General features: G+C 33.4%; 8 protein-coding genes, 1 long non-coding RNA gene and 4 other non-coding genes across 20 annotated transcripts in view; 5 read left to right on the top strand and 8 right to left on the bottom strand.

The window, feature by feature from the left end:
• LOC133799360 (uncharacterized) overlaps positions 1-1574 on the bottom strand; it is a 2760-nt gene extending 1186 nt beyond the window's left edge. The window contains exons 1-2 of the mRNA XM_062237384.1: positions 1507-1574; positions 1-503 (exon numbers count right to left, since the gene is read on the bottom strand). The exon at positions 1-503 is cut by the window's left edge and continues 352 nt beyond it. Coding sequence (XP_062093368.1) covers positions 1-503 — 503 coding nt within the window. The 5' untranslated portion in view covers positions 1507-1574. The remainder of the gene's footprint in view (positions 504-1506) is intronic.
• Positions 1575-4092: 2518 nt separating this feature from the next.
• On the bottom strand, positions 4093-5675 carry LOC133801841 (uncharacterized). The gene is made up of 3 exons (XR_009877016.1): positions 5587-5675; positions 5442-5503; positions 4093-4144 (listed from the first exon to the last, which is right to left on the bottom strand). It is a non-coding gene; the product is annotated as an uncharacterized LOC133801841 (long non-coding RNA).
• LOC133801840 (disease resistance protein RPM1-like) lies at positions 5513-9271 on the top strand. Its single transcript, XM_062240075.1, has 2 exons — positions 5513-8369; positions 8991-9271. The coding sequence occupies exon 1, from the start codon at positions 5588-5590 to the stop codon at positions 8363-8365; it is 2778 nt and encodes a 925-aa protein (XP_062096059.1). The 5' UTR covers positions 5513-5587; the 3' UTR covers positions 8366-8369; positions 8991-9271.
• Positions 9272-13502: 4231 nt separating this feature from the next.
• LOC133800533 (disease resistance protein RPM1-like) lies at positions 13503-15271 on the top strand. The gene is made up of 2 exons (XM_062238527.1): positions 13503-14704; positions 14823-15271. The coding sequence occupies exons 1-2, from the start codon at positions 13729-13731 to the stop codon at positions 15098-15100; spliced, it is 1254 nt and encodes a 417-aa protein (XP_062094511.1). The 5' UTR covers positions 13503-13728; the 3' UTR covers positions 15101-15271.
• Positions 15272-19767: 4496 nt separating this feature from the next.
• Positions 19768-21867, top strand: LOC133800810 (eukaryotic translation initiation factor 6-2-like). Its single transcript, XM_062238875.1, has 7 exons — positions 19768-19923; positions 20008-20104; positions 20204-20289; positions 20395-20439; positions 20540-20670; positions 21107-21217; positions 21335-21867. Exons 1-7 carry the CDS (start codon positions 19914-19916, stop codon positions 21590-21592), a joined length of 738 nt encoding a protein of 245 aa, XP_062094859.1. The 5' UTR covers positions 19768-19913; the 3' UTR covers positions 21593-21867.
• A 1007-nt stretch (positions 21868-22874) lies between these two features.
• Positions 22875-26464, bottom strand: LOC133800809 (inositol polyphosphate multikinase alpha-like). 2 transcript variants are annotated; one of them, XM_062238873.1, is made up of 2 exons: positions 26322-26464; positions 22875-24218 (listed from the first exon to the last, which is right to left on the bottom strand). In XM_062238873.1, the coding sequence occupies exon 2, from the start codon at positions 24213-24215 to the stop codon at positions 23298-23300; it is 918 nt and encodes a 305-aa protein (XP_062094857.1). In that variant the 5' UTR covers positions 24216-24218; positions 26322-26464; the 3' UTR covers positions 22875-23297. The 2 variants fall into 2 exon arrangements, with proteins under 2 accessions (XP_062094857.1, XP_062094858.1); XM_062238874.1 differs by having other exon boundaries at positions 22875-25553; positions 26322-26440.
• Positions 25135-25219, bottom strand: LOC133803054 (small nucleolar RNA Z159/U59). Its single transcript, XR_009877785.1, has one exon. It is a non-coding gene; the product is annotated as a small nucleolar RNA Z159/U59 (small nucleolar RNA).
• Positions 25447-25531, bottom strand: LOC133803051 (small nucleolar RNA Z159/U59). Its single transcript, XR_009877782.1, has one exon. It is a non-coding gene; the product is annotated as a small nucleolar RNA Z159/U59 (small nucleolar RNA).
• On the bottom strand, positions 25869-25953 carry LOC133803049 (small nucleolar RNA Z159/U59). Its single transcript, XR_009877780.1, has one exon. It is a non-coding gene; the product is annotated as a small nucleolar RNA Z159/U59 (small nucleolar RNA).
• A 175-nt stretch (positions 26465-26639) lies between the features above and the next one.
• Positions 26640-28713, top strand: LOC133800811 (V-type proton ATPase subunit e1). 3 transcript variants are annotated; one of them, XM_062238876.1, is made up of 4 exons: positions 26640-26802; positions 26922-27082; positions 27744-27791; positions 28347-28713. In XM_062238876.1, the coding sequence occupies exons 2-4, from the start codon at positions 26985-26987 to the stop codon at positions 28411-28413; spliced, it is 213 nt and encodes a 70-aa protein (XP_062094860.1). In that variant the 5' UTR covers positions 26640-26802; positions 26922-26984; the 3' UTR covers positions 28414-28713. The 3 variants fall into 3 exon arrangements, with proteins under 3 accessions (XP_062094860.1, XP_062094861.1, XP_062094862.1); XM_062238877.1 differs by having other exon boundaries at positions 26648-26802; positions 26904-27082; XM_062238878.1 differs by having other exon boundaries at positions 26653-26802; positions 26962-27082.
• A 7513-nt stretch (positions 28714-36226) lies between these two features.
• On the bottom strand, positions 36227-43091 carry LOC133802501 (disease resistance protein RPM1-like). Of its 5 annotated transcripts, none has more exons than XR_009877367.1 (5): positions 40229-43091; positions 39297-39465; positions 37963-39066; positions 37258-37509; positions 36227-37133 (listed from the first exon to the last, which is right to left on the bottom strand). XR_009877367.1 is itself a non-coding variant. In XM_062240816.1 (2 exons), exon 1 carries the CDS (start codon positions 43008-43010, stop codon positions 40233-40235), a length of 2778 nt encoding a protein of 925 aa, XP_062096800.1. In that variant the 5' UTR covers positions 43011-43091; the 3' UTR covers positions 37629-39465; positions 40229-40232. The 5 variants fall into 5 exon arrangements, 1 of the variants encoding a protein (XP_062096800.1); XR_009877368.1 differs by having other exon boundaries at positions 37963-39063; XR_009877370.1 differs by lacking the exon at positions 37963-39066.
• A 20945-nt stretch (positions 43092-64036) lies between these two features.
• Positions 64037-64124, top strand: LOC133803058 (small nucleolar RNA R11/Z151). Its single transcript, XR_009877789.1, has one exon. It is a non-coding gene; the product is annotated as a small nucleolar RNA R11/Z151 (small nucleolar RNA).
• A 6825-nt stretch (positions 64125-70949) lies between these two features.
• LOC133799359 (disease resistance protein RPM1-like) overlaps positions 70950-71293 on the bottom strand; it is a 3115-nt gene continuing 2771 nt past the window's right edge. The window contains exon 1 of the mRNA XM_062237383.1: positions 70950-71293. This exon is cut by the window's right edge and continues 2771 nt beyond it. Coding sequence (XP_062093367.1) covers positions 70950-71293 — 344 coding nt within the window.

Here is a 71293-nt window from a genome sequence, read left to right as displayed (position 1 = left end):
GGTTCACTAGGTAATAAAAGAGAGTCTACCAAAAAACATAGACCTAATTTCCATACGTCTTCTTTCACATCGCACCTTTTGAATCCATCTTCCAACTCTTCAGAAGACAAACATTCTTTATTGTTCAAGTATGTCTGGAGAAGTCTTTTACTCTTGGTCATTTCTTTATACTTTTCCTGATCCGGAGAAATTCCACAATTCAATCCAGTGATCAAACCAAATTCACTAATTCCAAACCTTGTATTCTGACCACAAATATTAAAATTCAAGCAGTATTCGTTCTTTCCTCTACCAACAACTCTCCTAAGCAGTAACTGGTGAATAATAACTCCAGAATATTGTAGAGGCGGAGCTAAGAAGAATTGCTTGAATGGTGACTGTTTCGCTCGTTCCAACAAGTCAAATGTCGTGAACTTCGCTATTATTGTACTCATAATGCTCCCTCCCCTATACGCAGCCTTTGCTGGATAATGCCTTTCAGTAGGAAGCATGAGGAGTGACATCTGAAAAGGTAAATTAAATAAGCGCTTAATACATAACTCAGATATATTCACACTTTCTTCACATACGGTTCACACATTATTTACACATGGTTCACGCATAGCTCACCCAAATTCACACCAACCTCACATAATTCACACACAGTTCACACACAGTTCACACATATTTCCTCAAAAGTTCCCAAAATACAGTCCCATTCCTCATTCTAGTCAACCTTTTCTTGGTTATATTAAAGAAATATATGTATATATATATTCATGATTTCAGCCGAGGCCATACCATAATACATATCACTTAGAAATTATTTCAACACTTCAAAATAAGACAGTACAATTTGATATTGACAGTATGTACAAGTTTCTCATCATACTCTTGCCTCACTACAAGGAAATAAGTCTAATAATGGCTTATTATAATCAAGAAAAGGTTCAAGAATCACTTTTAATAGTGTTAGTTAGTGTAGTTTCCTTTTATAATTCACACATTATTCACCATAAGTTCAAAACATGGTTCACACACCATTCACACCAAATTCACACATAGTTCACACATCATTCTCACATTGTTCACCATAATTTCGGAACATGGTTCGCACATCGTTCACACACTATTCACACCAAATTCACACACTATTCACACTAAAATCACACATGGTTCACACCAACTTCACTTCATACATGGTTCACACCACAATCACACATGGTTCACACCAATTTCACACATTGTTCACACTGAAATTACATATGGTTCACAACAACTTCACTTCACACATGGTTCACACTAAATTTACACCACAATCACACATGGTTCACACCAATTTCACACATTGTTCACACTGAAATTACATATGGTTCACAATAACTTCACTTCACACCAAATTCACACTAAATTCACTCCTTATTTCCCAATTAAAACATGCCTCAAGTAGTTAGAAATGTAACCAAAGTACAAATTCAAAATAAACAAAGGAGTCATAATAACAACAAGGGATCCCAACAACAATACCTTGGGCTAGGGTATCGGGCTTGCAAGGGGAGTGTGGGCTCTTAGGTGTTGTAAACCTTTGGCTCCGGCGATGTGGGCTCCGGCGACGTAGGCTCGACGATATGGCTGAAATGTGGGTGGGTTCGGCGTCGAGACCAAGCGGAGGGGATGGGTTCGTGGGTTCGGGACCAAGAGTGTAAAAGGGGCTGGTGGCTGTGGAGATGATGACGTAAGTGGGAGGAGGGACGAGGTGGGTGCTGGCCGGAGTACCACCGCAGCTTCGACGAGAATAAATCTAGGTTTGGGAGGGAGGGTTTTCAATGGACGGGAAGGGGGAAGGGGAAGAAACCAGAGTTTTATTTGGGTTGTTTAACAAAAGGGGTAATTTTGTCTTAAAGGGTTAAAAATGTGAAAAACTTTAACTAAGGGTTAGAGTTATAAATATAGGGCTAAATAAGGTTAGTTTGTGGAGTTACCCGTCTCTAATGAAATTGGGGTCAATCATTGATTGACCTTGTCTCTTTTTCAAAAAAAAAAAAAAAAAAAAGAAACTACAGTAAAAGGACTTGACACATGCTGATATTTTGACCGAAAACATGTACTCCCATTAGCTGATTTTAGTCTGTATAATCCATCATATTCTGATTTTTGAGACAAATTACCCACATTCGAGGTTGTATGATTGCTTGCTCCACTATCCATAAACCATGCATCATTGTCGATTACTTCTGGTGATGCCGTAAAAGCCGAGTGATTTCCTTTGTGTTGATTTTGAGCTCCATTTGTTGCTGACCATAACTCTGACCTCTGCCCATAGCTGGGATATTTTGTGGCTATGTTTGCTGTTGGACTTGGTGGTGGTGCTACAACTTTGTTTGCTGCATTTATGGCCTGTGGTCGCTCGAGTTTGCTATCAAAACTCAGCAAAATGTCTTGTAATTCCTGCCAGGAAGTGCTAGATCTAGCTTCACCTTGAACCACTATAGTTAGATAATCAGAATCCAGTCCCGATAAAACATTAGCCACAAGTTGTGACTCAGGATAAGGGTCCCCAGCCAGTTCTAAAACATCAGCTCAGCCAGTCCCCATTACTTCCGTCGCAATCGTCTCTGTCATGGAGCTGTAAAGCCAGCCCATCAGCAGCTGGTCTGTGCCATTTATGAACTCGTCAAGTCTGTGACCTCTAATAATGGTAGATACCATTGTTTTCCAAAGTGTGTAATTCAAAGTATTAAAGAAAGGGCTGAGTAAAATGGTCGTTGACATGTGTTAAATTGGTAGCATTCTGTACTGTACTGTCTGTGCCCGGTGCTACTGGAGTATTGGCTGGAGCTGAGTTGTTGGTGGCCTGTGCTGCTGTTGTAGCAGGTGGAGGAGTGTTGGCTCTGGTACCAAGAAAGAAAAGCAGTATAATATGTAAGAGTATTTGGTAAAAACTCAGCTCAAGTCTGAAGCTGAGAAATTCAGTTCTATTTATAATTAAAATAAGTTGGTTACAGAGAATTCTAGAGCAAGCATGCTCTATACACGTAAGGCATAACAATAGGAATAATAATAATAGACTAATATAAAAAAAACCATTTCTAACAACCACTTTTCTATAAACGTGTGACTTGGATAGTGGATGAATACTCCAGCGGTTGACTAAGACTCAGCAGAGAACATCAAATCTTCACAATCATCACATTGTCTCTTTAAGTTTTCAATGTAGGAATGTTGTCTTAACATCCTGCTGTTCTAACTCCAACTCAAATTGATTCTCATAGTTCTTCATAATGACATGCTATATATTTTAGTACAAGTTCAATAAACAAGTTCAACTCAAGTTCATAATGAAGAAGGTTACTCTGTTTCATTCAAAAACTCTTTTCAGCAACTACTTTATACCCAGATGAGTTTTTTAGTTGTTTCAGCAACTACTAAGTTTCTTGTATCCTTTTCTGTTCTGCTTTTGACCTTACTATTCTCAGCATCAATTCTAGTTTGAGTGGCACATATAATGATACAAGGGCCACCATCAAAATGTTCTGTCATATCCAAAACTTTAGAATCCTTCCATGCACAGTTTACTTCAAGGCATCTATTTCAGCTTTTTCATTGCTGGCCTCAAGTCGTTCAAATTCTTCCTCAAGCTCTCTAAAATTCACTTGCCCTGCAAAATATTTATGTACTTTTAAGCAAATTAAACTACATGAACCAGTAGCATATATTACAGTTAAGAGCTCATTCACTTCAGCAACACATAACAGATAAACACCAGCTGAAGCTAATTTCTGTAGCTTATTATAGAACTTAATCATTTTAAATTGAACTAAAGCATAGAGATTTTTTTTGCCATCTTGTGCATGGAAAGATGTTTGCTATTAGGTGTGCTGCTATGCCGTTAATTTGTACTTTGTATGAAGAGCATATTATTTCCAAACATGTTGATACACAATTATATACTCCTGCTTTTTTTTAATTGAGAATTATATAATACTGTTAATAGTATCTTTAGTAGATGAATAATTGACTTCTGAAAAGACCAAGAAAATCAAACATTTCAAGGCAGTAACAGTCATGGTGAATAAACAAATTAAGATAAAATTTTGCATCATAAACTTACCTCATTGCAGTCCCATTTTTCTTCTAGTTTCTCACCCGAAATGACACATTTGAACTGGGCAAGTCATGAATTGAACATGTTAAAAACTTGGCAGAGCACAAAAGCTAGCATTGAGAACCACTGTACTGTACTTTAATGTATTGGTGTACAGCAGACTGAGTTAATGAGAGTTGATACATTTATTCAACCAACAAAGTGAATATTTCAAGTAAGAGTAAAAAGTAATGGGACAAAGTAAAAGTAAAAATGGTAAGAAAGCAAAATCAGAAAAATCTTGCTGTGTTTTGTTCTCCACAATAAACTTGCCTCAACTTGCCCTCCTTTGAAATAATACAACAAATCTGTAACCCTGAAATCTAAAAGCTCTATTTGTTGTACGTAATGTATGAGGAGGATTCATGATAGCTTAACTTATATGTAAAGGACATGACCCAATTGGCAACATGTTGGCTTTGTCTGATTGCTTAGGCAGCAAGCAAGTCCATACTGCATATTATGGAAAGAAGAGAATCCATGCATGGAATATTTTCAGTATTTGGTCAGTAAAGAAGAAAGAAAGACATGTGGTTTTCGCATACTAAAGACAAAGCTGAGATCTCAACTTCAAGAGCAGAACAAGCAAAAGATGGGCTGTCAAGATTGTAGTCTTCTAAATCAAACATCTTTGTCAAAATGGCAAGAGCATTCAAATCCCAGGAATCAGCGTTAGAAACAAATACATCTAACTAAGTATACCAACAGAAATACCCAACTTAACTAACTTCTCTTACAATACATATAACTCTGAGCTTTAACAACATTGTAAACGAGTCTCTCTCTCGCTACTTAGTTTCTTCTTCCAAACCAAACAGAAGCTTTGGCTCAGACCGTAGATGGTCTGAGCCAAGTGGTAAGAGCATGCAAGTCCCAGGAACCAGGGTCAGAAAGATTTAATAGGACAATTGGTGCTACCGAGTATAGACTCTTTTGATGAAGTAAACTCTTTTGAGTTCTGATATCCCTTTGAGTTTTATAGACTCTTTTGATGAATCTTGTTGCTGTTTCATTCTAATTGATGCAATATAGACTACTAGATTTCTTGTTTTCTTTTCTGATGGGCTTATTCTTTCTTTGGTTTTTGTAAGGATTAATTATATCTTCAAATATAATACTCCAACTCCACTAGGACGAGAATATTTTTATTTATAAAATGGAGTTGGTCATGGTCATGCAATTTACAGTTGTCTTACACAATAATACACACCATTAATTCATTCCTAAACCCAATGATATTATATATATATATTTTTATATATTAATGATGTTATATAGGACAACTCCCCTATATTTATATATTATCTCATAGACTCACCAACCGAGCTTCAGACTCCAACGTCGTCTCTCGTAGACTCAAAAGTCTTCGTTTCTTTGTGCCTATAGAAATATCAGAAAACAGGCAAGGAGATTGAGGTTCCAAAATAAAAAGCAAAACAACCGATTAATAGATCGAAACAAACCATGGCAGAGAGTGTGGTGAGTTTTCTACTGGAGAAGCTTTCGTCCTTGTTGGAAGATGAGGTGAAACTCGTGAGTAGCTTTCGAAGTGAAGTTGTTTTCGTGAAAAATGAGTTGGATCGTATGAGAGCTTTCTTGCGATCTGCTGATGCTACGGAAGATCACGATGAAGAAATCAAAATGTGGGTTAAGCAAGTTAGAGAGGTTGCCTACGATGCAGAAGACATCATTGATGATTTCTTGTATAGATTTGAGCATACCAAGCGACATGGATTCTATGGTTATTTGTGTAACATGGCTCGCGGGATCAAGAACTTGAAAGCTCGCCGTCGAATTGCCTCCCAATTGCAGAGTATCAAATGCAGAGTTACTGATATTTCTGAGGGGCGCCAGAGATATGGTTACAAACTGAGTAGTACGGAGATCGGGTCGAGTTCGGGAACTAAACCTTGCTACTATTCTGAGGTTAGAAGTGATGTACGGCTGCAGGAAGAAGATCAACTAGTGGGCATTGAGTCAGACAAGCAACATCTTTTGAGTTTTCTTGTGGAGGGTACCTCTCAACTACGAGTGGCTGCAGTGGTCGGAATGGGAGGGCTGGGCAAAACCACTCTGGTGAGTTTAGTTTATAATGATTCACAAGTAAAGAATCATTTTCATCAACTTCAAGCCTGGGTCACTGTTTCACAATCGTTCAAGCTAGATGAAGTTCTGAGACAAATTATCCAGCAATTTTTCAAAGCTATGAATCTGCCACTACCTGATGAAGTTGAGAAGTCCACAGACACCCACTTCCTAAAGACTGTCATTGTTGATGTTCTTAGTGACAAAAGATATTTGGTTGTATTGGATGACATATGGGATGTGGATGTATGGGAAGCAGTCAAAGTTGCATTTCGGAGCAACAACAATGGTAGCCGAGTAATGATCACAACTCGTATTGCAGATGTGGCCTCTTCCTCTACCAAAGATGTTGGAGGTGAGATCATAACCTTAGATCCTTTATCTTCTGAAGATTCTTGGACTCTATTTTGTGCAAAAGCCTTTCAAGGTAATGCATGTCCAGCTCATTTGGAGGAAACTTCAAGAGACATCCTTAAAAGATGTGAGGGATTGCCTCTTGCCATTGTTGCAATAGGAAGCATGCTGGCCACAAAGGACATCAACAGAGTAGATGAATGGGAGATTGTTTGTCGTTCTCTGCAGGCTGAATTACAAGGCAATACAAAACTGAAAGGCATGCAAGCCATACTTTCACTTAGTTTCAATGATTTGCCTTACCACTTGAAGCATTGCTTCATGTATCTAAGTTTATTCCCTGAGGATTACTCGATTAAACGCAATGTCTTGATTCGATTGTGGATTGCTGAAGGTTTCATAGAAGAAATTGAAGGAAGAACATTAGAAGAAGTGGCAAATGGTTGTTTCAACGAGCTTCTTAACAGAAGCTTGGCCCAAGTAAATGATAGATATGATGATGGAAGAGTTAAAAGTTGTCGAGTGCACGATATTTTAAGGGAAACTATGCTTCTAAAATCTAAAGATCAAGGCTTTGTAGCAATTACTAATAAAGAGAGCAGTAAAAGGCTTCCAAAAAGAGTTCGACGACTATCTGTGCATGCAGGAACAAATATAGATGCATTTGGGGACAACCAACTATCTCAACTGCGCTCTTTGTTCTTTTTCACCAAAGAAAAAGATATCTGGAATAAATTCATGTCTTCATTTTCTGACCAGGGGTCAAGACTTCTCATGGTGTTGGATTGTAAGTGTGCACCTACGATTACATTTCCACGGAGTATCACAAAGCTATACCATTTGCGATACCTATGTCTAAGAGATACCGCTGTAAGTTCAATTCCACCCTCTATTGCGAATCTTCGACACCTTGAAACGTTAGACCTCAAAAGGACTCTTGTACGAGAGCTACCCAGTGAGATTTTACGATTACAGTGTTTGCGACATTTATTAGTTTATGATTATTCAACAAAGCAAGGTTTTAAGGCTTTAAAAGGAATGGAATCCCTTTCATCTTTGAGAAAACTCTCCTATGTCGAGGCAAAATTGGGTGAACCTGAGCTTATGGTATCCGTAGGAAGGCTAACACAATTGACGATGTTGGGCATCCTAGAGCTTGGAGCTGAGCATGGAGATGCACTATTCTCTTCAATTCGTGAATTAAAGCTCCTTCGTTCATTAAGGTTGGATTCAAGAATAGAGGATGAACCCCTTAGTTTCCAATTTAAATCCTTCTCGTCTCTTCGATTGCTCCAGAGATTATATATATGTGGTCGTGTGGAGAAGTCACTAGAAGGACTACAAAACCTTACAAACTTGTCTAAATTATTTCTGATTGGTAGTAGGTTGCAAGTAGATCCGCTGGAGTCATTACAAGATTTGCCCAATCTAGTATCACTCTGGTTTGAAGAAAGAGCTTATGATGGGGAGTCACTATGTTTTAAAGCTGGGAGTTTCTTAATGCTCAGAGAACTCCGTATTTCAGAATTTGAGAACTTAAGAAGGGTGACTGTGGAAGACTTAGCATTGTCTCATCTTGAGTTTATGATTTTGACGAGTTGCAAATTACTAAAGGAAATACCGTCAGGAATTGAACGCCTAAGAAACCTCCAACAACTTCAATTGTTTAATATGGCTGCAGAATTGACAACAACTGTATATCGTGGAAGTCAACATGATCACTACTCAAAAGTAATGCACATTCCACGTGTTTTCATCGGCCAGTGGAGTCCTGAAAGCGGATATGTTGGTGATTGGATTTAGAGATGTAAGTTTCATTCTTCTTCTTCTGAAAACTAATGAGCTTTTTTATTTAATTATTTATTTATTTATTTTATTCTCTGGTTTGTAAATTATATTTCGAAATTCAATCACAAGAAAAATTATTTATATTAGATTATTATGATTTTTATATTCAACCTTTTGAAATTGAATATCACCTCCTATGACATAGATATTCTTGAATTTTAGCTAAAAGAGACATTGAGCATCAAAATAAATAACTGAGACCATTTTAATTTTACATAGGTGTTAAAGATGTGAGTTCGTGATGAGAAGTGGACAAGGATCAAAACAGATTAAGTTGACTTTTAATTGATGAATGTTTAATTCAACGATACTTACTAAATGTTTTTGAAGAAGTTAGGTTTGATGTGAAAAAAGTGTGAGGTGAATTTCTTCATAGACCAAAATATGATATAATTTCATGGTTGGTTTCATTATATTTTGGCTGTTATCTTGTTTTTCAAGGACTTTTCAATTCTATTGTGCTAAGAACAAAGATGACATTCTATTTGATAAAACTAGTTATCTTTTTCTTTAATTAATTGGATTCATGTTCTATTGTTGGGGCATAATCAAGTTGTTGATTGGGAGACTCACCTTACAGGATGGGCTAAAAGTTGTTTGGAATGGTGTTGAGGAGTACAAGAAGGAGGTGGATAAGATTGGAAGACACTTTTGGTATTTGAAGTTTCAAGAGATAATTCTGCTTAGTTGAGAGAGATTCTGTAATGTCAAATATCATGTGTAGACATTTGTTGTAATGAACTCTTTTGAGTTCTGATATTTCTTTGAGTGTAATGCTTTGGTTTAGTTTTGGAAGTTGCTTGACAATACCCAGATGGATTTTTCAGTTGTTTCATTTTAATTGATTGCTGACTTTCTTGATTTCTTTCTTGTTCTGCTTTTTCTTTCTGTGGTTTGTGTTAAGGTAATTTTAACTTGTTACATGCAATTCTATTCTTTTTTTTTTTTTTTTCATATATAATATATAAATTGATATTCTAAGTGAACAGATTTTTCATTACTTTGGTAAAGTGCTCTCTTCAAATTCTTCTTCAAGCTCTGTCAGATTAGCTTGCCCTTGCCCATGCAAAATATTTATGCTCTTTTAACACAACATTACATATTCATAATGACATGCGATATATATTAGTACAAGCTCAATAAACAATGACGGGAAACCAAAGAGGAAAAATTGAACAGAAATAAGAATTTGAGAAAAGGCCAACTTTATAATGACAAACCAATATTCATTTTTGATACAATATTATCTTTCACTTGTTCCATACACTGAATAATGCCATATGGTACTACAAAATAACACAAGTCGCCACAGTTTGGCATGCACATAATGATAAACCTAATTTGCTTCAAAAGGGTCCAAAGTTGAGTTGACTCACTCAACACCTTCTTCCCTCTGACTGAATCGTTAGTTGCTTCTGCCAAAGGGGAAGAAGTTTCCCTTCAAAGAAAAGCTCATCTGCAGTTATCATGGTGGTGTGCCTTACTTTGATGATGATGATTATCTGCATTGTTCATATACGGCTTATAAATATAAAAGCTGCTTAGTGGCCAGAGTTTAGGAACTTTTCCAAACCAAACATTTTATCAAAATGGCACTTTTCCAAGCCAAACATTTATCAAAGTTAGAATTATATAACAAAAGACTTAACAAAGTTAACCTTGCTTGTCATAACAGAAATATCTAACTTAACTACCTTCTCTTACAATATAGCTTTATAAACATTGCTCTCTCTCTTCTTGTCTATTATACCCATCTATATGTAGATTTGTCTAACTTGTTTATTAGTTGTAATTTAGTCTGGTTTTGCTCATTTTGATATTCATTTTAATATTTGATTAATGTTTCACATAACAGTGTTTCTTTGTTTCTCTAAGAAGTAGTCTTTTTATTCTAGCTCCTCCAAATGATCACAGAAAACATTATTGGAGAACATAAATTAAAGCAATAATCTCCATATATAGACAGAACCAAACAAGTACTGACTTGAAATCAAAAAGAAAGATTAAGAAACTTTTTTAACATGAATGAATCACCAACCAACTATCACTATAATAAAGTGATCTTAATTTGTCTTAATAAATAAGGAGTCCCAAATGCCAAGACAGAGCTCATGATCAGTTCCAAGGCATAAAACGACATCACTCAAGCTCTTTGAAGAAGGTTACTCTGTGTCGTTCCAAGATAGAAACAAATAATATGCATTCAAAAACTCTTTTCAGCAACCACTGTTGAGGCATAGGGAAGTTGTTGATTGAGCTTATAACAATTGGGAGGCACAAACCTTTTGATGCTGAGGAGGAAGAAGAAATTGTACAAGAGTTTGACATGTTCTTGAAGGAAGATCTGTCTTTGGAGTGATTTTGAGTTATCCGAATCTGTCTCCCTTGAGATAAAAGCTGCTCAAAATGGTGTTGAGGAGTGCAAGGAGGAGATAGTTCTGTTTTGTTGGCAAATATCATGTGTAGACATCTGATGTAATAAACTCTTTGTAGTTCTGATATTATTCCTTTGATTTTGTTACTTTATGAAAGTTGACTTTGACTATACCCAGATGAGTTTTTTAGTTGTTTCATTCTAATTAATTCAAAATGGACTACTAAGTTTCTTGTATCCTTTTCTGTTCTGCTTTTGACCTTACTATTCTCAGCATCAATTCTAGTTTGAGTGGCACATATAATGATACAAGGGCCACCATCAAAATGTTCTGTCATATCCGAAACTTTAGAATCCTTCCATGCACAGTTTACTTCAAGGCATCTATTTCAGCTTTTTCATTGCTGGCTATCATCGTGTCTTGGACTTTGCCTCAAGTCGTTCAAAGATGTTTCAAGTGAATAGGATTTTCATTTTTTCTCAAATTCTTCCTCAAGCTCTCTGGTAAATTCACTTGCCCTGCAAAATATTTATGCACTTTTAAGCAAATTAAACTACATGAACCAGTAGCATATATTACAGTTAAGAGCTCATTCACTTTCAGCAACACATAACAGATAACACCAGCTGAAGCTAATTTCTGTAGCTTATTATAGAACTTAATCATTTTAAATTGAACTAAAGCATAGAGATTTTTTATGCCATCTTGTGCATGGAAAGATGTTTGCTATGAAAGCTTTATTAGGTGTGCTGCTATGCCGTTAATTTGTACTTTGTATGAAGAGCATATTATTTCCAAACATGTTGATACACAATTATATACTCCTGCTTTTTTTTTTAATTGAGAATTATATACTCCTGTTAATAGTATCTTTAGTAGATGAATAATTGACTTCTGAAAAGACCAAGAAAATCAAACATTTCAAGGCAGTAACAGTCATGGTGAATAAACAAATTAAGATAAAATGTTGCATCATAAACTTACCTCATTGCAGTCCTATTTTCCTTCTAGTTTCTCACCCAAAATGACACATTTGAACTGGGCAAGTCATGAATTGAACATGTTAAAAACTTGGCAGAGCACAAAAGCTAGCATTGAGAACCACTGTACTGTACTGTAATGTATTGGTGTACAGCAGACTGAGTTAATGAGAGTTGATACATTTATTCAACCAACAAAGTGAATATTTCAAGTAAGAGTAAAAAGTAATGGGACAAAGTAAAAGTAAAAATGGTAAGAAAGCAAAATCAGAAAAATCTTGCTGTGTTTTGTTCTCCACAATAAACTTGCCTCAACTTGCCCTCCTTTGAAATAATACAACAAATCTGTAACCCTGAAATCTAAAAGCTCTATTTGTTGTACGTAATGTATGAGGAGGATTCATGATAGCTTAACTTATATGTAAAGGACATGACCCAATTGGCAACATGTTGGCTTTGTCTGATTGCTTAGGCAGCAAGCAAGTCCATACTGCATATTATGGAAAGAAGAGAATCCATGCATCGAATATTTTCAGTATTTGGTCAGTAAAGAAGAAAGAAAGACATGTGGTTTTCGCATACTAAAGACAAAGCTGAGCTACCGAGTATAGACTCTTTTGATGAAGTAAACTCTTTTGAGTTCTGATATCCCTTTGAGTTTTATAGACTCTTTTGATGAATCTTGTTGTTGTTTCATTCTAATTGATGCAATACAGACTACTAGATTTCTTGTTTTCTTTTCTGTTGGGCTTATTCTTTCTTTGGTTTTTGTAAGGTAAAATATTTGAGTTGCGCATACAATTCATGTTTGAGTTGCATACATAGTATATATTGATACAAGAGTCTCATATAATAAAAAATTGTCATATTTTACTTAAACAAAGTTAACCTTGCTTGGCATAACAGAATTACCTAACTTAACTACTTTCTCTTACAATATATATATATCTCATCTCTCTTTCTGCTTTCTTCTTCTTGTTTATACACATCTATATGCAGATTTGCCAACAGAAAATATTATTGGAGAACATAAATTAAAGCAATAATCTCCATATATAGACAGAACCAAATAAGTAGTGATTTTCAATCAAAGAGTAAGATCAAGAAACTTTTCTAACATGATTGAATCACCAACCAACCAGCACTATAATAAAGTGATCTTAATTTATAATAAAGCTATATATAGTTCTTTCTCTAGTTAAATAAATTATATCTTCAAATATAATACTCCACCTCCACTAGGACGAGAATATTTTTATTTATAAAATGGAGTTGGTAATGGTCATGTAATTTACAGTTGTCTTACACAATAATACACACCATTAATATATATATATTTATATAAAAATATAATGATGTGATCTTATAAACCACTGGACAATGAAAAAAACATAGATAGGCTGCTATGCTATGAACAACCCAAACTAACATGTACTTTATATATATGAAGAGCATCTTAATTATTTCCAAACATGTTAATATACAATTATGTACACAATTGTATATATATACTAAAGACAGAAAATCACATATTTCAATACAGTTTAGCTCTAATTAAAACGCAGAATATGCAAGAGTGTCACAGGCAGTAACAGTCATGGTCAATTATCACAAAACAAATTAAGATCAAATTTTTTTTGTATCAGAAGGGCTGATACACACATATACCTAGAACATGGTTGAGTCGAAGTCTCTCTGGTTGACTAAAAGTCTTCCTTTCATTTTGCACCTAATTCTTTCTGCTTTTCTTCTTAATTTTTGGCTTGACAGCCACTTTCTTTGACATTTATGTCTATTACAACAGTACTTTTTTATTATGGAAATGAGCTTTTCAGACTCTGACGTATCTCTGGTTGAATCGAAGTCTTCCTTTCATTCTGCCTATAGAAATATAGAGGTTATCTCAAAAAAAAAAAAAAAAAAAGAATACGAGAGAGATCACTGAGCAGGCGAAGGTTTAGTCATGGCAGAGAGTGTGGTGAGTTTTCTACTGGAGAAGTTTTCGTCCTTGTTGGAAGATGAGGCCAAGCTCTTGAGCGGGGTTCGAGATGAAGTTGTTTTCGTCAAAAATGACTTGGATCGCATAAGAGCTTTCTTGCGATCTGCTGATGCCACGGAAGATCAAGATGAAGAAATCAAAGTGTGGGTTAAGCAAGTTAGAGAGGTCGCTTACGATGCAGAAGGCATCATCGATGATTTCTTGTATGGATTTGAGCATACCAAGCGACATGGATTCTATGGCTATTTGTGTAAGATGGCTCGTGAGATCAAGAACTTGAAAGCTCGCCGTCGAATTGCCTCCCAATTGCAGAGTATCAAACTCAGAGTTACTGATATTTCTGAGGGGCGCCAGAGGTATGGTTACAAACTGAGTAGTACGGAGATCGGGTCGAGTTCTGGAACTAAACCTTGCGACTATTCTGAGGTTAGAAGTGATGCACGGTTGCTGGAAGAAGATCAACTAGTGGGCATTGAACCAAAGAAGCAAGGTCTTTTGAGTTTTCTTGTGGAGGGTACCTCTCAACTACAAGTGCGTGCAGTGCGCGGAATGGGAGGGCTGGGCAAAACCACTCTGGTGAGTACAGTTTATAAAGATTTACAAGTGAAGAATCATTTTCATCAACTCCAGGCTTGGGTCACTATTTCACAATCGTTTAAGCTAGATGAAGTTCTGAGACAGATTATCCAGCAATTTTTCAACGCTAAGAAGCTGACACTTCCTGTTAAAGTTGAGAAGTCCACAGACACACACTTCTTAAAGACAACCATTGTTGATTTTGTTAGTGACAAAAGATATTTGGTTGTATTGGATGACATATGGGATGTGGATGCTTGGGAAAAAGTCAAAGTTGCATTTCGGAACAACAACAATGGTAGCCGAGTAATGATTACAACTCGAATTGCAGATGTGGCCTCTTCCTCTACCAAAGATGTTGGAGGTGAGATCATAACCTTAGATCCTTTATCTTCTGAAGATTCTTGCACTCTATTATGATGGGGAGTCACTATGTTTTAAAGCTGGGAGTTTCTTAATGCTCAGAGATCTCTGTATTTCAGAATTGGAGAACTTAAGAAGGGTGACAGTGGAAGACAAAGCATTGTCTCATCTCGAATGTATGCTTTTGAAGGATTGCAAATTACTGAAGGAAATACCGTCAGGAATTGAACGCCTAAGAAACCTCCAACAACTTCAATTGTTTAATATGGCTGCAGAATTGACAACAACTGTATATCGTGGAAGTCAACATGATAACTACTCAAAAGTAATGCACATTCCACGTGTTTTCATCGGCCAGTGGAGTCCTGAAAGCGGAACTGTTGGTGATTGGCTTTAGAGATGTAAGTTTCATTCTTCTTCTTCTTCCGATAACTAATGAGCTTTTTTATTTATTTTATTCTCTGGTTTGTAAATTATATTTTGAAATTCTAGTCTTTTTTTCATATGTAATATATAAATTGATATTCTAAGTGAACAGATTTTTCATTACTATGGTAAAGTGCTATCTTCAAATTCTTCTTCAAGCTCTCTCAGATTAGCTTGCCCTTGCCCATGCAAAATATTTATGCTCTTTTAACACAACATTACATATTCCAGAGATACTGATGCCACTGAGAGACTTGAAAAGGGAAATATTTTTATTGATAAAAATTCAATAGTGATAGAAAGTATTTTTCATATTCAAATATTAACATCTGATCTAACTTATAGTATTCTTAGTCATGGTTGATTCTTAAAATGTATTCTCACTAGTTGATGTGGCTTGATTTTAACACCTATCAATTTCAAAGACTATTAAAGAGCATATATGTCTCTACAAGCATGGAATTTGTTAAAATTATTTTTTCAGAAGAAAAAAATATAAGAGGAGAGATACTTATGTACATTGTTCTCAAGAGTGATATATGAAGAAAGCTGAAATAAAAATAACATATATTGTCTCTTTAAGTTTTCAATGTAGGAATGCTGTTCTGACTCTAACTCAAATTGATTCTCATATTCCTTCATAATGGCTCTCAATAAGTGCCATCTAATTCAGATATTGCTAAGTCAAGCTACTAAAAAATGACTGCTATATATATTAGTAAAAGTTCAATGGAAACCAAATAGAAAAACTGAGCAGAAATAAGAATTTGAGACAAGGCCAATTTTATAATGACAAACCAATATTAATTTTTGATACAATATTATATTTCACTTGTTCCATACACTGATTAGGACTACCCCCAATAGCTGATCCTTCTGTGTAATGCCAAATGGCACTACAAAATAGCACAAGTCACCACAGTTTGGCATGGACATAGTCATAAACCTATAATTTGCTTCAAAAGGGTCCAAAGTTGAGTTTATATTTTGATGATGATGATTATCTGCATTGTTAATATATGGCTTATAAATAATATAAAAGTAAGCAGCTTAGCGGCCAGAGTTTATGAACTTAGCTGGGCTGTGAAAATGGTACTTTTCCAAACCAAATCAAACATCTTTATAAAAATGGTAAGAGCATTCAAGTCTCAGGCAGGCAGGGTCGGTCCTAGGTATAGGCGGGTCAGGCCTAGGCCCCATTTTTAAAAATGTAATTTTTTTCTATACAAAAAGGACCCTGTAATTTTACAAAAATACCATTTTATATATAAATATTGTAAAAATACCAAAAATTTCCTTAACCCCCAATGCCACGGCCGTCTCTAGTCTCAGGAACCAGCGTTAGAATCAATAAGAAAAGTGGCCACACTAACCGTATATATAACAAAAGACTTAATTAACAAAGTTAACATTGCTTGTCATAACTGAAATACCTAACTTAACTACCTTCTCTTACAATATTTATATAACTCTGAGCCTTTATAAACGTTTCTCTCTCTCTCTCTTCTTGTTTATCAATAGTAATTTGGTCTGGTTTTGCTCATTTGGATTTTCATAATGATATTTGATTAATGTTTCACTTATTACCACAGAAAACATTATTGGAGAACATAAATTGAAGCAATAATCTCCATGTATAGACAAAACCAAATAAGTAGTGACTTTCCAAGACATAAAACGACATCGCTCAAGCTCTTTAATTGAAGAAGGTTACTTTGTGTCGTTCCAAGATAGAAACCAAAAAAAATATGCATTCAAAGCCCAAATGGATCGATGTGTGCTTCAAATATACATGACATACTTTTATAATTAATGTAAAATGAGAGTGAAGAAGAATTTGGCTTTGATAAATTTTCATTATGGTGCTACATTGCTTGCTGGACTGAAATCTAACACTTTTAACTCAAAAGTCTAAAGATATTAATGCTATGGTTCATATCATATTCAACCATACATATATATATAGCACACTTTCCTTGTGGATTTCGTAAGGTTCATCCATATCCATCTTGTTAAGTGACAATATTCTTATATGTTTATTATTTGTTTTTAGGAAATTTACTCATTTGATACTATTTGTTTTTGTAAAGTATCATTCATTTGATAATATTTGTTTTTGTAAAGTATCATTCATTTGATATCATTTATTTTTGTAAAGTATCATTCTGATACATTCTATTTTCAATAATGTTCATATGGTACTTTGTATTTTGAAAACATAAATATTCAATATCTTAATTGATAAAATTTTATCAATATGACCAAACTATTAGTAGTTATATATATATATTTGTAGCTTGTATGATTAAAAGTAATTTAATTAAATTTGTAAAATTTTATTAATTAAATTTGAGTTTATGGTATCAAATATGTACAATTTTAAAATATAGAATACCAATTATATACGATTTCAAAATACAGGTAACCAAATAAGCATTATTTGTAAATACAAGGCACTAAAATGATACTTTATAAAAATACAGGATACTAAATAGTTACCTATCCATTGTTAAAATATGTACTTCAAAGATTTTGTTAATATTCATGAGAATTGAAATAACATTTGTAGTGGGCTTTGACAATTTGTATGTTAAACTCTACACCTATCAGGTATGAATAAAATATAGCCACTAAATATGGTTATTAGACATCATATAACAGAAAATGTTTTTCAAATGAAATTAGATTAATAGATATCATATAACGGAACTAAGTATTTCATTGCATGTGAATTTTTAACTTCTTTTTCAATATATTCTAACAGAAAGCTTATGTATATAAATAAATATTTTTATATATAGTAAAATTTTCATATAGGGGCTTCACTTTAAGTTTTATCGGTGGGGCTCTTCAGTGTTTTTGACTCGTAAATAGTTTTTGATGTGATTTTTTTTTATGACTGTGTATATTGTAGCTATTTAAAGTATCCTGTAAATTTTCAGAAAATTCTGAATAGTTTACAGTACCGAAAACTAAATTCAAACATGTTGCTTTCCACGCGCATAAAAGAAAATTAGTCACGCATCCAACAACATATTTGAACTTAATTTTCGGTACTGTAAACTATTCACAATTTTTTAAAAATCGTGTTGATGCTTTAAATAGCTACAATATACACGATCATAAAAGAAATCGCATCGAAAACTATTCAAAAATTGAGAATACTAACAGTATCATCGATAAGTCTTGAAATAAAGCTCATATATTAGAAATTATCGTATAGAACAATTCTCGTAGCTTCACTTTAATCTAGTGATAAAATACAATATATCAGATTTGTGTTTAGTGTGTTTGGTACAGTAACACAAACTCATGTGTGGTTGTCGTTTACTTATCTGGTTGTCGTTTTTGAACATGTTCGTACAACAAAACAAAATCATATTTAATGTTAGTGTTATTAATCTAAAAATAAATTGAATTTAAATCTTTATTCTGTTTTTTAATGGTGGCACCTTCGAGAGAGCCAAAAATCTCCACACATCATCCAAAAATATATTATTTGTCAAAAAAATTTGGGTAAAACTTACTTCTAAAAGTACTACAATGGTTAGCATTCTTCAAATATCTCATTATTGTCGTACACATCATTATTTAATATATTATTTATTTTAATTATAAATATTATCACATTATACTTTATAATTCATATATTAATATAAATAAAATATTACATTAACTCATAAAATAATATAATCATAATTAAAATAATACTAATTAAAAAAATATAATCATAACCAAACAATCAAACATAATTAAAAAAAATACTAATTAAATAAATAAAAATTAACAGTCAAAAACTTAATATAACATTTACAATAAAAAAAAATTATCTATTTATTTAAAATTTTATTTTTATTAGCATTATTTTTATTGGTGAGTACATACTCATTCATGTGCAACAATGCCAAAAAATAAGTTTGCACACTTAACTTTCCAATGCTTGGCACCCTTACCATTAATATTAAGATAATTAATTAATATAAATGTTGTTATTAATATTAGGGGTGTGCACGGTGTAGTTTGGGCGGTTTGAACACTTTTTAATACACCGCCACAAGTGCGGTGTAGTAGCTAGAACACACCATGCGGTGTGATTTCGTTGCACCAAACCGACTAAACCAAACCATTTTTTTCGGTGTGGTTTGGACGGTTTTCCACAAAGTAAGTGTGTTAAAAAATATGTGTGAGATAGAGAGGTGATAGGGAGGAGGCGCAAACGAGATGAGAGAGGAATGAGTTGTTATCGTGTATGATGTGTTAGAGAATAATATTATTCCCTAATTTAAGTGGACTACTAATTTAAGTGAGCTCTTAGTTTTAGATTGAGTTACTAAAAAATAGTATATATGTAAAGTTTAATGTTTTTTAAGATATTTGTAAGTATGCGGTGCGGTGTGGTGCAAACCAAAATTTCACACTGCCAAACCGCGCATCGCACCGCACCGTACCGCACGGTTTAGCTAAAATACAAATCATACCTAACCATTTCACTTTTGACACCGTAGTTTGCGGTGTAGTGTGGTGCAATGCGGTCGGTCGCCGCAATTTGCCGGTTTAGATGCTCACCCCTAATTAATATAATATAAAAAGAAAATAAAAAATCTCAAAAAAATATCTTTTACAAAACTTTAATAAAGATATTTTTTCCTGTTGACCAGATTGCATTGCAGAGAACTCATACCTCAATTCATGTCCAAACCGAAACACTGTTCAATCAAACCCTTTAAACCCTAACATATTCCATTAAACCTGGTCATAGCAATCGCGTGATCGAGCTTCCGAACATGGCCGTCCGTGAGTTTTTCTTCTCTTCTCTTCTCTTTATTTGTAATCAGATTCATTATAATTTAGTTTGCTAACAAAATGTTGGACTTGGAGGTCTTCAATTCGAGAACTCGTGCGATGTCGGGGTGTTCTCCAAGCTCACCAATGCCTACTGTTTGGTTGCCATAGGAGGTTCTGAGAATTTCTACAGGTATCAATCATATGCTAAAAGTTATAGATTTTGATTCTTTGTTTGTTTAGTTCATATGTCAAAATTATTAAAGTAAAAAATACGAATGATTAACAACAGCGCTTTTGAATCGGAGCTGGCTGATGTGATTCCGGTGGTGAAGACCTCCATCTCCGGCACTCGCATCATTGGTCGCCTTTGCGCTGGTTGATTCCTTAGTCCCCTTTACTGATGAATTTTTTTTCAGTAAATGTTTGTTTTTTTTTTTTTTTTGTTTGATGGTGTCTCATCATGATTTGCGTCTTTCACAGGTAACAAAAATGGGCTTTTGATGCCTCATAATACCACTGACCAAGGTATATTCATATATATATATATATGTATGCAAGATTCATAATATACACAAGAATGATTATGTTTCTGTGATTTTAATTAATCTTTGTGCTATTATTATAGAGCTTCAGCACCTGAGAAACAGTTTACCTGATCAAGTTGTTGTTCAGCGCATAGAAGAGAAACTATCTGCTCTTGGGAATTGTATAGCTTGCAATGACCATGTGGCTCTCACTCACACCGATCTTGACAAGGTATATTGCTTGCTATTATTATCTTTGTAATACTGAACTCTGTATTTTCAACTACTAGTACTGGTGCCTTTTTATCTGAAAAAAATAGCTTGTAGAGAAATATATGGTCTTTAGTGTTTGATATTGAGAGATGTTATAATGAAGCCACTTAAATTGGGAATACATTCTAAGATTCAACCTGACTAAGAATACTATAAGTTAGATCAGATGTGAACATTTGAATATGAAAATTACTTTCTATCACTATTGAATTTGTAGCAAAGATAATGTCTATATATCTGATGTTAATTTGTTTTTTCAATATAAAAGTTCCAAAAGTCTGAATTATAGTTTGTTTGTCTGTTAATAATTGTGTGCTCTGCTAGTGTATGTCTAGTTTCTATGGCTCCTCTTCAATGTACCCTTTTGGTTTTTTTTTGTGCCAAAACTTTGTCAGGAAACTGAAGAGATGATAGCAGATATTCTGGGAGTAGAAGTTTTCAGGCAGACAATTGCCGGAAATATTCTTGTTGGCAGCTACTGTGCCTTCTCCAATAGAGGTGGCTTGGTAATGAGAAAAAAAATCCTACCTTTTCCCAGGCTTAATATTTGCATTTGAGGACATTCATTACTTCTTTGTTCTTTCCATCAAAAATTAATTAAAATGATGTGTGGCCCTATGCAGGTTCACCCCCACACATCTGTTGAAGACTTGGACGAACTTTCAACACTTCTTCAGGTTCCTTTGGTTGCTGGGACGGTCAACCGGGGGAGTGAAGTGATTGCGGCTGGCATGACAGTGAACGACTGGACGGCCTTCTGTGGCACAGACACCACTGCAACTGAACTCTCTGTTATAGAGAGTGTCTTCAAATTGAGGGAGGCACAACCTAGCGCTATTGTCGATGAAATGAGGAAATCATTGATCGATACTTATGTCTGATTTTCTATTATTATTATTATTATTAGTGGCGTTAGATCGCTTGCAATGTTTGAAATATCAACGCTGTTAATATATGACAATGTCTGTAACTTTTCGAAGTATGTTTTAAAGCTCTTGTCGTTGCTCCGTTTACTTGTTATAAAGAAATTTACAAGTGCAGAATGTAATAATGTGTACATTTTATTTGGTTACAAGTTATTCAATCTTAAAAATTTTAGTATTTTAACTACTAAAATACTATCGCAGGCTAGTAGAATCTGGCGTGCTTTCTTCTCCCTTCTCTGATCTTATGTAGTCTAGCATTTCCAACTCACCTTCAAGTTCTTCCCACTGCATTGCGACAAACAGAGTTTCTTAGTTTATGAGACAATAAACAAATATAAATTATAAACAAGTAGAAAGCTATACATGCATTAATACGTACATGCATGCATGCATACATATATATTGATTGAGCTTGAACTCACCTCTTGATGAACTCGCTTCAAATTGAATTGGCATTGAGCTCTGACCCTTTTAGGAAAGAAAAATGATGCCATTAGTCCCATCATACAGCTGAGAGCCCTAGTACGTACTAATTGAGTTTCGAGCTTAGTATTAAGGCAGCTCAAGTACGTCAGGAACTATTTTCTTGTCAATCCTTCCTATGTATGGAGGAGAAGACAATGTCTATAAGGATAGCAGGATTGATAATCCAGAGTTGAGAGGGAAGAATAGGATTAAAAAATTGATGGGGATAAAGGCGTAAAGAGAGGGCGAAAGCTGAAGCATATGGTAAGCTGTCTTACATTCAGTGGCTTTCTATCAGAAAGTTGATTCTTGCGTACTTCACTGTATTCATCCTAAAATCATTGAGATTGGGAGTCATCTTTGCGCTGCCATATATGCGATCTCATGTTTGCTGTCTTGAACAATTTAAGACAGCAATAAAGGTGAGGAGTCTTACAAGAAATAGTCAGTTACTAATGCACAAAGATAAGAAGGTTGCTTATGTGATTGAAAAGGCTAAGCGTGAGCTCATAAGAAAGAAAATCATAGTATTGATATTAATGGTTTCAATGATAACAGATAACAACTTAAGCCAATATTAATAATCTATCTCTGTTTGTGATATATTTGCTGGAAAAGGAGATGAAGAATAACAAAAGGAGTTAATGATTCAGAATGTGATATCTTTGCTTGATCAACTAATTGGTACTGTTGGAGAAACTTGTGAGAAAAGAGTGTAAAATGTGGATTCAGTAAAAGATGAGAAGATGATATCATATCAGATAAGAGAAACTGATCTTGAATAATACATTTATTCAGTTAAGAGGAGCAATGAAATCAATGCAAATTTGTTACATGACTGATGTTTATATGCTATTGTCCAATCAAATACACTGTTTATTGAAATAAAGGAAATATGGGTGAAGCTAGAACTTCCAATAACTGAATCAACGAAAGGTCAAAACAGCAGTCTTCCAAGAACTGATGCACGAATCAAGAAGATGGCATATAAACCAACAAGGATGCCAACCAGCCCTTTTAAAGAGACTTTTAGAACAAGATCTATGCAAGCCGCAATAACCAACCGCCATGTAAGCTCAGCTGTTTCTGCCATTGTTTTCTACTTTAAAACACAAGCAGTAGGCTATCATAGGCATGTTATCTCACTTGGGATTCCTGTGCACTATGATTAGGGAATCTCTGCGCAAATAACATTTTACTGATGAATCTCTCTCTGTTTACGGGTGTAGTCATTCTCAGAGTTTGCTAAACACAACTTGGCTGAGTTATGTGACAAGTTAACAAGAATCTCTGATATACACTTGATCAGAGAGCAAAGTCCGCCCAAGAAGTTATGATCAATAATACCCTGACCTTCGATCACATGTGCAAAGTCAATCAGTTTAATTGTAGCACATACACTATCCCCTTTCAGAGTTGGCTCCTTCTCATACACCATCAGAATCGAACAAGAATAGAAATGAAAAATGGTTTGATCTTCAAACCATGCCTTGAGTTTTAACAATTGTGCCAAGACCCCATTGGCACCACCATAAACATTTTCTGCAAAAGCACAATCTGGTTCTGGAACTAAATCATCCGACGAATTAGATGAAACAAATTTCCTAAGAGCTATTCTAGCATCATCTGTATTAAACCCTTGAACATACTTCTTTTCTGGTTTCCAATATCCAGAGTCATCACTTTCATAAATATGAAATCCAGATATCCTAAATCCCAAGGGCAAGCTTGTACTTCTTCTATCTTTCTTGAGACATTTAATGATATAGTCTTCAGAAGCTGTTGGGAACCATGTTCTAGATCCCATTTTAATGTCCATTAAAGAAGGATTAGTACCAATAGAAACAATATCTTCCAAGACAAGGTGGGGACGGAGACCAGATCCATCAGATGCCTCTATATCTTTGGTGCCATAATAAGCAGGGAAGAATTTGCGTATATGATTTGGAATTTCAGTGTTGGAAGAGAACTTAGTATAAAACGCCACCTCTTGGGAGCCTCGGTCATCACTTTGTAGAGGCTTGTAGAAGCACCCTAAATCATCTATGAGAGGACCAATGGTTCCTTTACTAGCTCTGTGGCCAGCAACCTGATGATCCGGTATCCTAAACATGGTCTAGAGGACAAGAAGTACCACAACAATGTCAAAATAAACTCTCAAGTCTATCAAATTCAAAAAATTCAAGTAATCTCTTCCCATTTATAAATGCAATGATTAAAAACAAAAATAATACGCACCTAACATTGTAACCCCAGAATTAATAACTAAATATATACAGATTTAAGAATGAAAAGGAATTTAATTGTTAAAATGACCATATTGTCATTTTTGACATAGATATTACCTTATTGTTAAAATGACCATATTGTCATTTTTAACATAGATATTACCTTTTTTAAAGAATAACTATAGTGTTGAATATAATTTATTTGGTCTGTTTTTAATCCTTCCAAATATGGAGGGATTGAATTTTAAAGGTTTGGAGGGAGACCCTCAATCTCTCCTCTCCCTTCCTCTCTCCCTCATGCCAAACAAGTATTCTACCTCTCTCAGACCCATCTCTCCTCCCTATCAAACCTCGTGTAAATTTTAGTCTTTAAATTAAATCTTTCCATTTTCTCATGAACCAAATGTCTTTAACAACACAAAATATCAAAAAATAAAATTATGATAACATTAACAGATTAACTGGCTTGAGATAAAAATGGTATGTGGGACAACACCAAAGAGAGAAATTTTTTCTTTGTTTGAGTTTAAGAATGACACTTCTCGGGAAAAATACAAAAAAAGAATATCAAGTAAAAAACTTCACACTATCAAATTTTAAATGTTTTCAAAGAAAAAGCGGAACATTTGCTGAAGAAAGAAAGAATATCAAATAGTCACAAACATTTAATAATATTAACAAAATAAATAAAGAAACAATTTCAACAAAACCAAGAATCCTAGACCCTAGTGATGGGAGAAAAAAAAAACCAACACAGCCAGCCACCCTGCAACAGATGTATGGTTCTATAAATTACTTAGTTTAGCCTCTTCAGTTCAGGTCTCCAATATTTTTCCGCATGGAATATCTCGGAAGAACGAAAGTTATTAGTTTGATCATCCTAAGAGGCAATACAAAATTTGCAAAAGTATAAAAGCAGTAACGAAAATAAGTAAATGGAGACTTCAACCTAGCAATGGAAACACCTTCCGGACTAAGTGCCCAAAAAATAAATGAAGATTTGCTTCAATACCATTTCAGGGAAAGAAAAAAAAAATAGCAGCACCACCACGCCCTAGATGTCCAGTCGCTAACACCCTAATTTTCTAAGTGTCGTTTTACAAATAACCTAGTTTAGCCTCTTCAGTTCAGGTCTCCAATCATTTTCCGCATGGGGTATCTCGGAAGAACGAAAGTTATTAGTTTGATCATCATCAGAGGCAATACAAAAAATTATAGAACATCTGAAAGCATCAACATTTTACAAAATTTCAGTAACTTCCAATGTCAAAAATGAACACTATTTACTCAGTAAATTACAGCAAGTTCCCAAAAAAAAACCAAGTAGTTTCCTTCAATAATACTTAAGAAAGCATGAAACATGTTAAGAACATGGAAATCTTAAAAGTCAATGACAGAGGAAACTCGTCAAATCCAAATAATCAAAATCTACAGTATCAAACAGAACCCCACTGTATAAAATACTCTCAAAATTCCTAGAAAATTAAATTAATGTAACTTCCTAATCCTAGAAAAGAGGTTGTACAATATCAAACTCAGCCTCTTCAGTTCAGGTCTCCAATTTTTTTCCGCATGGAATATCTCGGAAGAACGAAAGTTATTAGTTTGATCATCATCAGAGGCACTACCGTAAAATCCCTACTACAACAACTGACTCAAATAAAAGTTAAATTTGAATGGCTTTTAATTCGAGGCCAAGAATCCAATTGCAAACAAAATCAGGTGACTAACGAAAAACACTTCAAATCAAAAGAAGGCCTAAATTTCAAGTTGCTTCTTTTATCTTTTTTCCTGGAATCCAAACATTTTACTGAAATTCAAAAAAGAATCTGCAATGAAAACCGAAGAAACATTCAGTAACGAATTATAATGTCTCTTCAGTTCAGGTCTCCGTAACATTCCTCACAATTTTTATCAGAACTCAAACAGAAAAACCCTAAAATCAAGATCCAATACATGAAGAAACGGAAATACAACACAGATTTGCATACCTTTCAATACTTCCTAGATTCAGCGTGAGATCTACAATTTGAAATTAATCGAGAGGGAAGACTACTTGGCTTTATAGTGTTAGAACGACAAAACCCTAACCTTGCGATCAAGATGCAGATTCAGATGCAGATGAAGGGGCTTTCCGCCGACTCCTGTAAATTAGATATTGGGCCCAAGAATCAGCCCTTTAGTAAGTTGTGGGCCGAACACCCTGAAAGAATTGGATCTATTCTCTTTAAATTTAATGGGCCTTTTATTGGGCCCAAATATGAATTTTCACACATTTTAACGAGTTTTACACTTTTTGTTTGTGGCGAACGAATTTTACATTTTAATTTGGGAACATTTTACATATTACAAAATAAAAATACTGAGATCTCACTTCAACAGCAAGAACTGCCTTGCACGATCTGCCACCTCTAATCCGCCACCGCCGTCGACAGCCACACCCCCGCCGACATCCCCACCCCAGCTGAAAGGGTACTCTCTCTCTCTCTCTCTGTACGAATCTGTAAATGGATCCCCAATTCTTTTTTGCTCATTTGGAATATCCAATTAGAGTGCTGAGAATTTTGTGGCAGGGATTTTTGGATTTGCAGATCGATTAATCCAGTTTTCCGCCGACTTAATTTCTTGAAGGGTTGGAATCAGATTCAGGCGTGATGGGTTTCTTGATTACAACCCTAATCTTTGCTGTGGTGGGCATAATTGCATCTCTTCTTGTCAGAATATGCTGCAGCAGAGGCCCTTCCACCAATTTGTATGTTTTCTATCCTTAATTGATGTTCTTCCTTGTAATGTGCAGATTTTTCTTCAGGATCCGATTTGAAGTTTATTTATTTTTTGTCCCCTTTAATTCAATTAGCAAATTTGTTTTAATCTGTCTCATTATAGAGTAATGTTTAGATTGTTTGTGGGTCTTATTTTTTTTAATTCTTGGCCTTATATTAGTTTGGGGAATTTCCAGATAGAATATGATTTGAGTGCGTCTTAGTATCTTTTGGAATTTTGACGATTGAGAACTTGGTCATAAGGAATGTGGTAAATATTGAAATTTAGATCTTTGAGTATGGCAAGAACTTACTTTTAAGCATCTATGATCGTTCTACGCATTGTTTTCTCTGCAATTTGGAACTGTAATTGTTAGCATATTTATTGATGAGTAAGGTGTAACCACTGCTGTGCCAAACTTAATATGATTCTCCACTGCTGATCTACAGTAAGATTCTCAAACCACCTGTTTGATGCGGATATGAACGAGAACTGAAATTTGTATTCCTTATAAATTTTTGAAAAAGTTACTAGTTATCTCCGAGATATAGTTTTTGGGTTATGTAGGTTGCAAGTTCTTTGGATTTCTTGTTCTTTTGGAACTCCTTCAACTCAGTAGATGGCTAATTTAATCGTTATTTTTTGTGCAGGCTTCACTTGACATTGGTTGTCACAGCAGTAGTATGCTGCTGGATGATGTAAGTTGTTGCCTTTTTCTTTGTTTATTTGAGTTTCTTTTATGTTTTATGCAAACTTCATTAACTTGAAAATATGCATTAGCTGCTCGGACTTTAAATTCAAATTTTTATACATGTATTCGACATGCATTGTGCATACCATCTAGCTGAGTGATTTTTTTTATCCTTGGTTTACCTTTACCAGCTGGGGGATGATACTGTACATTAAATCTCCTGATAGAAAGAGAAAAAGTAAAAAAAATTGCTGAGGTGGTGTGGTATAAAGTTAGTTCATATTTTCCATTGCCAGGCAAATTTTTTATTTCTTATTGCAAATGTTTCTGGATCGACACTTTTTGGATATATATATTTTAGTCGAAAGCATAAGATTTGTTGTAAATCTGGATATTGTATATTATTTTACTCGCATGTTATCTCATTTCCTCACACGTTCTTTTCCCAATCTAGATTTTTACCAAGTATTTGGATTTCTTTTTCTGTCTTCTGTTGGACTTGCACTCTTGACGACTCGGTTGCATAGACGATGGCTTACTTTTACTTTTTGACATCTGTTAGGTGGGCAATTGTTTACCTCGCGCAGATGAAACCGCTAATCGTTCCAATCCTCAGTGAAGCAGAGTAAGTTGAATAATGAAGTGTACACATCTCAAGATTATGTACGATCAATATGTTTCTGCATACTCTAGGTTACCCTTCATTGTTTCGAACTCCATGCGGAGTAGTGTGTACTTTTGAAAGAGAATTTGACTGCAATATATATTTAGCATTGTTTTTTATAATTGCCCTTTAAGTTGTTCATTCATTCTTTGGAACAAGTTGATCAGTGATGATGATGTTGGTCAATCTGGGTGTCTGTAACTATGTACCTTTAGTCTCGATTTAGAGTGAAATAAAAAGGCTTATCATGGAGTTTTGTGGTTTATTTATAAGTCCGGTTGACCTTCATATTAATAAAATTACGTTTATGCTTCTTTTATATTCTTCATTTTCGTGTGGAATAATGTAACTGAAACATTTTCCAGTAAAATAATAATCAGAAAATTAAAATCATGATAATACTTATGAGAATCTTGTAATACGTAACAAATAAACACCACCTGAAGCTAATTAAAGCACATAATTATCCCCTGATGTAACTGCTATGCTGCTATGATATGAATAACAGAATTACCGAACATAACTAACTACCTTCTATGTCTTTATATATCACTCTTACATTATAAACTAATCATAATCTAACTCTCTCTCTCTCTCTCTCACTCTGCTTTGTTATGCCTTTGATTTCAATTTAGTCCAAGAACTCTCCATTTCATGATTTGTAAAGCTGGTTTTTAAATATTCAATTCATTACTTTACTTGTGCTCTGCTATGGTGTTCCCAAGACTGATATTTCTTTGTTTGATATAAATATATATTAAACCGCAAAACTTACTGTTGGGTTGTATTTAAATAAACAAAATACCTTGGTTGTATCTTTTAGCTCTTGAACTCAATTTTTGTTCTATATTAAAGCATCTGAAACTTGATTTTACAAGAGAATAACTGAAAAAGATGTTTAAGTTAATTATAGTTCTATCACTAACCCAAAATTAGCAGAGTACACATGTTCTTCCTTCGTTAAATAGAGTAAAAATATTACATGTCAATCATAGCAAAGTGCAATGAGATTTGCTTAGTTTTGTCATGCCTTTGATTTCCACGTCATGAAATGAAAAGATTGGCTTCTCAATTCCTTGAAGTAAACTAATTAAGCATATATAACTAAAAGGAAAATCAGTTAATACTTCACTAAAACAATAATATCAAACAAAATAATGTCATCCATGACCAATATAATAAAGTTGAATAAACTTAAAAAGACAATCAAGGTGGAAGCTTAGGAGGAATTTTGGTAGGGAAGAGAGGATGAACAAGAGTGAAGACAAAGGGATTAACACTCATCAACCTCGTTGGATTTGGAAGTTCATAAGCCTGTTGAAATTTATCTCTTCCAATCTTGTATTTGTATGGCCCATTAATATCATTATCATTATGGTGGTGGCATAGAAACACAAACTCATCACCATCATCATCATCCTCTTCTGGATTAGGTATTAAACCAATCACATAACAATACTTTAGAACAGTTCCATCGTCCACCATTAATGTGATACTAACATCGTGCACCAAATCCCAATTCTCATCACCACTAAGCTCCCAAACTTTCAAAACAATGGTGTTGGACTCTTCAAGAGGAGGAGGAAAAGTGGTAGCCAGACGCAGTCGCCCTCGAACCACTCCAAGACGAGTCACTTTATTTCTCATTGGTATCTCATAGGGCATTTTAATGAATCGAAATTGCTTATTGAAGAGATCAAAAACAATAACTCCTCCCACAATAGTAGAAAACCCTGAAAATGTCCAGTATAAACTTCCATTTCCATTGACAACAACTGGTGCAACATCGAATTTATAAAATTCTGATGATAACTTTGGGAGTTTGATGTTTGAGACTGTCCATTTTCGAGTTTTAGAAGAAAATATGGCCACACGGGTAGGGAGATTATCTTCAGGTTGGATCGGTAACATCACCACATGATAGTGACTACACTCCAATGATGATGATTTCTTTGAGTCATCATCCAAAACTAATCCACAGGTCAAACTTTTAAATAATAATTTTTCGAAGAGACAAGGGATGGTAGGAAGATCAACTAATTGTCTTGTAACCGAATTGCATACGTAGAATCGTTGATGGCGACGAACGAGTAACAAATCTCGATTCGATGACATGATCTCGTTCGTGGGAGTCAGATGTGTGCATGTCGTGATTGATGAAAGTTGGTTGTTGATTTGGTGAAGAGCCCTCGATTTCTTGGAGAAGATGGTCCAAGAGTTGTAGACTAATAATCTTTCCTCGTAGAAAAAATCTCGATGATCATAAGAAGTAGAGTGTCTTAGGAATAGAGTATAAGGTGGTGTTGATCGATGTTGAGTGATGATGCGTTTGAGATATTCGGAGTTAGTAGTGATGAGCTTCGACCAACGCTTGCAAACCAATCCAATCTGTACTATGTATCTCGAGTCAAGTAGAGATGATGAAGATAATATTTTGATCAGTACATCATCGCTCATGGATTCCAATGGTGAAGGCTCCATCGTCATGGTCACTAATTAGGAGTAGAGACCAAAAATTGTGTCAGAATATTATGTGACATGCAATGATGACAAGGAAAGGAAGATATTTTTAGTATTTTGTTACAAAGACTTCGATTTAGAACTGTCTTCTAGTTTGTTATATATTAACATCACAACAACCAATTTTGAATAGTTCTCCTCAACAATAATATCCCAAAAAAAAATCAGGAAAGTCGGGTATTTTAATTGAAAATATTCTTTTATCAGTTTTTTTTTTTTTTAAAAAAAAAATGCAATCTCATTGATAAAATTATTATGAGGTCATACAACTGAAAAATTGATTGGTATGTAAGAATATTTATTTATTTGGTATATAAAATCAATTTGTTATCACTAAATGATCAACATTATTTGTTACCCAAATGATTGAGAGAATATCTCAATATGTAGCAGAGACTCTGATTGTAGGTCCACTCTATAAATATAGAATATCGTTCCAAGCTCACTGCTCATTCTAACTTTCAGTAACTCCACCTAAAAAGAGTTAGTGAGAGCTTGGAAGTCCGAGTACTCATTCTAATTTTGTATATGTTCATTTTATATATTAATTCTGCCTCACAATACAAGACTCTCTCGATACCCAAATTGATATTGCAGAGAGAAATAGGCGTTAATGGTGGTGAAGCAGCCTCACTTGAAGACTCAAAATGTTTGGCTACATAGCATTGTGAGTGTTATTTCTAGTACCCTTTAGAAAATAAAGTAATTAAGTTAGCAAGATCATTAGTATGAATATGATCAGCTAAAATTTGCAGGGGATTATCAACCAAGGAACTCAGAGAGGGACTTGAAGGTGAAATTGGGGGCCTTACTTAATTAAGAACTTTGTGAGTTCATTCTTATTCTTAATGAGATGTCATTATTTTTATATGAAAATTTATGCTCATTAAGAACTTTGTGAGTTCATTATTATGCTTCATGAAATTTATGCTCTTTGGGAGTGTTTGTTTTGAGTAGTTGAGTTGCTTTGGAAAGTGTAGAGGGATTTAGGATGAAGGTAATATTAAACTCTTGTGTACAAAAGAGTTCACTTTACCCTTAAAATACATGTGAGACTCATACAAATTATTAACTTTACCCCCTTAAAATTTGATTCTCATTCTTACTTTTACTTTACCCCATACCAAACACCCCCTTTGTGTTCTCTTTTTGGTAAGACACACACTCACAGATATATATATATAGGACAATTCTCCTATAGGGTTTCACTTTAAGCCCAGTGGTGGGGGTCTTCAGTGTTCTCGACTCGTGAACAATTTTTTACGCGAATTTTTTTTTTGTGACAGTGTATATTGTAGTTGTTTAGAGCATCCTGCAAATTTAAAAAAAATTCCGAATAGTTTATAATAACGAAAACTAAGTTCAAACATATTGTTTTCTACGTGCATGAAAAAAATTAGTCACGCGTGCAAGAAGATGTTTGAACCTAGTTTTTAGTACTTGTTTAGTACTTAAAAATGACATTTTACTAAGCTTAAAGTTTTAATTAATATTTTCTTAAATTTATTTTGATATATTTATTTAATGGAAAATATTAATTTTAAAATAAATTTGTATAAAGTATGTTGCATTTTGACATTAATAAAAGCAAAAGAAAAGAAAAAGTGAAAAGGTAAAAGAATTAAATTAAAAATGGCATTTTTAAGGAGTAACTTGTTGTTTTGTTTCTTAGCAGCCGACCCAACTGAAGGAGAAGCCTAGCCGCCTAGAGCCCACCACCTGTCCGGCCTAGCTCCCAGATTCTCCAGCAACCTGACCCACAAACCCGACCCGCATGACCCGCGAGCCTCTAGCATCCCAACCCACCGACCTACCTCCTGACCCGGTTCAGCCCTCTCCCTTCCTTGCCCAGTCGCACCACATGGCGCCTCCCTATTGGTTGTGGATTGGGTCAAACTTCCAGCTGCCAAAACCCATTCAGCCCAATCTTTGATGCACTTTGGGCCATAGACCTCCTATTTTGAGCTTCAAAGCTCATTTTTTTATTATTAATATTTTAGATTTATTGTGTAACCCTCATTTATTGTTTAATTTCTTTTTAGTCATTTTCTCGCTCTATAAATAGTGACTCTTTCTTTCACATAGGAATGTAATTTTTAGAGTAAAGAAACTATAGCAAAATTTCTACTCACTTTCTTCTCATATTTTCTTCTTATAATTTTGTGAGAATCATGAGCATAATGGCTTAATCTTCCTAGGAAGGTTATGGATGATTCCACATGCTAGTGATGTTATTTTACTACTTTGATTTACTATGTTCTTAATGTAATGTATTTGAGTTATTTATGTTCTTTCATCTCCATCTCTATTTTGTTATCTTTATTTACTTGTGCTAATAGTATATATGATTAGTCATGCTCTTTTTATGTGCTTCTAATTAGTCAAAGTAATATTGATACATAATTTTATGTCTAATCTTCTATTGCATTATTGCCCTTAGGTATTTTGTCATTTTTAGATTTTTCATAAGATTAACATTGTGCTGCTAAAGTAAAGAACTTTATAACTCAAATGAACTTTTGTTAGAAAATGATATGGGCTTTAATATTAGATTTTTCAAGTAAATGTTGGGATGTGAACTATTTACTTGTGTATTTTTGTAAATCAAGTAGCTAAGTAACTAAACAAGCATATGGATGATTCTTGAAACATTTCTATTTCCCAAACTCTTGATTACACATTACTTTTATTTCACTTATCTCATTTTATTATTTCATCAAAAAGACAACACCAAAATCTCAAATCTCTTTTCATTTCCATTTTTTTATTTATTTTCATGTTACTAACTTTTTGTGTTATTTTTTTACTAATATTTTGATTTTAGGTTATCTCATTGTGGATCGACCGCCCGATTATACTACAAACACCGTTTAGTGGTTGTCACGATTTGGGTATTAAACAATACTGTAAACTATTTAGAATTTTTTTTAAAATCGCGCCGATGCTCTAAATAGCTACAACATACACGGTCATAAAAAAAAATCGCGCCGAAAACTGTTCAAATGTCGAGAACACTGAAAGCCCCACCGATAGAGCTTAAAGTAAAACTTATATGAGAAATTCCAAAATACAAAACCTCTTTTTCGAATGTTATGCTTATTTTGCTTGGGTACTAGTACCCTTATAAAATTTATATGTATAATACACATAGATAAAATTCCTAAAGGAAGATGATAAGTGAATTTTAGATTCACTTATTAGTGTCATTTTATATCTAATTTGTAGGTGTTTAGGGTGTTTTGTTTGGTTTTATGCTTGTGTTGTGTTTGTGTAGGGTCCAAGGAAAAGTGGCGCGAAGTTCGTACAAAACGGAAGTGAAACAAAGAAAAATAAAAAATTCGTGAAATAGGGCTGCAGCGCTATATTCAGGGGCTGCAGCGCAATTTTCTGACCTGAATTAGGGCTGCAGCGCCATCATTAAGCGCTGCAGCGCCTGACTGTTACAGAGAGCATGTATTTAGCTTTTTTGTAGCGCAACAACGCCTGTTTGAGGGGCTGCAGCGCCCCGGATCCGTACGGAAAGTTTAAATTACGATTTTTGAAGGGCAAAAGAGGTCTTTTTGGAGGGGATATAAAAGGAAAAGTATAATTAGGGTTCTAATTACGTTTTGGAGGAGATTAGACCTGGGATTACATGCTTGGAAAGGAAAAGGAGGCTAGACTTCATCAAGATCATCACCATTATATCTAGTTTCTTTCTTCTTCCTTTTTATTTTTAGTTTTTAATTATGAACAACTACATTGCTATTATGTTTATGTTTGTAATGGAGAACTAAACTCTTTTTTTGCTAGAGTATAAGATGGATCTATTTTGATTATTGAATTAAGGTTTTCATTATTATTTTTATGAAGTTCTTCTTGTTTGTTCATATCTTCTTGATTTATTTTTCTCATATTAATGTTTGGCCGTCATTATTGTGAATTGAGATCTAGGGTTTATGCTTGAGAAAGATAAACTTAGATTGAACATAGGAAGATTTGACATAGAGTGATTGTGAGATTGAGAGATTCCATGAACTCTATGAATTTGGTTTAAAAGAATTTTTGCTTAATGACTTCTTGATTAATTAATAGCGAATAGAGATATCATATTAATAAATTGAGATTAATTGCATATATGCTTGCGAAAGATAAATGCATTATATTAGAATTCTGTAATTACAAATAAGGAGAACTAATTAGAATAATAAAAAAATGGTTCATAATCAATATAGTGAAATCAATACTCTTACATTTATCATTAGCTTTGATTATTTTGTTATTTCATTTTCTTTATTTTATTGTTTGTTTTATTTGTTGAATTTTCTAATTAAAATTATAGACTTAAAAGTAATAGTAATTAGTGAATTTAATATTTAATCTCTGTGGGTTCGACATCTTTTAAATTAAAACTATATTACAATACACCGTACACTTGCGGTAGAAAAAAAAATCTGTATCAGAAGAGCAATGTTCCTTTTGTGTGTATCTTACCAAAAAGAGAGCACAATGAGCGTAAAATTCATGAAGCATAAGAATGAACTCACATTATGTAGTTTCAGTTCATTTCATGAAGCATTGTTGTCTTCACAGACTGGTACACTCTTGTCCTATCTGTTGCTGGCAATCTATGAACACTCCCATAATAACATGATTACTTCGCCGAGATTAATTCCCAATTCCCAAACTCAATTATACAAACTCTACCACACTAGGAGCATAAAACTTTTACCTAAACACATCATATAAATATAATTAATATATTTATAATACCTTAAAATTAAATATATTTATAATACCTTAAAATAAAGGATTTTGATGTATAAAATTCCAAGTCAAAAAATTCTTTCTTATATAGGCCAAGAAGGTGGACAAAATCCTCTCATTACCAATGTGGGAGTGGGACTAATTCCCACTATGTTTTTCAATTCAAGAAAATTTTAACATATACTTTTGTGTGTCCCCTTGTGTTGAATACACTATGTTGTATCACATGTATTTTTCAAATCTGCAGAACTTACATATATCTAAGTAATAAGACAATTCTATTTTAATATGGTTTGAAAGATTTGTCTAAATTAATGGCACACACTACTGCAATATCTTTCTTCATCTAGTAATGGAAAGCAAAGAGACAAACGGGTAAAAATTTCCTTACACAGACCAATCTGTTCATTTTGTAACACTGCAATATCTATCTTTCTTCATCTAGTAACAGTGCAATATCTATCTTTCTTCATCTAGTAATTGATAGCAAAGAGGCAAACATCTGGAAAAAATTTCCTAACACATACCAATATGTTCATTTTGTTTTAGAATAAAGTACTAGTTTTATCAATGTAAACCAGCTGAAGAATTCAAAAATAGCATGTTAACTGGCTAGTAAGTACTATTGACTATCATGTACATCATAATTGATGGCTAGAATTAAACATGACAATATAAGAAAAAGCAGAGAAACTATACATATATTCTGCTATGCATGGCTCAGTTGCTAATTTTGTCCAATCTTGTAATGCTGTCTGATATTGCTGCAACTTCTGTTCCTCTTGCTCTTCTTCTGGCTTTTCAGATAGGAATTGTATCATCACTGCATCCACTTTAGATTTAGATTTAAGATCATCCACTTGCTTCTTTGACTCCTCAACACCGTTCTGAATTACTTGTAGCTCATTGTTTATGAGGAATTCTGAAAGAGATAGAGCCGGATAAGTACAACTGGATTCGAGGCACAGAGCTTCCTTCAAGAACATGTCGAAAATTATGTCCATTCTTCCCTCGTCATCATCATACTCATCGTCATCATCAGCACGAATCTCTGTTTTTTCAAGCAAACAATAGTATGCTTCTTCTGTTGGTGCTGGTGATGCACTAGAATTTTGAGTACTTGCTTGAATAGATTCCACCTTCCGTACAGCTACAGCCTTGCATTCGAGGACACATCGTACATAAGATGGCCTAGTTGGCAACAAAGACCCAATGATTTCTTTATCAAGATTTTCAAGAGTGGCAGGGCAGCCACAACTCCATTCCCATCATTGAAACTTGTCTTGTGATTCAGCCATGAATAACTGATCTTTATCATCATTCATGACGTACTTCAACCCTTCTATCATGGCTTATGAATGGAATTAGCCAATTCGCTTGCCATTAATTCCACCTTCTTCCCAAGTAAAGACAATTTCTCTGCCATTTTGTACGAAGATGAAAATATGAGACTGAGAGAGACTTTTTTGTTTAATTGTTAAACTTTGAATATACATATATATATATATATATATACTCGTGAATCATTATAAACTGAACTCACCAGAGTGGTTTTGCCCAGCCCTCCCATTCCGACCACCGCAGCCACTCGTAGTTGAGAGGTATCCTCTATAAGAAAAGTCAAAAGATGTTGCTTGTCTGACTCAATGCCCACTAGTTGAGCTTCTTCCAGCAACTGTGCGTTGCTTCTAACCTCAGAATAGTAGCAAGGTTTAGTTCCCGAACTCGACCCAATCTCCGTACTACTCAGTTTGTAACCATATCTTGGAAATATCTTGGAAGCTGCCTCACTATACTGTAACAAATTATGAGAACCAGACAATAAAAGTTAGATTTGGAACATAAGTACAACTTTTGAAACTGAAACGATATTTTTGTTGGTAATATCTCCATTTACCTTTTTTATTTGAAAAAAAAAAGAATGAATTTATAATTGACACTAATATTATGAAAATCGATACTTCTTTAGTCTTAGAAGGAGGCACTAGTAGCCAACTGTTAGAACCACCATAACTGATTCCAGTTAGTTACAGTAATTTCTTTATTTTGTCAATGCTGTCCGAATTGGTATTCTGTTATAACCGATTCAGTTGTAACAAACTTTTCCATTTTCCCTGTTCTGTAATATGTATATATACTCAAAAGCATTCAATGAAAGGAACAGAGAACATTTTTCAAATCTCAGTCTCTCACTTCTCAACCGGTATCACGAGCCATACATTTTTCTCTCCTCTAAGTTCTTGAATACCTGCAATGGCGTCCTCTTCCTCCAATGATCCTCCTGTGAATGATTCCCCCAATGCTCGTTCTTCTCAAGTTGCTCCACTGAATCCAGCTCCAGTGATGATTATCCCTGCTCAGATTGCTGCACTCAATCTTCGACTCACTCGCACGAACTACACTTACTGGCGTTCTCAAGTTCTACCGACTGTTCGAGCTCATGATCTTGAAGGTTTTCTTACTGGTGCGCGTCTTCGACCTCCGGCTACTGTTCCTGATTCTGTCGATCCTACTCGCCTGGTTCCAAATCCGGACTTCAACTCCTGGATTCGCTTGGATCAATTTCTGATGAGTTGGCTTCTCAACTCAATCTCTGAAAACATGCTTGGCCTTGTTGCTCGCTGCAATTCTTCCGCTCAGATCTGGCAAGAGCTTGCTCAGATTTTCTCCAATACTTCAAAGGCCAGGATCCTTCAGCTTCGAACGCACCTTCAACTGACAAGAAAAGGAGCCACTCCTATTGATGAGTATGTTCTTAAAATGCGTTGCATTGCTGATTCCTTAATGTCTGCAGGTCACATGATTAGTGATGAGGAGCTCATTCTGTATATACTTGGGGGTCTTGGACCAGAATTTGATTCAGTAGTGGTCAACCTCACTTCGAGAGACAATGTTACTCTGCCTGAATTGCAATTTGCACTTCAGAATCATGAGATGAGGCTTGAACAACAAAATGCCATTGCAACAGTGGATCTGCAAAATCCATCAGCTAATCTTGCTGTTTCTACCAATTCCAGACGAGCCAGCCGCAATAACAATAATCCAGGCTTCCGTGGCCGTGGTTTCCGAGGTCGTGGTGGCCGTCACAACTTCAATCGTGGTAATACAAACTCCACTCGTCCGATTTGCCAAGTCTGTGGCAAACAAGGTCACATAGCCTTAAAGTGCTATCATCGATTCGACCTAAGCTATCAAGGAGAGAACACCTCCTCTGGAACTGGAACTGAATCTACTGAGCCTCCTCCGCAAGCCAATCTTGCTCATCCAAATACAGTTGCTGATCCAAATTGGTACATGGACAGCGGAGCATCTCACCATGTTGCCTCGACCACAGCAGCTATCAACACTCCTACTACATACAAAGGAAAGGAGAAGCTCCTTGTTGGTAATGGATCTCAACTTTTCATTAAAAATATTGGTGATGCTCATATAACTGCTAGTAGATCTATGCATCTTAAGAATGTTCTTCATGTTCCAGCCATAAAGAAAAATCTGATAAGCATTTCTAAGCTAACCTGTGATAATAATGTTTCTATAGAATTTACATCTAACTTTTGTTTTGTTAAGGACACTGTTACGAACCAGGTTCTACTTCAGGGAATACTTAAAAATGGACTATATCAGCTGGTGCTGCCTTCTTCAAATTCGTCTTCCAGAATAAAGCCATGTGCATCAGTCCCTCCCAGCGCTTTTCCAGCTTCAATTTCTCCCTCGTCAGTCTCCAATAAATGTTGGTAATATCTCCATTTACCTTTTTTATTTGAAAAAAAAAAGAATGAATTTATAATTGACACTAATATTATGAAAATCGATACTTCTTTAGTCTTAGAAGGAGGCACTAGTAGCCAACACAATGACACCACAAGATCAATAGAAAATGATGAAAGAATATTCATACTAAGTTGAGAACAAGAGCTAAAAAGGCTCAAAATAACATAAATCCAATTAATTAAATAAAAAGATAACTAGTTTTGTCAAATAGAATGTCATCTTTGTTCTTAGCACAATAGAATTGGAAAGTCCTTGAAAAACAAGATAACAGCCAAAATATAATGAAACCAACCATGAAATTATATCATATTTTGGTCTATGAAGAAATTCACCTTCCACTTTTTTCACATCAAACCTAACTTCTTCAAAAACATTTAGTAAGTATTGTTGAATTAAACATTCAACAATTATACCCCACATAAAAAAAAACATTCAACAATTATAGAGAGGTAAAAGTCCACTTCTCATCACGAACTCACATCTTTAATACCCATGTAAAATTAAAATGGTCTCAGTTATTTATTTTGATCAGCTCAATGTCTCTTTTAGCTAAAATTCAAGAATATCCATGTTATAGGAGGTGATATTCAATTTAAAAGGTTGAATATAAAAATCATAATAATCCAATATAAGTAATTTTTCTCGTGATTGAATTTCAAAATATAATTTACAAACTAGAGAATAAAATAAATAAATAAATAAAAAAGCTCATTAGTTTTCGGAAGAAGAAGAATGAAACTTACATCTCTAAAGCCAATCACAATCTTTTATGCTTCCAGGACTCCACTGGCCGAGGAAAACACGTGGAATGTGCATTACTTTTAAGTAGTTATCATGTTGACTTCCACGGTACATAGTTATTGTCAATTCTACAGCCATATTAAACAATTCAAGTTGTTGGAGGTTTCTTAGGCGTTCAATTCCTGATGGTATTTCCTTCAGTAATTTGCAATCCTTCAAATGCATAAATTCGAGATGAGACAATGCTTTGTCTTCCACTGTCACCCTTCTTAAGTTCTTCAAACTTAACATACGGAGATGTCTGAGCATTAAGAAACTCCCAGCTTTAAAACATAGTGACTCCCCATCATAAGCTCTTTCATCAAAATAGAGTGATACTAGATTGGGCAAATCTTGTAATGACTCCAGCGGATCTACTTGCAACCTACTACCAATCAGAAATAATTTAGACAAGTTTGTAAGGTTTTGTAGTCCTTCTAGTGACTTCTCCACGCGACCACATATAGATAATCTCTGGAGCAATCGAAGAGACGAGAAAGATTTAAATTGGAAACTAAGGGCTTCATCCTCTGTTCTTGAAATCAACCTTAATGAACGAAGGAGCTTTAATTCATGAATTGAAGAGAATAGTGCATCTCCGTGCTCAGCTCCAAGCTGTAGGATGCCTAACCCCGTCAATTGTGTTAGCCTTCCTACGGATACCATATGCTCAGTTTCACCCAATTTTGCCTCGACATAGAAGAGTTTTCTCAAAGATGAAAGGGATTCCAATCCTTTTAAAGCCTTAAAACCTTGCATTGTTGAATAATGAGAAACTAATAAATGTCGCAAACACTGTAATCGTAAAATCTCACTGGGTAGCTCTCGTACAAGAGTCCTTTTGAGGTCTAACGTTTCAAGGTGTCGAAGATTCGCAATAGAGGGTGGAATTGAACTTACATCGGTATCTCTTAGACATAGGTATCGCAAATGGTATAGCTTTGTGATACTCCGTGGAAATGTAGTCGCAGGTGCACATGTACAATCTACCACCTTGACAAGTCTTGACCCCTGGTCAGAAAATGAAGACATGAAATTATTCCAGACATCTTTTTCTTCGGTAAAAAAGAACAAAGAGCGCAGTTGAGATAGTTGATTGTCCCCAGATGCATCTATATTTGTTCCTTCGTGCACAGATAGTCGTCGAACTCTTTCTGGAAGCCTTTTATTGCTATCTTTATTAGTAATTGCTGCAAAGCCTTGATCTTTCGATTTTAGAAGCATAGTTTCCCTTAAAATATCGTGCACTCGACAACTTTTAACTCTTCCATCATCATATCTATCATATACTTGGGCCAAGCTTCTGTTAAGAAGCTCGTTGAAACAACCATTTGCCACTTCTTCTAATGTTCTTCCTTCAATTTCTTCTATGAAACCTTCAGCAATCCACAATCGAATCAGGACATTGCGTTTAATCGAGTAATCCTCGGGGAATAAACTTAGATACATGAAGCAATGCTTCAAGTGGTAAGGCAAATCATTGAAACTAAGTGAAAGTATGGCTTGCATGCCTTTCAGTTTTGTATTGCCTTGTAATTCAGCCCGCAGAGAATGGTGAACAATCTCCCATTCATCTACTCTGTTGATGTCCTTTGTGGCCAACATGCTTCCTATTGCAACAATGGCAAGAGGCAATCCCTCACATCTTTTCAGGATGTCTCTTGAAATTTCCTCCAAATGAGCTGGACATGCATTACCTTGAAAGGCTTTTGCACAAAATAGAGTCCAAGAATCTTCAGAAGATAAAGGATCTAAGGTTATGATCTCACCTCCAACATCTTTGGTAGAGGAAGAGGCCACATCTGCAATTCGAGTTGTAATCATTACTCGGCTATCATTGTTGTTGTTCCGAAATGCAACTTTTACTGATTCCCATACATCCACATCCCATATGTCATCCAATACAACCAAATATCTTTTGTCACTAAGAACATCAACAATGGCAGTCTTTAGCAAGTGGGTGTCTGTGGACTTCTCAACTTCATCAGGAAGTGGCAGATTCATAGCTTTGAAAAATTGTTGGATAATCTGTCTCAGAACTTCATCTAGCTTGAACGATTGTGAAACAGTGACCCAAGCTTGGATTTGATGAAAATGATTCTTTACTTGTGAATCATTATAAACTGAACTCACCAGAGTGGTTTTGCCCAGCCCTCCCATTCCGACCACTGCAGCCACTCGTAGTTGAGAGGTATCCTCCACAAGAAAACTCAAAAGATGTTGCTTGTCTGACTCAATGCCCACTAGTTGAGCTCCTTCCAGAAACCGCGCGTCGCTTCTAACCTCAGAATAGCAGCAAGGTTTGGTTCCCGAACTCGACCCGATCTCCGTGCTACTCAGTTTGTAACCATACCTCTGGCGCCCCTCAGAAATATCAGTAACTCTGCGTTTGATACTCTGCAATTGGGAGGCAATTCGACGGCGAGCTTTCAAGTTCTTGATCTCACGAGCCATCTTACACAAACAACCATAGAATCCATGTCGCTTGGTATGCTCAAATCTATACAAGAAATCATCGATGATGTCTTCTGCATCGTAAGCGACCTCTCTAACTTGCTTAACCCACACTTTGATTTCTTCAACGTGATCTTCCGTAGCATCAGCAGATCGCAAGAAAGCTCTCATACGATCCAACTCATTTTTCACGAAAACAACTTCATCTCGAACCCCGCTCAAGAGCTTGGCCTCATCTTCCAACAAGGACGAAAACTTCTCCAGTAGAAAACTCACCACACTCTCTGCCATGACTAAACCTTCGCCTGCTCAGTGATCTCTCTCGTATTCTTTTTTTTTTTTTTTTTTTTTTGAGATAACCTCTATATTTCTATAGGCAGAATGAAAGGAAGGCTGCTCAGCAAGTTGAGGCAAGTTGATTATGGAGAACAAAACACAGCTAGGTTTTCTGATTTTGCTTTCTTACGATTTTTACTTTTACTTTGTCTCGTTACTTTTTACTCTTACTTGAAATATTCACTTTGGTTGAATAAATGTATCAACTCTCATCAACTCAGTCTGCTGTATACCAATACAGTACAGTACAGTGGTTCTCAATGCTAGCATTTGTGCTCTGCCAAGTTTTTAACATGTTCAATTCATGACTTGCCCAGTTCAAATGTGTCATTTCGGGTGAGAAACTAGAAGGAAAATAGGACTGCAATGACGTAAGTTTATGATGCAAAATTTTATCTTAATTTGTTTATTCACCATGAGTGTTACTGCCTTGAAATGTTTGATTTTCTTGGTCTTTTCAGAAGTCAATTATTCATCTACTAAAGATGCTATTAACAGGAGTATATAATTCTCAATTAAAAAAAAGCAGGAGTATATAATTGTGTATCAACATGTTTGCAAATAATATGCTCTTCATACAAAGTACAAATTAGTTTGGTTTTTCATACTTCATAGCATAGCAGCTTATATATATATATATATATATATATATAACGAAATTAGACAAAGCAAACATCTTTCCATGCACAACTAAAAAACTCATCTGTGTATAGTCAAGTCAACTTTCATAAAGTAACAAAATCAAAGGAATAATATCAGAACTGAAAAGAGTTTATTACATCAGATGTCTACAAATGATATTTGCCAACAAAACAGAACTGTCTCCTTCTTGCACCCCTCAACACCATTTTGAACAGCTTTTATCTCAAGGGAGACAGTTTCGGATAACTCAAGATCACTCCAAAGACAGATCTTCCTTCAAGAACAAGTCAAACTCTTGTACAATTTCTTCTTCCTCCTCAGCATCAAAAGGTTTGTGCCTCCCAATTGTTATAAGCTCAATCAACAACTTCCCTATGCCTCAACAGTGGTTGCTGAAAAGAGTTTTTGAATGCATATTATTTGTTTCTATCTTGGAACGACACAGAGTAACCTTCTTCATAATGAACTTGTACTAATATATATAGCATGTCATTATGAAGAAATATGAGAATCAATTTGAGTTGGAGTCAGAACAACAGGATGTTAAGACAACATTCCTACGTTGAAAACTTAAAGAGACAATGTGGTGATTGTGAAGATTTGATGTTCTCTGCTGAGTCCTAGTCGACCGCCGGAGTATTCATCCACTATCCATGTCACACGTTTATAGCAAAGTGGTTGTTAGAAATGGTTTTTATTATATTAGTCTATTATAATTATTATTCCTATTGTTATGCCTTACGTGTATAGAGCATGCTTGCTCTAGAATTCTCTGTAACCAACTTGAGCATGGATTATCCAGACTAAAATCAGCTAAAGGGATTACAGGTTTTCGTTCAAAATATCAGCATGTGTCAAGTCCTTTTACTGTAGTTTCTTTTCAATCAAAAGGGAATGATGGTGGTGGTGGTGGTGGTGGTGGTGGTGGATTATAAACGTATCAATTAGATGCCCCAATGATCTAAAGGTACATTTTCTTCTTTTCTACCGTAATTTATCATTGCATCTTTTGGTTTGTTTACAAGATTTATCAATCAACAGGAGTGATGTTGGATGCTGCAATGATCTGTCTAGAGATATTTATTGGTTTTGTATTAATAAAATAGTAATGATGTGCACACAGAATGTGCTTCAAAACATTACGCACATTGATAAGAGTGGTTTCTTAGAAATCAATATTTTCTGTTTCAGCTAGGGCTCTTGTGATAAATATCATGTATTCGTGACTGATGTGACTACTGTGATTTCATTTGCATTTGCATTTGCATTTGCCTTTGCCTTTGCCTTTGCCTTTGCCTTTGCCTTTGCCTTTGCCTTTGCTTGAGAAGTGACTCGTGTAGACTACTGTGGCAATTTGGATGATATAAGCTATGTTGTCATATTGATTGTATTTGCTTGAGAAGTGAAGCTTTAATAAAATCTATGAAGAAAACCTAAGAACATGCAGATATGTTGACATTGATACAAATGCCAATGCAATTATGCTTGTTGGGAAGGGAATGAATCGTCAAGGTACATAATTATTCTTCTTGATGATTTATATTCCAGTTCATAATTACAAGTCCGATAATCATTTCATAATAGTTATATATGTCTATATATACTTGTACTGTTTAAATATGTTTGTGTTTGATAACTTTTCCCTAGTGTGGTAGTGTCTTGCTCATTTTCTGTATGTCATTTGATTTGTTGTATTTTCTAGTGACAGCTTTTCAATGGCTAAAAAGTTATTGCTGAATATCTTGTCATGCTTTGTAATCATACATTGGGTTTTAAATGATTTATAGATTAATAGCAGAGAGCAAAGCACCAGCAACCAATTCAACAGCCACTCTTAACTGATCTGGATTTTGGCATCTAAGGTCAAAAGATATTGCAACCGAAGCCAAAGAAGTTCTAACAGTGACAAGGAACCTGGATTTGAAAGTGAGAAAGCTGGAAAACCACTGAAATATGCGGCTGCATATGATATGATGGTATGTTTCTATGAAAACATGAGTTCATACTTCAACATATAAAAAAATTGTTATGTTTTCCCTACCTTAAAAAGCATGGTCATTTCATGTTGTATTTTGTATTGAACAGTAGGTATGAGTAGATTCTAGTATTACGTTTACTCTATTCTTGTACAATTCTGGAATGTTACTTTTATCATTTGTTAAAATGCAAGGATAAATGGTAACTTGAAATACATACTTTTCAAGCTTGGCCACCATGTGAATGTTTTTTAAAAAATTCATCTCAATTTACTGTCTGGCAGAGCAGAAGGAAAGTGTTTGTTAGTGCTTTTTTTTCTTTCTTTTCACTTTTCTCTCCAAAATTTTATTTCTTCTCTCTTTCCTCCTTACCAAACGCAGGCTTAAAGATGGTTCCTTTTTCTCACTGAACCACAAGAATGTCATCAGGGTCTACTATTTTCTTGCTTCATATCGGTACTATAAGCCCATATTTTTGCAGTAGTATTCTCAAGTAAGTATTAATATTAGAGTTGATCAGTCTCTATTAATTAGCAAACTAGCCACAAAGTTAAACTTTTTCAAAAGAAAATCTTGTCTTAAAAACACCTAATGTTCCTTTATCTTTGAATGAAGCTAAGTGCTTTAAACAGATGTTGTTTCTTTATCTGTATAGTATTATGCAAAACAGATACTAAACTGGCTATGTAATATGTTTATTTTTCATTATTCCAGTTCAAATATAATAGGTCTTTATTTTTTATTGAGCATATAACTCTTATTTTTAGAGCTCATAAGATGAAGTAAATCTATATCTCTAGCCTTGCTTTGCTTGGATGTTCAGCTTTATATTTTGAAACATTTGTGAAATTAAACTGCTCTAGGAATATGATTTTATTCTTTTTGTCCTTGTATTTTAGATTGGCATCTAAACAAACGAATCTGTCTTGGATGGACAAGAAGCAGAAGCTGTCAAGGAGTGTTGACCTGAAAAGAGTGTCTCAGTGACACAATTCAATGAAACAATTAGAAGACTAATCAAAATTGAAAATGAGATACTCAAGTAGTCAAGTGCATGCTTTGGTAAAAAAATCCAGCTCTGTAGTTTTAAATTCTCGAAAGAGTTTACACGTAAAATATGTGTTCATTGACTACTCATCTTTTTCTACAAGCAACAATGGGACGATTATGGCAGCCAAAAACATCTCATGTTCTGATTCTGCCCTTGGTGAAGCCATTGCAGCTTCTTTTGCTATTGATGCCTCATTGTTATAGCATCTTTGAAATATTTCATCTTGTATTATGAAAGCTTGCTCTGCCCTTGGCAAGACCATAGCAACTTTTATTTCTTAGGCTAAGAATTATTTTCTTTTAAGACCCAGGATTATGCAAAAATCTGTTGTGTATTATAATGTTTGAAAAATTCTAATTCGAGGTTGCAATTGTATTTCTGGAATCAAATTATTATGATATATAAATCATATTCAATTGTCGTCTATATTCCTTCCAGACTTTATTAGTTTAAATGGTTCATACTGAACTTGATCAAACAAGCCAGCAGTAATTGGAACAAGTGTGGCGACTTGTGTTGATATTGTATCAAAAATGAATATTCAGTGTATGGAACAAGCGAAAGATAATATTGTATCAAAAATGAATATTGGTTTGTCATTATAAAGTTGGCCTTTTCTCAAATTCTTATTTCTGTTCAATTTTTTATCTTTGGTTTCCCGTCATTGTTTATTGAACTTGTACTAATATATATCGCATGTCATTATGAATACGTAATGTTGTGTTAAAAGAGCATAAATATTTTGCATGGGCAAGGGCAAGCTAATCTGACAGAGCTTGTAGAAGAATTTGAAGATAGCACTTTACCAAAGTAATGAAAAATCTGTTCACTTAGAATATCAATTTATATATTATATATGAAAAAACAAGAAAAAGACTAGAATTGCATGTAACATAAGTAAGGTCAAGCAGAACAAGAAAGAAATCAAGAAAGTCAGCAATCAATTAAAATGAAACAACTGAAAAATCCATATGGGTATTGTCAAGCAACTTCCAAAACTAAACCAAAGCATTACACTCAAAGAAATATCAGAACTCAAAAGAGTTCATTACAACAAATGTCTACACATGATATTTGACATTACAGAATCTCTCTCAACTAAGCAGAATTATCTCTTGAAACTTCAAATACCAAAAGTGTCTTCCAATCTTATCCACTTCCTTCTTGTACTCCTCAACACCATTCCAAACAACTTTTAGCACGTCCTGTAAGGTGAGTCTCCCAATCATTATAAGCTCAATCAACAACTTGATTATGCCCCAACAATAGAACATGATGTTAGAATACTATAATCTGAATTTAACCCTAATTAATTCATGAGAAATCTAACTATAGAATCAAAGATTAGCGGAAGCGTACCGGAGTCCATAGAATCGATTTTGAACGGTATGATCTTCCAATCTTTGCATCAAAGTTTTTCTCTGGAACCTGAGTTTCTTGATGATGGGGATTCAAGAATACGATATGTGAAGCGATGCAAAACTGGGGACCTACCTCTTTATTAATAACTGGAAAAACAGTAATTAATAATTTATTTACTATTTCTAATTTGGCCCCTCATCAAATCAGAAATTGTCTCAATGGTATCCACATATAAAAATCATGACAATCATGCCCTTAAGTCATAAACTTTATTAAAAAATAGACCACATAAATTTGACTTATTTATATAATGACCCATTACACATTTTTATATTTACAATTGTGACCCCAAATAAATAAATTTTTAACAATCTCCCACTGGGCCACATATGTATATATATAAATGTGTTAACCTTATTGAGCTCATAACTTTGTCATCATAACTGTAGGCATGTGCAATCTCGTCCATTAACTATATCAACATAGGATCAAAGCGATTTTCGTTGTATCAATCACAACTAAACCCATCAATGGTCACATATATCAACATAGCCAAATGACATAGATCAATCATGATAATGTGGTATGAAAATTACATGCATGGTGATCTATTCATGTCAATTTTCAATTGGTCCTGCTTTACTTTATAGAGATCAAAACTTTAGCTTAATGTACAAAGTGAAATAAACTTAATAACATAAAGTCTGATCAGAAAAATATCTTAATACACAAGTTTCATGAAACTAATAAAACACAAAGGATAATAAAGACAAACTCCCACTGAATCTAGATATCCTCATACTCTAAAACACCCATACGAGCAGTGTGCTCATGAAAGACCTTGGGTGGCAAACCCTTAGTAAGGGGGTCTGCAATCATGGAGTTTGTACCTAAGTGTTCTATACAAATCTGTCCACTCTGTACCCTTTCTTTTACAACAAGGAACTTGATGTCAATATGTTTTGACTTCGTCGAGCTCCTGTTGTTGTTGGAATACAATACAGCTGATTTATTGTCACAATACAACTTAAGTGGTCTTTCTATTCCATCCACAATGCGCAGCCCGGTGACAAAGTTTCTCAGCCATATGCCATGGTTGGATGCCTCATAACATGCAACAAACTCTGCTGCCATGGTGGATGAAGCTATGAGTGTTTGTTTTGCACTCCTCCATGATATAGCTCCATCACCTAACAGATATATGTAGCCCGAAGTGGATCTCCTACTATCTTGGCATCCCGCAAAGTCGGAGTCAGAATATCCAATGATCTCAAAGTGATCTGACCTCCTATATGTGAGCATGTAATCTCTTGTTCTCTTCAAATATCTCATAACCTTTTTGGCTGCTTTCCAGTGATCAATTCCTGGATTGCTTAAGTATCTGCCTAACACTCCAACAATGTACGCTATATCCGGACGTGTACAAACTTGAGCATACATTAGACTCCCAACAGCTGAAGCGTAGGGAATCTTTTGCATTTCTTGAATTTCAAGGCTTGCTTTAGGGCATTGCTTAAGACTAAATTTGTCTCCTTTAACGACAGGGGTATCACCTGGTCTACAATCTTGCATGCCAAACCTTTTGATTACTTTATCGATATAGCTCTTTTGTGATAATCCAAGAATACCCCGAGAACGGTCTCGATGTATTTGAATTCCTAAAACAAAAGAGGCGTCACCAAGATCTTTCATCTCAAAATTTCTTGACAGAAATCTCTTGGTTTCGTGCAACATGCCTATATCATTTGTGGCAAGCAGTATGTCATCAACATACAAAACCAGGAAAACATGTTTACTCCCACTGAACTTGTGATACACACAATCATCAACAACATTCATCTCAAAACCAAACGAGAGAATCACTTGATGAAATTTGTGGTACCATTGACGGGAAGCTTGTTTGAGCCCATAAATGGATTTGGTCAATTTGCAAACCATCTTCTTTGGGTCTCCTGACACAAAGTTTTCAGGCTGCATCATATATATTGTTTCATCAATGTTTCCATTGAGAAATGCTGTTTTCACATCCATTTGATGAAGCTCTAAATCATAATGTGCAACAAGTGCCATGATTGTCCTAAAAGAGTCCTTTGATGAAACTGGAGAAAAGGTCTCCTTAAAGTCAATCCCTTCCTTTTGAGTATATCCTTTTGCTACAAGACGAGCTTTATACCTTTCCACATTACCTTTTGAATCCCGTTTTGTCTTAAAAATCCATTTGCAACCAATCGGTTTCTTTCCTTCTGGTAATGGGACAAGCTCCCAAACTTTATTGTCTTGCATAGACTTATACTCTTCATTCATTGCTTCATTCCAATTTTGAGAGTTAGAACTTTTCATGGCTTGATGAAAGTTGATTGGATCATCTTCCATCATTCCAATGGCATCCTCATGTTCTTGAAGATACACTATGTATTCATCTGGATTAATAGCATTTCTTCTTTCTCTAGTGGATCGTCGCAAAAGCACTTGTTCTTGAGGTTGTTGAGTTTGTACCTCTGGGGTTTGATTGACTATGTTTGGTTGCTCTTGATCTAAAACTTGATCAATATCAGGATTGGAATCCTGAACATTGTCAAAAGCAACTAATGGAATAGAAATCAACTCATCTTCAAGAAGAGTGGTTGATTCTAAATCCTCCTCAAAAACAAAGTCCTTAACCGTATTTCTCCCCCCAAACTCAATATCCTCAAAAAACTTTGCAGTTCCCGTTTCAAATATATTCTTTACTTTGGGATCATAAAACTTGAAACCCCTAGATCGCTCAGAATATCCAATAAAGTAGCTGCTCACAGTTTTGGGTTCCAGCTTCTTTTCATTTGGCCTATAAGGCCTAGCTTCAGCTGGACATCCCCAAACGTGAAAGTGCTTAAGACTAGGCTTTCGCCCCGTCCAAAGCTCATAAGGTGTTTTTGCAGTTGCTTTAGTTGGTACCCTATTCAAAATGTAGGCTGCTGTCTTAAGTGCCTCTCCCCAGAGTGATTCTGGTAAGGTTGAATGACTGATCATACTCCTTACCATATCTTTAAGAGTACGGTTTCGTCTTTCAGAAACACCATTCATGCTAGGAGATCCCGGCATAGTGTACTGTGGGACAATTCCACACTCTTCTAGATATCTGGCAAAAGGTCCTGGACGTTGTTCACCTGATCCGTCATATCTACCATAGTACTCACCACCACGGTCAGACCTGACTTGCTTTATTCTTTTGCTAAGTTGATTCTCAACTTCAGCCTTAAACGATTTGAACACGTCCAAGACTTGAGACTTTTCATGAAGTAGAAATAGGTACGCATATCTCGAGTAATCATCTATGAATGATACAAAATATTGTTGACCATTCCAAGAAGGTGTAGGAAATGGCCCACAAATATCCGTATGTATCAACTCTAAGACGTCCATAGCTCTTTTCGCACCTAATTTCTTTGTTTTGGTCTGTTTGCCTTTGATGCATTCAATGCAAACATCAAAGTCTGAAAAATCAATTGAATCCAAGATTCCATCAGACACAAGTCGCTCAACTCTATTTCTAGAGATGTGACCTAACCGTTTGTGCCATAAGGAACTTGATTTTTCATTATCTATTTTACGCTTAGTACCACGTGATTCCACATTTAAGGTTTCATTATAAGAAGCAACGGTGTCAAGCAAATATAAGTTGTCATAAACCATAAGAGAACCAGTTCCAACAGTATTTGAATTAATAGATAAACTAAAGCAGTTGTTTCCAAATGAACAACAATAACCTAATTTGTCCAAACAAGAAACAGAAACCAAATTCCGCCTAAATGACGGTACAACAAAAGTATCTATTAAGTCCAAATAGTAACCAGTACTTAACAACAACCTAAAATGCCCTATTGCTTCCACATTCACCGACTTGCCGTCTCCCACATAAATGCTTCTTTCAGCATCACTTGGCTTTCGGTAACTCAGGCAACCCTGCATTGAAACACTGATGTTACTAGTAGCACCGGAATCTAACCACCAAGTGTTTCTTGGTACTGAAGCTAAATTTACCTCAGAACAGACCAAAGTAAGAAATGTACCTTTCTTTGCTCGCCATGCAATGTACTTAGCACATTCCTTCTTCACGTGTCCTTTCATGTTGCAAAAGAAACAACCACCATTGTTGTTGGCTTGAGTTTGTTTCTTATGTGCTGGACCCTTATCATTAGCAGCCTCATTCTTCCTTTTCTTGCCCTTATCTTTAGAGGTGCTTGCCAAATGAGCACTTTCAGTCTTCTCTTGCTTCAATCTTTCTTCCTCTTGAACACAAAATGAAATGAGCTCATTAAGAGTCCACTTCTCCCTTTGACAGTTGTAACTGACCTTGAATTGACTGAATTGTGGAGGAAGAGAGATAAGCACTAAATGCACAAGCAAGTCATCCGAAAGCTCAAGCTTTAGTGCCTTCAACTTTGAAGCAAGGTGAGACATTTCCATAATGTACTCCCTTATGTTTTCCTTGCCCTTAAACCTCATGGAAATAAGTTTCTTTAAAAGAGTACTTGTTTCCGCCTTATCGCTTTTTGCAAAGCGTTTCTCAATTTCAGCAAGGAAAGTTGTGGCATCGGTGACCTCCTCGGACACCGCACCCCTAAAAGCCTCAGGTATGCCGCGCTTGATGATCATAAGACTCATGCGGTTTGAACGATCCCACTTCTCATAAATCCTCCTTTGCTCGGAGGTACTAGCATCTGTAAGAGAAGCAGGTCGATCCATCCTTAATGCAAGGTCAAGATCCATGCAGCCAAGAACAATAAAAATGTTCTCCTTCCAGTCCTTAAAGTTACTACCATTAAGGACCGGCACTGAATTAAGATTAGCAGATACAGTAGCAACAGCTGAAAATAGAACAGTACAATTACATAAATAACATGCTCATATAAGAATCCAAATAAAACAATAAATTCAAATTATGGTTAATCCCATCTCAAGATACCAAACACATTATTAATATCAAGTCTTTGGACAATAATATTAATTGTAAGCGGTACTCTTGTTATAGCGATCAAACATTGACAATAAATTATGTCAAATAATATGCAATCTTTGGACTAACATATTATTCACACAAAAAATACCTTACAATTGCCACATATTTATCACCACAGGTATGCATAAAATTCGGCCAAATATTAACTCACCTTTGGGTTAATTAATAAATGCATGAATTATATACACACTATTATCTTGATATTTTAATTAAATTAATCTACACAAAAGAGATCACTTTGGTGATATTTTGTTTCAATTAATTTAACTAAAATATAAGATATCCTTAATTAAATCCAAAACCAAAATCAAAATTTATTGTTACTGTATTATTCCTAAATTAATAAACTGTATATAAGAAATATATACAGGTAAGTTAATATAAGGAATTACTGAGGAATATAATATTTATCTCCTAGGCCCAAACACCAAAATATAAACACAAATTACCTCCTCATGTATATAAGAGATTAATAAACAATTCCTTATATACAGTTTATAGGAATTTCTTATATAGATAATTCCTTATATACAGTTTATAGTATATAGTAAACTAGATACTGTTTCTCTATATAAGCAATTTCTCAATTCTGTATTATGGTGTCTATGGGCGAAAACAGACCTAATCCTTTTATATATATAAATATCAATATTAATGACGAAAAGTTTTTCTGTATATAATATCAATGTACGATTTTTCTTTATATAATTTCTTTTGAATATATATATATTCGAAACTAACAACTATATCATTCGGAACTAGCAATTCCTCATATAAACAAAAAAAGAAACAGTCACGATTACTGTAAACAGACCCAGCGATCATATATATATAAACGATTGCGAAATTTAATTTCATGGAAGACCAATACTACCATATATTCTCAAGAATTAATTAAGGAAAGCTCTGGTACCAAATGTTAGAATACTATAATCTGAATTTAACCCTAATTAATTCATGAGAAATCTAACTATAGAATCAAAGATTAGCGGAAGCGTACCGGAGTCCATAGAATCGATTTTGAACGGTATGATCTTCCAATCTTTGCATCAAAGTTTTTCTCTGGAACCTGAGTTTCTTGATGATGGGGATTCAAGAATACGATATGTGAAGCGATGCAAAACTGGGGACCTACCTCTTTATTAATAACTGGAAAAACAGTAATTAATAATTTATTTACTATTTCTAATTTGGCCCCTCATCAAATCAGAAATTGTCTCAATGGTATCCACATATAAAAATCATGACAATCATGCCCTTCAGTCATAAACTTTATTAAAAAATAGACCACATAAATTTGACTTATTTATATAATGACCCATTACACATTTTTATATTTACAATTGTGACCCCAAATAAATAAATTTTTAACACATGAATCCAATTAATTAAATAAAAAGATTTTTAGTTTTCCCAAATAGAATGTCATCTTTGTTCTTGGCACAATAGAATTAGAAAGACCTTGAAAAACAAGATAACAGTCAAAATATAATGAAACCAACCATGAAATTATATCATATTTTGGTCTCTGAAGAAATTCACCTTCCACTTTTTTCACATCAAATCATACACTAAAATAACTAAATTGTCTGTGTATATATATATATAAGTATAATTGTTATTCTCATATAAAATGTATATCTGCGTGATAAACTTAACCCTGATATTTATACATATATCAAACCTAACTTCTTCAAAAATCATTTATTAAGTATCGTTGAATTCATTCATCAATTATAGAGAGGTAAACGTCAACTTACTTTGTTTTGATCCTTGTCCACTTCTCATCACGAACACGCATCTTGAGATTCTGGCTTTCCAGAACTGGTTGTATTTATATATGTATATACCTCTGTATTTGGTAGGGTTTAGATATAAACTGTTGAGTTTGTTGTAACTGATTTCTGGTATTGGCTTATGACTGGATCCACTCAACAATATCAGTAACTCTGCGTTTGATACTCTGCAATTGGGAGGCAATTCGACGGCGAGCTTTCAAGTTCTTGATCCCGCGAGCCATCTTACACAAATATACCCATACTAGCTGCTTGGGATGCTCAATCTGTACAAGAATCATCGATGAGGTCTTCTGCATCGTAAGCGACCTCTCTAACTTGCTTAACCCACACTTTGATTTCTTCATCGTGATCTTCCGTAGCATCAGCAGATCGCAAGAAAGCTCTCATACGATCCAACTCATTTTTCACGAAAACAACTTCGTCTCGAACCCCGCTCAAGAGCTTGGCCTCATCTTCCAACAACGACGAAAACTTCCCCAGTAGAAAACTCACCACACTCTCTGCCATGAATAGCTTTCGATCTCCTCGCCTGTTCTATTATCTTCTCAATATTCTCTAGTAAGAAAGAACCAAGACTTGGAGCCGTTGTTGTTGATCTCTCTCAATATTCTCTAGTAAGAAAGAAAGCAAGACTTGGAGTCGTTGTTGAAAAGTTCCTTACCAACACCAACGATATATCTCTTTCCATATTCTCTAGTGTTGGTCATGTTAAATATATATTATATATATATAATAATATACTTGAGTGCCATGCACGTTAGAGATATAGCGAACTACTACTTAATATATTCTCCCTGAAGAGTGTCTCTCACTTAAAACACTGGATTCCTTTTTTCTTTTCTTTTATTTAAAAAAAAAAGATAAACCTTGGCAACCGATTAATGTTATTACTTTTTTGCATAATTGTTTATTGGGAGCTTCTGGAGTCCCTCATTTTGTTTTCCAGGACTAAGTCCTGTGGTCATTTTGGTCGTTGGATGGGGTGATTGAATGGTAGGATTTGAGTTGAAGCTTAAGTGGTGTAAAATACGAAAATACCCTAACTTCTTCCCTATAACCAACAGCCGTTCCTCTCCATATTTTCTTTGGTTTGGTTATTATATTCTAAAATATATTTACATTACAGTGTACCCTGACAATGATTTGCTAAATTTGTCCTCACACTTTTTCTTAATGTTAAAAAAAATATATAGTGCAAATGCCTTGGTATATTCCCACTCAATTACTTTTTTGTATTGGGTCCACTACAATGGTTCAGGCCCCACGTTTGAAAAACCATTTCGGGCTTCCAAATCGTAATAAAACAAATTATCCAATTCATGTGAATTTAGATTTGAGTCTTCCATTTCTAATACACCACATATAAGAAGATTAAGGAAAATTATGCATAACAAGGAAAATTTTGCTCATAGGAAAACTAATAAAGTATAATTAAAAGGATGGTGACAATTGAATTTTTTTTTATGGCAAATTACCCCACATCTTTAAATGTATAACAGAAAATTGTGATAATCGTTAATTATCGTAAATATGAGTGTGTTATATATTCATATAAAAATTTCCTATTTACTGCAACTAAAAAAAAGGTTTAGGCATAAAAACTTTATTTTTCCATATATGCTTAAAACAAATTAAAGATTTATATTATTTTTCATTAATTTCAAAATCAGCCACTAATTTCGTAATATGTATACTAAAGATCATGAAATTGATGAATTTCGTTTTCGAAAATAATCAATGGGAGAGAGTGAACCCCTATAATTGTGAGAACATATTGCGTAATATACTCAGACCTAAATCGAGAGAATCAAAACACCGTTATTTTTTAGTTTCTATCATCGATTATGTGTGTTTATGATTTCATATGTACCGTAGTTCTTTCTGTTCTCTGAAAATGTAAACACATCAGACTTCAATGATGTGTGTAACGACGCAGTAAATCCAACAGTGTTCTGTAATGCGTAATTTTTGTCCCACCGGTGAAGATTTTTGACTGACGAGTAAAATGTTATGGCCAACCAATGGAGTATTTTGACCGACCAGTGGAGTATTTTGACCGAGCAGTCATTTGTTTTGCCCGACCAATAAAGTGTTTCGCTACACTAGAGATATGTCACGCTAGACCAGAGATGTGTCATTTACTGACCAAAGATGTGTCATGGTATAGCAGAGGTGTGCTAGAAGAGTGCTTTGCCTATACCGACCAGAGGTGTGCTAGAAGAGTGCTTTGCCTATACCGACCAGAGGTGTGCTAGAGGTGTGCTTTGCCTATGTCGACCGGTGAGTTGTCTTGGCCAATACATATACCAATATGCCCAATATTCATGCAAAATAAAAAGTCCATGCAAAAATTAACTACTAAATGGTAATGCGGTGTGTCATTCAATAATTAATACATTTTAAAAAAAATTATTTATATTAAAAATTTGCCACCACATTATATTCATTTCTTATACAGCATAAAAAAAATATAACAACTTCAGTTTTTGTTACGTTATTTTATTATACATTTGTCTAAGTCAATTATAATAGTTACTTAGTAGCAGTCAAATAGTTACGTGTCCACAATCGTAAATAAGTCCCAACTCTTATCTATATTTACTATAAAACCCTCAACTGTACTATTTATTGGACCTAAAATTACCCTTCTACCCCCCCTCCCCCCCACTTACTAAAACAGTGCCAACTAAAAAATCACAACCGGTTATACAACTGGTTATATCAAGTCATAATACTCAAAAGTCAACACTTTTATACCAATATAACTTTGACATTTGGCAAATTTCTGGAGTCCACATAAAGGACTTAGTCCTGTGAGGGACGCTAGAATCCTCATTGTTTATTTTATATTATTTTAATAATAAAGAAACTTTACCTTTTTTGCTTTATGAATATTGGTTGTCTAATCTGTTGTTATAGTAAGCTGAGTTAAAAGTGGAGGGGAGACACTTGACGTGGAATTTTGATGAAATTGCTTTTGAAATTTTGGTTTTATAAATGGGAAATTTACAAAAATGCACTAAAAGTTAAAAAAAATCTGAAAAATACGGTACCTTACAAAAATACGGAATGGCAAAATTGTAAATACGGAGTGGCAAAATCATAAATAAAAGCTGTAAAATACAATTTCTTGTGATCAACGTTTACAAACTAGTAAATATATGTTACGAACTTGTAAATATCTGTTACGTGTTTGTAAATAATATTTACAAAATCAGTTATAGAATTGTAGATTTTTTTTTTTTTGTAGATAAAACTTACAAACAAATTCGTAACTAAATTTTTTATTTTTGTAACAATAATTTACAAATCTAGTTTTACAACTAAGAAAGATATTTTTGTAACTAATATTTACGAAAATATTTTATAGTTAAGAAATCATAAACAAAATATACATAAAATTATTATACTTTTTCATATTGTTACAATATTGTACCAAAAAATTACATGAAACATCATATTTATGCTATACAACTTAAAAATATAAATTTAAGATATTCATTATTTATAAAACACTTTATTGAATATAGTGGTGAAATACAATATTTTTCTTTAAACAAGTTTTACATTTTTGTAACAACAATTTACAAAACTAATTTCACAACTAAAAAGTTTATTTTTGTAACTCACATTTACATAAATATTTATAAATTAATTTAACATGATTATTACAAAGATTTACAAAACTAATTTTTTAACTTTAAATATATTTTTGTAACAAAACTTGAAACTTGGATTAGATTATGATTTTGGTTTAACATGGAGTGTTGAGACTTGACTAGCTATGATTTAAAAAATATATTTAATATTTTTATAAAGAATAATAATATTGTGATTATCTTTAACTATATATTGTAACATATAGTTATTAATGTTAATTTTAATTAACAGTATATTTGTAATTTGTATAAATATTTATTTATTTTTTGAGTAATTGTATAAATATTAATAAATTACTCTATTTTATTTTATTTTATTAAAGGTAGTAACTATAATTATTATTACTTTTATTATTATATTATTTGATATGCCTAATTCTTATTAAAAATTGAAATAAAAAAGTAAAACAAAGGGTTAATATATATATATAAACACGGGTGGACACGGGTGGTAGGTAGTGAGTGCCGTATTTTTGTAATTTGTTAACATTACCGTATAAAACGAATTTTTTTTTAGATTACGGTAGAAGATGTAATTAACCCTTTATTATATTAAATATATTTTTACATTGGAAATGAATGAGTAGAATGACATGTTTACGTAGAGAGAAAATGTTAATTATTTCTTTTGAGGTGTTTACTAAATTTCTGGAATGGAAAAGACTAGTGGGACCCACGTAAAAAAAGTAAGGGAAATGTTCTTCCCTTTATCTCTTTAATGAATGAGATTATGTTGAAAACTTATTTTGATTTTTTACTTTTGATTTTTTATATTTAAAAATTAATAGACAATTCTACCCTATAAATATCAGTCTAATTTATCTAACGTAAGCATGATTTTTTTTCTCTTATTGTTTTTCTCCTGACTTCTTCTCTTCTTCATTATTGTTATTGTGCTTTCATCATTTTTTTTTTCTCTTCTTGTTTTTCTTCTTAACTTCTGTTTAACTTCCATTGAGGTTATTACAGATGTGCACTTCACATTCAGATAACATGTTATATTTTTTTTATTTTTTAATTCTTTTAAATTAAAGATATATTATGTTTTGGTATAGATTTGTGTTTGTGTTTTTCACTTTAGTTGTAATTAATCTTCTCGCATCTTGTTTATGATACATATATAGATAGTTTCAATTCCCAACATGTTAACTGGTATAATTATTTACACATAAATAGATAGTGAACATTAAATTCTATGAATCTTTTTTCATTATCAACTTTCCAAAACAATACATTATAGAAGTAAATTTAAATAATCTTAATCAAAACTAATTTACTTCATTTTTTTATATAAAAAAATAAAATAGAAAAAAATCGACATATGATATTCAAACAGATATTTAAGAATTTTAATTTAAAAAATTATTATTTTCATTATTAATGTTATTGTGATTATTATTATTTAGGATAAATATTTTGTTGGAAATTTAAATAAAGATGCATATATAACTAGAATGCTATAAAATCTCAACTAATAATGAGTTTTGTTTTGAATAAATTTTAAAAAAAAAATGGTAGGCACGTTATGTTAGTTTTAGAACTAATATATATATATATATATAATGATGTTGTTATTTAATAGTCTTATTTTAATAATAATACGAATTCCCTGCGTAATCCACGAAGAATTCCCTGTAATGTGAGCATACCACAATACGGTTTCATGGTTACTCACAACTTCAGAACAGTAACAGACATAGCATAACATTTCCATTCATAGAATATCACGCATACATAGACTTTCATAATCATAACTGGACTATATAAAGTATACATACAATATCATAATGTTTCCGGCATCATGCATAGCATACAAAGTATAAAGATTCCATATATCTTAAGTTATTATTGGTGCAGAACTTCCTTACTTCGAGTCCTTAGCTTGATTTTCCTTTTATGAGTGAGAATGCGACTAGGTCCTATAAATTCATGCAAGATTGGTTAAAATGCAAAAATTAAGTGTTCTTACACAAACTAGGTGTAAAATACTTAATATATTGATAAAGTAGATACATAAATATTCATTGAAAATCAAAATTAAGAAATATATAATTAATATTTAACTAACATTCAAATTTATTATTTATACCTCATCATAAGTAACTAATTTTTAAGTTTGATTTTTTTGCAAAAGAATGTTAAATCATTTTATTAGAGAAATGATGGACATATTTATGATTGATTCTTTTTTTTTCTTGAGCGTATTTATGGGAGGTGGTGTTTAATGTTTTCATATAAGCAACAACTTTGCATGAATATTATTGATAGGTCCAACATATGTGATGATGTATATATGATAGATTTTTTTGTTCATATTTCGTGGAATATAATTTATTAATTTAAATAGCTTTTAGTTATTTAAGTTATTATTATTATTATTATTATTTTGTACCAAATTAGTGTTTGTATGTATTTATTTATTATATATACTGTACTTATTACATTTTATTTTTGTTCTAAAAATGTAGTTGACTTGTTTTCCAAAAAAAGAAAGATAAAAAATTTGATGTGAGAAGATTAATATATAATAGAAAATTAACTTTTATTAATAAAAATATTTAAAATGCTCTAAGAACATACCACTTTTTTTAAAATAATAATAATGATGATGAAAGTAGTAGAATAATAGGCAAATTTGAAACATTGAAACAAACATTTTTAAACAATCTCTCACATTTAGGTATTACTTATTTAATTTTTAATATTAAATTTTAATCTTTTAAATCTAATCGTTCAAATCAACGAGCCACGAATCATAAAACTAGTATATTGATTAGCGAGTTTTAGACTTGTTTTAGTGTGTCTACTTAGGAAGTATTTTAGAGGTTTAGGGTTGCTTTGTTCTATTTTACGCTTGTTTTGTGTTGTTTTTGTTTATTTTCAGGTTTTGAAGGATTGGGATGATTTAGAATGAAAAAAAAGATGCCAAAAAGCACAAAAATTCGTAAAGCTGTCAAAAATGCATTTTCTGAGAGAGTAGAGCGACCTCGCTACTGTAGAGCGTGACCGCGCTAGTTTGCTGGAAATTGAAATTCGACTGATTTTAAAATGAAGGGCATTTTGGTTAATTCAAGGGGGATAATTTAGGGTTACGAGTTCTGATGCGATTTTAAGAGGAGAAAAACGTGAATTAGGGAGAGAGATAGAAACAAGTAGAGAAAAGAAGAAGAAGAAGCTTGGAGCAAGCGTGGGCGATCTGTGACAATTCCCAATCTAGTTTCATTCTCTTTTTCTTTAATTTTCTATGTTATTGTTTATGTTTAGTTTGATTATGGATATGAATACTGAGATTATGAGCTAAAGTCCTATTTAGGGATTTGATGGATATTGACTGAGATTATTCCATGGATTAGTGCTATTTAATTGTTCTTTCTTCCTTGTTTATGTGATTTGTTCATCTTTGTGCTTAATATATGTTTGAGATTGATCACCTTAAGCATGATTCATGATCCTAATATGAAATCTGAAAAGTGAATATTAGGAATGCTCTAAATGAATAAACATAGGTTTTGATGTGAAATGAAAGTATTTGCATAGCTTGTGTGACTTTTAGATTATTGCTTAATGCGAATTGTTTGTTGTACTATTTCAGAGATGCAGTAGTTGACATTCAATTTAGTACCTTTATAATCTGAAAGAGTTTAGGTGATTTTCTAATCTGTCATCACATAGGAGGAAGAAGAATAGTTAACTAGTATTAACAATTAGGTAATCAAAGCAATTGAAATCATATTCCTAATTTCACATCCATTGTTAAACCCCTTTTTAATTGTTGTGTTTTGCTTGTTTTGTTTTCTGCATTATTATTTTAACACCAAATTTTATTGTTGCCAAATAGAAATATAGATCCAATTTGGTTAGTACTTAGCTGCAATTCCCTTGGGTTCGACCTCACCTGCGTGAGTTACTACTTGTATGATACGTGCACTTGCGTGTAATAAAATATCGCAACATATATATAATGATGCTTAAATACTTTTTTTAATCCAGGAAAAAATACGTTTTTTTAATAATATTAATTGTTAAGCAATAATATATTAACTATATATGTAATATATTAATATGTTTTTTCTTTATATAATTGAGGAATTATATATGAGTTACTGGGGAAAAAATAGAATATCATTACTCATTTTAAATTTTTTAAAATTTACATTGTTTCTTGATTTGTTTTCTTAAAGGTTTATGTATATATCCATTTTTTTGTCTAGTGCAATGTATTGTATTATAATAATAGTATTTATGTAAGATATTTTTATTAAAGAAATAATAGTTTTTTTAAAAAAAAAGTTATTATTTAATTAATTATTACAAAATGTTACAACAAAATAAAATGGCACAATAGTTTTTTTTTTTTAATAAAAGAAGTCTAACTCATTTATGTACAATATAGTGGCAAGAAGAAAAGAGAAAAATCAATTACAAAAAACAAAAATAAATAATAACAAAACAAAACAAAACGATAAAAGAATGTTGATAACCAAATTATTTATATATATACATAGTATATATATATGTATGTTGTTAATTAATTAGTTGCTATCTTTATATTTTGAAAAGAGAATTTGACTATTTATTTTTTATACCAAATTTTTTTGCTAATTTATGTTTTTTTTTTTTGTAGACTATTGACTTCGTTAAGTTTGACAAGGAAACAAAATATTATTGTTGTAGTACAAAATATTATTGTACTATTACAAATTATTTTGAGTGTATGTACAACTACATGTGCTTATGCATGGATAGGTTACAAAAAACGTCTCAATCATCCGTTATCTATTATGAGAGTCTATAGACAATTAGAAAACTTACATGATTTAGTGTATGAAAGTGATATCAAATGTGTTTCACAATTAAGAATGGATAGACAAATTTTTCAAAAATTATGTAGCATACTCACTACAAGAGGAAATTTAAGGACACGCAATGTATCGATTGAGGAGATGGTAAATTGGTACCCATTCATGGATCATTACAATTCTTCATGAAACATTTTCAGAGAAATGTTACAGTTTCTCCAACAAATTTTTTTTGTGATTTTCCCTTACATACTCACTTTGATCATCTAATTAATAATGTCACCTAGGTACATTAACCTAACCAAATAGTAATTATGCAATTTCAGTCAATTGTTAATTCTTTAAAAAAAATAAACAAAAAAGTCAAATGTGAATAAGATTATATTACTATTTTTAGTTCATTTTATAAATTAATTAATCAAATATTAGTGCAATTGTTAGTAGTTATAATTATATATGACGATATTTGTTATTCTTGTTTGATATTGGGGATTAAATATATTTTTGAGCCTTGATGATGTGTTGATGTTAAAGTTTTATGTTTGAGTCTGAGCATAGCTCTCAAATTTTGGTCTTTAATTAAAGCTATTTTTGCTGATAGAAATTTCTTGTTGGTCTTTAGAGAATGATAGAAATTTATGCTGGTGATGCTAGAATCTTATTTCGAACATTTACATATTTTATTATTAAAATTAGGCTTATGATGATAACATTAATAATCTTAGCGGATTTCGGTGAGATTTTATAGTCAATGATTTTAATGTTACACACACTAAAAGCCCTTTTTTATTAATAGAATTTTAACATAAAAACAATGAAGGAATATCCCGTTTTAGTGTTTGATTTGGTAATTATGTTTTTCTTTGATCAAACGAAGGAATGTGTGTGTGTTTATTCTCTAATTGCTTTAGTATTATACTTTAGTGGAGTTTGAATATCTTAGTTATTCATCCGTAGTGAAGTAGGTTCTGATTTTGGTGTAGTTTGCTACTGTTTTGAAATACCTCAATGTACTGGATGAATAAGATTTTATGAAATAGTACTATCTAATAAGATATTGTTTGCTCCTTGACTATATGAATACCTATAATGATAATGATAGTTTAATTCTCGCATTTGTTATATATATATTTATAATTGTTGTCTGTCTACTTATTTATAAGTTTGAATTATAATATATTTATAATTAAATAACTTTTTTATAATGTGCAGGTCTATATTGAGATGTATTTCTTTGGCGCAATACTATATTGAGATGCATTTCTTCAACATTGACAGTTGAAGTTTTTAGAATAAAAAATATATTTTACTAACATTGTATACATTTCTTGTTTAATATTTGGTGATGATAAAATTTGATTGTAGTATAAACTATCATATAATATGATTTTGTAATCCGAGTAGACTAAATACTGAAATGATATTTTTGAGTAATTAATAAAAAATTATTCTGTTGTATTTTCTTTTGAAATTTTAGAAATCTAACATATATAATACATTTTGGACACTCAAAGGGATATATTTTTTCTAAATCAAAACGAAAATTGTAGCTGCATTTTTTTTTAAAAAAAAATTACTTTTAAGGGCATGCAAAGCGAGTCTTAAAAAATTACTTAAAACACTGAACCAGATTTTTTAGGACTTGCAATGGGAGTCCTAAAAACTTAATTAAAGACACTCAACCAGATTTTTTAGGACTCGCACCAGATTTTTTAGGACTCGCAATGCGAGTCCTAAAAACATTCTTAAAGACACTCAACCAGATTTTTTAGGACTCGCGATGCGAGTCCTAAAAAACCTTAGTTTTTAAGGCTCTCAAATAGAGGACTCGCGGGGCGCGAGTCCTAAAAATTTTTTTAGGACTCGCAATGCTAGTCCTAAAATTTTTTACGTAGCAATGTTTCTATATATTCTAGCACACCACCATAAGAATCGTGTTGTTGGTTTTAGTTTTAAGAGATCAGGAAAAACTGTTAGTAAATATTTTCATGAATGTTTAAAAACAATGATTCACTGCCAAAAAGAATTTTGGAAAACACCTGAGCCAGTATTAGAGACCTCAATCAATCCATGGTGGAAGTGGTTTAAGGTATGAATTATGGATTACAAAATTTAGTTGTTGATTGTTAACTAAAATTTGTTATAATAAGTGGAATGAATTTGATGTACAAATGTTTGGGAGCATTATGGAACCTATATAAGAGTGCGTGTACGTGAATCTGATAAAGATATAGGACAAGATAAAATGATTCCAATTCTCTTTCTTGGTTATATAAACAAGATAAAATGATTCTGATTCATTTTCCACTCGGTTTTAGTAAACAACATAATACAATAATGATTCCGATTCTTCTAGATTTTTTTTCCCATTCATTTCTCCCATTGATTTATTCCAATTCCGATTACTATTTAGTAAACATGTCCTTAATTTATGTGAATGTTGAATAGCTGTGAGGTGCAATTATACATTGATTTTTTAAAAAAAATAATAATAATATCAGAGCTCAAGAGACATAAAATTGACCGAGTGTTTTCTTTTTGGGAAATTTTACACTATATGCTCTATAACATAGCTAATTTTTTTAAAATGCTATTTCGATGGTTGTTCGTGAGCATTAATTTGATGGTGATGCATCAATGTTAATTCGATGCTATGTCGATGTGATGTCGATGACTTTTATATGTTATCTACTTGAAATATATTCGATGCTATTTGATAAGCGTACAAAATATACGCTTATTTATAACATTCTCATATTGATTTGGTTGTTTTTCTCAAGAGAAAATTCTATTTAATCTGTTTGGTGAACTTGTGCAGTGTGTCGTTATAATTCTGATTTGTTCGAGAATTTGGATAAATGTCTGTTTTAGTAGCCGAAAATTTGGTAATATTTTGGAGATGTGGTATAGGCGATATATCGCCTGTCTTGGGCGATATATCGCTGCTTGATGAATTTCAAATTTCGGCTTAGCATAAACGACATCAGAAACTCACGTTTTTATCGAGAACATTCAACAGGCGATATATCGCAGCATAATAGGCGATATATCAGCACAAGGGCATTTTTGGAAATTATTATGGAAATTCGTAGGTTTTTGGATTTTTGTAAAAAGAATAAAAAGAAGATCAAAAGAGAGGGGAAAGGAGAAGCATTCTAACGGCAGAAGAAAGGACACAAAGAAGAATCTACTTTTATTTTGTTTGTTTTTCTTTATGCTTTTGAATTTTAGATTGTGTGATGAAGTTTAATATTATGAACTAAATTCTTATTTAGAATATTTTAATGTAGTCACTGGATATTCTATTCGTCTTTACTGCAATTTCTATGAATCTTTGAATTTATGGTTATCTATTGTTCTTATGTTTAATGCTTGTAATTGATTGGTCATCTGTTGCGTGATTATTGGTTTTAATTCAATATCTGAAAAGTGAGAATTAGAATAGCTTTAGACAATAGACATAGATTTCAATTTAGAACGAAAGTATCAAATTGGTTTGTGTAGCAATTAGGTTTTTTTTCTTAATGCGGTTTATGTGTAGAATTTATCACAGACATGTAGAGAATTCACGGGTAAACTGAATATTTTATATCTTGAGAAAGAATATAATTGTTATTAGTAAACTTGCTATAATCATAGATCAAAGAAACATATAGTTGTATTATTGATTGAATAGAATGGAAGGTTGATGAAATTAGAATGCTCTAATATTTCGCTTATATTAAATTTCGTTAATTAAATCTTGCTTTCTTAGTTTATTGTTCATTGTTAATTGTCACTAAATTTTCATTAGTCAAATAGAAATAAAAGTTTGCTATTAGTAATTATTGGATCAATTCCCTGACGGAACGATTACTTGTTTATTCGATTGCGTATACTTGCGCAGTAAAAATATCGCAACACTATTTCGATGGCATATCGATACATTGTTGGTTGAGTTCATTTAGTATATTTTAATGAGAAATTTACATTATATACTCCTTTTTGCTATAAAATAATATTTATATTAACTTATATTTTTTTTATTTTTACAATTTAAAACTAGATGATAGATTAAATTCTCACTTGTTACATGCTATTAGTTATACTTATACTGAACCACTATGCAATATAAATCTGAATACATGTTACTGAGACACAAGTTTCTGAGCTGATCAGATAAATAATGAGTTCATGATCATAAGGATTTTAGACCAGAGTTCTGTGAGAGTTGATCATCATGGAAATAATGGAGACGATGATGAAACATAATTCAATAGAATTTTGGGCTTGTTTTTAAGGGAAGTTTTTTGTGTTTGGAGTCCATTTTGACTTGCCCAGCTATTTCTCGTGCATGATTACTCTCAGAAGAATTAGTTGTTGGGAGTAGTCTTAATCAGTGTATGGAACAAGTGAGTGAGATTGTATCAAAAATGAATATTGGTTTGTCATTATAAAATTGTTGGAATTATACCAAAACCAAACTTATATACTGGTTTGGCAAAAAGTTGTCTACATTCAGTTTGAGCTAGTCCATTACAATGGAAATCATATTACAAGCCTTCTCATTCATACACCTCAACTTTCTCAACGCATACATAAACAAGAACTCTCTACACTTGGATGTTATGCATCCAAGTGTCGATTGTCATGAGCATTGCTCGACCTATCCAATCCGCTGCATCATTTGGTTTATCAACGTGTTTGGTTACAAGTTAGTTTGGGTTGTTCATAGGTTAGCAGCATACCTAATAAAGCAATTAGACAAAACCAACATCTTTAGTATTGCTGAAGTGAATTAGCTCTTAAACTGTATATGCTCTATACATGTTATTATTACATGATCCTTTGTATTATATATCTTGTGTAATACTATTACTAATTTTATTTATATATGTTTTCTCATACGAAGCAGAAGTAGTTTATGGTCAACTTTCCTGTAGATTCAGTGTAGTGTGGACAATCAATTAAGCTGTTTTCAAAGCTAGATGTGGGCTTTGAATGCATATTTTGGTATGGAAAACTACCATTTTGACATGCCGATCTCAGAACTCATTTCTCTCTGGCGACTAGGCTCCTTTGTTTTATAAGCCAAGAACAATGCTTTCTGTTGTAAATCCACAACACTAAACTCAACACAAAACAGAACACCATAAAGATAAGACAAAATCAAGAGAACTAAACTTATGAATCAAAACAGAAAGTAAAAACAAAAGGCAATAAATTTTATCCTGTTCGGCCTCAACAGTAATGGCCTACTTTGAGCTCAAGAGCTTTGTTTCATTAATCAGTAGAGAAGTACAAACACCAATGTTCAGATCACACAAGAGAACTCCACACAAATACCAACTCAGAATGAGTTCTCGAAGAACAAAAATCTTGGTCTCCGATTTGAGTATTACAGTCCCTTGCTCTCTCTCTCTCTCTCTCGCTCTACTCTGCTCTCAATTACATTCCTTAGATTTTGATTACTTTTATCCAAAGTGATACACTGCTATATATAGCCACTTGAAAAAGATACGTGTACAACAAAATAACTGAAAACAGAAAAAACTAACTAATTTCACAGCTGTGATAAAAACACTATTGTAACAGTGTTTTTCTCTTGAAGCTGATATCTCCTCAGCTATGTCTTTAGTATGTGAGCAGTCTATGAAATCCAAACCCAAAGACATTTTCCATTCTATGATTCGTAAATAAAGTTGGCCTGTTTTTGACATTATGATTTATGTTCTGTTTTTCACTATGGCCTAAGTCATTGTTTATTGAATTTTTACTAGTTTAGCATGTCCATGCTTAGTAGACTTGACTTTAAACTATTTAAATTAGATAGCACTTGATATAGAAAGCAGCAAACAGATATGAAAATCAATTTGAGTTGGAGTTAGAACACAGCTGCAAATTCTACGCTACTAACACTAAAGTAGTATATTATGTCATTTCAAAAAATGTTAGTAACGTTGCTAACCTGATTATAAATATAAGTCAAGATTCATAATGGCACAAAGACTCAAAATGTTGTGTTCTCAGAATCATGCAAATAAGATTTAAAGGTTAATTATTATACAAATAAGATTTATTTGGATTCAGTTTGAAATTCATCCACTCGTTCTTTAAAAACTTCTCGAATTTCTTCTGTTTGTTGATATCAGAAGAAAATGTAATTGTAGACTGATTGTCATTACTGATGACTATTCTGAAGCCAATGTTTCACACTTTGCTGCTATGTCCTATGGTTTTGATTCCAAGTCCTCCATTGTTGATAAAAAGTTTACAAAACAAAGACTTGAATGCTCTTGCTATTTTGATTTGACAAACATGTTTGGTTTGGAAAACTAACATTTTGACAGCCCAGCATTGCCTTGTATGCTACTGAGAATAATTTAGAATGATTGATTAAGTTTCTAAGTTCATGTAAAAAGATTAATGTTTATACTACTCACTATACTTAAGTCTTTAAAGTTTGAATTTAACCACCTTAAATTTTAATTCTATAGACAATTAATCCAATTATGAAACTAAAACAATGCTTTTATACAATCTCAGAACTGTTCGTTAGTTTTATAAGACATGAAAAAAAAAAGCAAAAGAAAACACTGCTTTCCAAAAGGTCTGCTATTGAAGCTGAGATCTCAGCTATGTCTTTAGTATGTGAGCAAAGAATCAGCCATTACCATACTATAACTCAAAGTTAGATCAGATGTGAACATTTGAATATGAAAAATACTTTCTATCACTATTAAATTTGTAGCAAAGGTAGTATGGAGGTATCTCTGGAATATACAATGTTTTATATATTAATTTATATAAATCTGATATTGATTAGTTTTTTTTTTCTTTCAATATAGAAGTTTCAAAAGTCTGAATTATAGTTTGTTTGTCTGTTAATAATTATGTGTTCTGTTTGCATGTCTACTTAAAAATAACAGCTTTGGTGTTAAAGAAGTTTAATACTATATGCTCAAATAGTTTGAGTAATAATAGGAAAGCTTTATCTTTTATCTATTTTTATTTTAGGTTGAATTACACCATAAAAGCTCAGATTATTCATATCATTGGCTCTATTTAACAAGAGTGACCACTCCTAACAAACTAATAACCAAATATCTTCTACACTAACAAACTAAGAAGCCAATTAATGAATAATCTGAGATTTCATGGTGTATCATTCTATTCTGTAATATATGATACTGGTTCATGTAAGGGCAAGTGAATCTGACAGAGCTTAAGGAAGAAATCGAAAATAAAAAACTGTTTACTTAAAACAGCACACACCCAAGTCAAAGACATGTTGATGCTCAGCAATGAAAAACCTGAAATAGTAGCCTTGAAGTATGAATTGTCCCATTCATTTGTTTTAATCATTTTAATGTCTCTTTAAGCTAAAATTCAAGAATTTAAGCTAGGCCAATGGTAGAAAACATGCACAAATGATTGGCTACACCTACACCATAGTTATTTTTATAATATCTATCTTATAGGAGGGTGATATTTAATTTAGAAAGTTCAATAATAAATAGTTTTCCTCATGATTGAATTTCAAAATATAATTTACAAAACTGAGAATAAACTAAACAAATAAAAAAGCTCACTAATATTTCAAAGGAAGAAGAATGAAACTTACATATCTAAAGCCAATGACCATCATAGCCCGTTTCAATATTCCACTGGCCGATGTAAACTCCTGGAATGTCCATTACTCTTAAGTAGTTCTCATGTTGACTTCCACGATGTAAAGTTGCTGTTAATTCTACGGCCATTTCTATCAAATGAAGGTATTGAAGGTTTCTTAGGCTTTCAATTCCTGATGGGATTTCCTTCAACAATTTGCAATAATGCAAATACATAAGTTCGAGATGAGACAATGCTTCGTCTTCCACCACCACCCTTCTTAAGTTTTCTGCTCTTTTAATATAGAGCTCTCTTAGCTTTAGAAACCCCCCAGCTTTAAAACATAGTGATTGCCCATCAT

This window comes from Humulus lupulus, chromosome 9 (genome assembly GCF_963169125.1).
Source record: "Humulus lupulus chromosome 9, drHumLupu1.1, whole genome shotgun sequence".
Classification (NCBI taxonomy): domain Eukaryota; kingdom Viridiplantae; phylum Streptophyta; class Magnoliopsida; order Rosales; family Cannabaceae; genus Humulus; species Humulus lupulus.
The sequence above is the reverse complement of the archived record's forward strand: the minus strand, read 5'-3'. Positions and strand labels throughout refer to the sequence as shown.

Coding starts and splice junctions, on each gene's coding strand:
- LOC133800809 (XM_062238873.1), bottom strand. CDS start 24,215: ATGTTTAGGATACCGGATCATCAGGTTGCTGGCCACAGAGCTAGTAAA.
- LOC133802501 (XM_062240816.1), bottom strand. CDS start 43,010: ATGGCAGAGAGTGTGGTGAGTTTTCTACTGGAGAAGTTTTCGTCCTTG.
- LOC133800811 (XM_062238876.1), top strand. CDS start 26,985: ATGGGTTTCTTGATTACAACCCTAATCTTTGCTGTGGTGGGCATAATT. Junction 27,083..27,743: donor AGAGGCCCTTCCACCAATTT/GTATGTTTTCTA, acceptor TTTTTTGTGCAG/GCTTCACTTGACATTGGTTG. Junction 27,792..28,346: donor GTAGTATGCTGCTGGATGAT/GTAAGTTGTTGC, acceptor GACATCTGTTAG/GTGGGCAATTGTTTACCTCG.
- LOC133800533 (XM_062238527.1), top strand. CDS start 13,729: ATGGCAGAGAGTGTGGTGAGTTTTCTACTGGAGAAGTTTTCGTCCTTG. Junction 14,705..14,822: donor CTCTACCAAAGATGTTGGAG/GTGAGATCATAA, acceptor TCTGTATTTCAG/AATTGGAGAACTTAAGAAGG.
- LOC133801840 (XM_062240075.1), top strand. CDS start 5,588: ATGGCAGAGAGTGTGGTGAGTTTTCTACTGGAGAAGCTTTCGTCCTTG.
- LOC133800810 (XM_062238875.1), top strand. Junction 20,671..21,106: donor CTCACACCGATCTTGACAAG/GTATATTGCTTG, acceptor AAACTTTGTCAG/GAAACTGAAGAGATGATAGC. Junction 21,218..21,334: donor TCTCCAATAGAGGTGGCTTG/GTAATGAGAAAA, acceptor GGCCCTATGCAG/GTTCACCCCCACACATCTGT.